This window comes from Oryx dammah, unplaced genomic scaffold (assembly GCF_014754425.2).
Source record: "Oryx dammah isolate SB20612 unplaced genomic scaffold, SCBI_Odam_1.1 HiC_scaffold_27, whole genome shotgun sequence".
Taxonomy (NCBI): domain Eukaryota; kingdom Metazoa; phylum Chordata; class Mammalia; order Artiodactyla; family Bovidae; genus Oryx; species Oryx dammah.
This window is the reverse complement of record NW_024070211.1, coordinates 96845814-96896532: the sequence shown is the minus strand read 5'-3', so window position 1 is coordinate 96896532 and position 50719 is coordinate 96845814. Positions and strand designations below refer to the sequence as shown.

The window sequence follows — 50719 nt, the reverse complement described above, 5'->3', positions numbered from 1 at the left end:
GGCCAAAGTATTGGAATTTCAGCATCAGCATCAGTTCATCCAATGAACACTAAGGACTGATCTCCTTTAGGATGGACTGGTTGGATCTCCTTGAAGTCCAAGGGACTCTCAATAGTCTTCTCCAACACCACAGTTCAAAAGCATCAATTCTTCAGTGCTCAGCTTTCTTCACAGTCCAACTCTCACATCCATACATGACCACTGGAAAAACCATGGCCTTGACTAGACGGATCTTTGTTGGCAAAGTAATGTCTCTGCTTTTCAATATGCTCTCTAGGTTGGTCATAACTTTCCTTCCAAGGAGTAAGTGTCTTTTAATTTCATGGCTGCAGTCACCATCTGCAGTGATTTTGGAGCCACCCCCCCAAAAAAAAATAAAGTCTGACACCGTTTTCACTGTTTCCGCATCTATTTCCCATGAAGTGATGGGACCAGATGCCATGATCTTCGTTTTCTGAATGTTGAGCTTTAAGCCAACTTTTTCACTCTCCTCTTTCACTTTCATCAAGAGGCTTTTTAGTTCTTCTTCACTTTCTTCCATAAGGGTGGTGCCATCTGCATATCTGAGGTTATTGATATTTCTCCCGGCAATCTTGAATCTTGATTCCAGCTTGTGCTTCTTCCAGTCCATTGTTTCTCATGATGTACTCTGCATATAAGTTATATAAGCAGGGTCACAATATACAGCCTTGACGTACTCCTTTTCCTATTTGAAACCAGTCTGTTGTTCCATGTCCAATTCTAACTGTTGCTTACTGACCTGCATGTAGGTTTCTCAAGAGGCAGATTAGGTGGTCTGGTATTCCCATCTCTTTCAGAATTTTCCAGTTTCTTGTGATCCACACCGTCAAAGGCTTTGGCATAGTCAATAAAGAAGAAATAGATATTTTTCTGGAACTCTCTTGCTTTTTCCATGATCCAGCAGATGTTGGCAATTTGATCCCTGGTTCCTCTGCCTTTTCTAAAACCAGCTTGAACATCTGGAAGTTCACAGTTCATGTATTGCTGAAGTCTGGCTTGGAGAATTTTGAGCATTACTTTACTAGCGTGTGAGATGAGTGCAATTGTGCAGTAGTTTCAGCATTCTTTGACATTGCCTTTCTTTGGGATTGGAATGAAAACTGACCTTTTCCAGTCTTGTGGCCACTGTTGATTTTTCCAATTTTGCTGGCATATTGAGTGCAGCACTTTCACAGCATCATCTTTCAGAATTTCAAATTGCTCAAATGGAATTGCATCACCTCCACTTTGTAATGATGCCCACTTGACTTCACATTCCAGGATGTCTGGCTCTAGGTGAGTGATCACACCATCATGATTATCTGGGTTGTGAAGATTTTTTTTATACAGTTCTTCTGTGTATTCTTGCAGCCATATATATATATATGTTTGAGTCTCAATATCTACTATAAAGACTTTATATAGATATTTAAGACCAATATCCTTGAGTGGGAAAAATCCATCCATCAATAACAAAATAGGAAAGCCTCGTTTTCAAAGAAATTATTTGTTACTACTTATTCAATGGCAAACATTGTCATTAGAAACTCAGTATATTAGGAGTTGCTCTATTTGTTGGAAAATAAGAATTTTGTGTTTTTGGAAAGCAAAGACTCACATAAACTTTCAAAGAGACCCCAATCATAGTGATAGCTGCCAGTTGACTCTTCAGGTTGAAAGCAGGGGCATTAAATCTACTTAGTGTAATGGTATTTTTTTCCCCTTTATTTTAGACACAAATACCAGAAACATTGAAATTCCATCCTTTCAACTTCACCAGGAGTTAGATATTTTTGATGTTGTTCCGTTGTTAAGTCATGTTCAATTCTTTAAGACCCCATGGACTGCAGCATGTCAGGCTCCCCTGTCCTTCACTATCACTAGTTTACTCAGAGTCATGTCCATTGAGTTGATGATGCTATCTAACCATCTCATCCTCTGTCGTCCCCTTCTCCTTTTGCATTCAATCCTTCCTAGCTTCAGGGTCTTTTCCAATGAGTTGGCTCTTTGCATCAGGTGGCCAAAGGTTTGGAGGTACTCTTTTACATGTTCAAGCTGTCTGTGGAATGACTATTTGTTCAAAATAAATATTTATGTATATAAGCTGTAGTTAGTGTCCTTTTCTCATGTCAAGGTATCTTGGCTTCTAGCAATTGTTGAATACACTCATGCAAAGGTTTCTGTAAAAGCACTTTGGTGACAATCTACACAGTGAAGTGAAAGTTACCAGACTTGGTTTTTGTTTTAAATTTAAGGACTCTGATTTTCCACTTCCCACCTGCACTCAAATTAAGCAATCTGTCAGCTTTGATTAATGGTTAAGGGAACAAAGAGTTGGTAATATCATTCAAGAGAAGCAGTCTGTCTATGTCCACTTCTCTCTCTCATTATTGTTCTAAGAAATGGAAAGAAATAAGTCCTGCATGAAGTCAGGAGATAAGACCACTGAGAAATGTGTGTATAACTATCCTTAAGCCTACACTTCAGTTGTTTAACAGTAAGGAGTGAAGCCTCTATTTCCTGTTGGTTCAACATCCAAAAAGATTTGACCAAAATGTCACATCAAACCACCAAAAATTACATCTCATCACCAAAAAGACTCTGTACCATAGGATTTTAACTGAGCCCATCTGAGTTGCCTGCCCTACTTATAAAAGAAGAAATAGAAAGAAAAAGAGAAGACGAAGAAGAAAAAGAAGGAGAAGAGGTAGAGGAAAAAGAATTTAAAAAAATCATAGAAGAATGGTTTAGTGAAAGAGGCTCACTTTTTTTTTTTTTTTTTTGAGCCTGATAGAAAGGAATGGTTTAGTGAAAGAGGCTCACTTTTTTTTTTTTTTTTTTTTGAGCCTGATAGAAAGGAATCTGGATTTTAACTCTTTCTAGTGTGATGCCTTTAGACAATCCCTCTCAATCATCCTCGTCTGCATAACGAGGAGAAGGAGACTCACCTCACGAGTTGTGCAGACTGAGATGAGGCACAAAGAATGCCTAGCACAGAGTAGATACTCAAGGTAATTAGTCCCATCTCTTTTCTCTTTATTTCTTGTAATTTCCTTGTTTTTATTCAAGATCGTGGACTTTCTTTTGAGATGGAATTTGTTTTCTATGTTTGAATGTGGAAGATAAAGATATTAAAACAAAAATGGTACCATCTGGTGTACCTCGACTCCCTTCTCTTGCATGATAGCCTCTTGAAAATCATTCTAAGCCATCCATAAAATCAAGATTGACTGGGAAAATTGAATTCCTACACTATAACTGGTATATTTTCCCCTTTACAATCTTGAAGGTTATTCTAAAGAAAATACGCTTTATTATTCAGGAAAGTATTTCCAAATTAGTTGAAAGCTAATGATACTTTATGATCATGGTGCATGGTAGTTTTTGCCCTTGTGAATGACAGTTGATTGAATATCAACAAGCAGAACTGAGCAAAGTTGATGTTGGTGATAAAACACAGTTGTACCAACAACAGCTGTGTCATCCTTCAAGAGCGTAGCGGTTGAAAATGAGAAAAGAATTGTGCAAACTGGAAGGCTCAGAGGTACTCAAATGGTTTGGTAAGTTAGGTTTTGAGCCAATAAGACCCATAAAATATTATCAGCTACACTTGTGTTCAAGGTAATAAGATGCATATATATTTTTCTAGGAAAAGGTAATAAATACCTTAAGCTAATCCAGGGAAAACTCTATAAAGGCCCTAAGAACAGAACCCCTTATTGAAGAGCTCAGGGTTGATTAAGACCATAATGTGTCTCATCCAAGGGTTTACCATTTGAAGTACCAGAATATCTAGAGGCATTTATACCTTTATTACAGTCTTCAGAAAACCAAAATTTAGAGCACATTGCTTAAAAGAATGTTGGTAGTAGTTTTCACAATTAGTCAATACTCTTTTAAGGTGAGGTCCATATGATTTCTAATTACTGATTATTGCCTTGCTTCTTAGAGTAAGTGGGAAAAACATGGTAAAAGCTGTTTTAAAAATTCTACCCAAGAACAAACATGTGATGTATGAAAATAGTTCTTTGCGATACTGACAATATGGATTCAAATATAGCTTCACATAATAAGTATGTCAAGGCAAAGCCAGGAGGATAATACACCGAACAGGTCACAGAGGGTTCTTTTGAGCAAAAACATTTGAATTTCTTCAGCTGGTATAGCCAAAGATAAACCTATCCAAAACATAACTCATCTTTTTCTGAATAGAGTTGACAATTTTGGTGAAAAACTGTTTTTGAATAAAAAGAGATTCATTAGACTGGCAGAAAACCTTTCAATATTTTTTCACTCATACAAAAAATTGCATAGGGCATCCAGCACACTGAGTTTGGTTAGCAACTCAATTAGTCCTTTGGCAACTAACTTATGTTTTATCCCCTACATGGCACTGTTTTGAAAAGAATTATCTCATTTTCTAGTCATTTTCTCATCTCATCTGCAATATCAATTATTTACATAAAATATCTTAAATATGATACAAATGTTCAAAACTATTTCCCCTTCCAGTTCTTAGTTGTTGCTCTGCTTTTGTGTAATTAATTGGGAATTAAAATTAAAGTTTTAATAGGAAATCAGAACTAAGGATACCAAGTTTCACCGTCAACTCAATTGCACAGGTTTCTTTCTTTTTTAAAAAAAAATATTAACAAGCATGTAGCATGATTATTTTCCAGACACCCAACCTCAAACGGAAAATTTATGCTTTTTTTTTTTTTTTAAGAGTGTCATGGAGCAATTTTGGTTAGGCTGGTGGCCCCATCTCTGGAGATCCTGATTCCAGATATCTAATTTAATCTAATCCTGATTCTAATTCTGATCCTGATTCTCTTACTAACTGGCCTGGGATTTTTAGATAGGTAATGTGTCTGCTGGACATCAAATTTCTACCAAATGAATGCAAAGGTTATCAGAATTTCTAAGATATCTTTCAGTATGACTAAGTTTTAGCATACCTAAGATTAGGTACTCAATTTGGATCAAAGTAATATTGGGATTTTCTCCAAATTTATCAGTGTTATCTTTAGGTCTGCATCCAGGCATTTATTCTTTTCTCCCTCACAGAGGTGCAAGATCCCCTTCCTTATTTTGGCTAAATCTAGGATATTTTTCTAACTCTCTTCTTCACTGTGGTTATCATTCTCTTCCCCTTTCTTTACGTCTCCTTCACTTTATTTCTACCTTGAAAACTTGGAAAGCCTATTTTAGCATACTTTATCTGTGTGAATGCTACTGAATATAAAGTAGTATTTTCACATCAGAGAACTTTCATATTTTTAGTGCTCTATTTCTGCTTTATTCATTTTAACTCCTCTTATTTGGTTCTATATTAGAGTAGGTTCAATGATGAAATTTATTTTCAGTTACTACTGTGTGAAGTGATGCAGTCTGTATTTCTTTGCTTTTTTTTTTCTTGTTTAATATCCACATACATCTAGAAGCTACTTGTATGGCCATTTTTTAAAGTGCAGTTTAAAAGCACATAATGAATGGAAACATCCATGTCTAGAATTGAATAAGCATTTGACTTCCTCACTTAGAAATTTTCCACTGACTCAGAGTAAGAAAAACATTATATAGTCATCTAGATCAAAACTCTGCCATCAAGGAGTATTATATTAATATTATTTCTAACATTAGGTAAACATGCATGTGGTTGGGAGAGATTTCACCAAGGTGAAGGCTGTGTGTTTCTGAGGCCTTTTAGTCTAGGAACTCAAGTAATTTTCTTTCTTTCCTTCTACCTCTTTTATTTTTGATCAAAAACTGGCAACTAAAGGACAGGTTATCATTAATTATACCTACTTGTGGGTCAAAAGAGCTGGTTTTGATCAGCCATCACTGAATATCATTGTGCTTTTCCAAGTTCTTCTGTTTTCATTTCTGGTTACCTGTTAGATGGCATGGGATAACTTAGCAGGCTTTCTTCCAGCAGAAAGTGGAAAGCAGGCAATTCAAAAGGCCACCTAGTGCTGAAGAAGGACTCCAATCCAATGTTGGATTGTCTCCCTGAGTTAAATTTTGGTATCTCAAATATTGTGATTTAAAAAAAAATCTTCCATTTAAATGTTATTAATTTTGAAAATTTTAAACAAGCATGGAGAAATATGGTCACCAAGTTCACTGTCAAATTCACAGTGTCTAGTGGGTTTTCTAGATAAAAATATCACTTCCTCTTCAGTCTTCATAATAGTTTTCAAATTTCCACTTTTGATTTGGCTTTGCTGGGTCACAAGGAGCAGCTTTCAGGGTCTTCTGAGTAAAATTTCCTTCCAAGCATAACAACTGATGATAGTTTCCAAAAACAATGTGGTTCACCTGGAGAGAAAGGGGATCTGATAATGAGCCATAGGCTGAATTTAACAATTGTGATGTAAAGAAATTAAAACCAATTACCAATTTTTAAAAAAGGTGATTTCATTTTTTATTTTTTAGGAATTCCCCTAAAATAAATTAATAACATAGACCAGACTTTAGACAGTATTAAATTTGTCTTTATCTTAAACTAAATTCTCACACTCTCCAAGCTACAACTTTTAGTTCTTCATGAAGCAAAAGATGAATTTTCTGATGATATGGCTGATAACTGTATTATTTAAAGGAAATAGCTCCAGATGGTGTTTACTGTATATATGGTGACTGGCTCCCTCATGGATGGTAGTAAAGAAAGAAAAAAAAAAAAACACCATCACAAAAAATGAGTTAGTTAATTGCTTAAGTTCATGCCTTAGAATGCAAATTTAGAATAAAATGTGTTAGAAATGATGTATTTTATTTATGAGTTCCTTACCATGTTCTCTGATAGAATGCCCAATGTCCAGAAAGTCCAGATATAACTAGAAGTCACAGGCATTTCAGAGGGTTCTATTATTGATTAATACTTATTAAACATTCTCAAAATTGTCAATAACCCACTTACAACTTGCTCATGAGTTTATAGTTTTTTCACCTATCAATCCTCTCAAATATCCATAACTGTGACAAAGGTCATCTTAATCATTCTTGCCTGGAGAATTCTATAGATAGAGGAGCCTGGTAGACTACAGTCCATGGGGTTGCAAAGAGTTGAACACAGCTGAACCACTAACACACACACACAGGTTTTGAAATGCTCTAAAATTTTATCAAATAGAGGTGACTTTATAATAATTTATTTTAAAGATGCTCTTACAAAAACATTGTCACCCTTGGACTTCCCTGGTGGTCCAGTGGCTGAGAATCTGCCTGCCATTGCAAGAGACACAGGTTTGATCCATGATCTGGGAAGATTCCACAAGCTGTGGGGCAACTAGGCCCAGGTGCCACAACTGCTGAAGTCTGTATTCCCTAGAACCTGTGCTCCACAGCGAGAGAAGCCATCTCAATGAAAAGCCCATGCACAGCAACTAGAGAGTGATCCCTGCTTACTGCAACAAGAGAAAGCCCCTGTAGCAAAGAAGACCCAGCACAGCCAAAAAAAAAAACCAACCCAGAATATTGTCACCCTTTTAGAATTTTAGAAATATGATGCTTGAGTAACCTCAAGGATTTGTAAAAAAGATGACACTGAGAATATCTGGGTTAGCTATAATAATCTGCTGGTGAGTTGTAAAGAGATCCCTCAAATATAATAGGGATGAGGTATGGAAAGGAAGATTGGAGAGTGTGATGCTTAGGTCCTAATTTTATCCTGAGCAGGGAAAAAAAAAAGTCATGAAGAGAGCATTCACTGGCTGTGACATCAGAAAGAATGGAGACACTCCAAGGAAAAAAGTGTGCATACTTTGGGGTCATCCCTGAGCAAAATGATGGTCTCCACATACTCACTACTCATTCAGTGGGTTTGGTGGCTACCTGCTAGTGAGACAGAAAAAAATTTGAGAAGGCAGGCCTGAAATTATTCCTGCCATTCAAAGATCCTACAGAAAACTTATGACTTTGAATCTTACTAAAATATGATTGGGGAAAGCAGAGTACTTGGACAGTGAATAGGATAGGGCATGGTTGTTCTGGTTAATATCTACAACTTTACCTCTGGAAAACCATCCCTTGATTTCTAGCATGGGGTTTTGTAAATACTCCTATCTTGGTTGGTTTCAATCACCAATGTGACATCACTGAGTGTGAAGTTGGCAAGAGCTGTACACGGTCAGCACCTGCAAACTGGTTGGAACTGACTCCAGCACCCAGAGACTCCAGCACCCTTAAACTCTCCAGAGCCTAAGTCTTGAGGAACCAGAGAACATGAGAAAATCTCTCTAAGGAAAGGACGCAGGAAGTGGAGACAGATTCATACTAAGCACAGGGCTTGGGGAAGCACACTGCTTCTTGCTTTCCCCATCTACTTTCCTATAAACTTTTCTGGTAATCAATGAGAACCAGTCCTAAGCCATAAGCCTGACTTTTGGCATTGCTAACTGACTTTCAGAAGCAAATGACTTTCAGAAACAAAGATGATAACAGAAATATAACCAAAAGAACTGATTTAAAGTAAATTTTGTTAAAAGAATAAAAAAGGACTCAACAATTTATATAAAAAAAATCTGTTTATCTCTGTGTAAGAACTTTTACACTGCCTCTATTGTCCCATACACATTTAAAGCCTCTGATTAAGGAAGCTGACGAGGAGGGTTTATGTCACATTTAATGGAAAGTTGGATTTGTGGTAAGGAAGAGGTACAAATATTTTGCTTACCAGTTCTGGACGGACCACTGATGTTGATTTATGCAGCCATCTTAGCCCTTTGTTTCTGTTATCACAAAGGTGCAGCCTCAGGGCCCCGTTATCAGGCACAGGAGCTAAGCACCACGCTCTGTGTTTAATAAGCCTTAACCAGGTGTAATTAAATTGTTGAAGCTGTGGGGAAAATGTATAAGAAGAAGGTGACTTTCAGCAGCAAACTCTTTGCTAAACATTTTTATTAGTAATGCTTAAGAATTTAGGCACTCTAGTCAGATGTTCAAAATCCTGGTATTGCCACTTTCAATTCTGATAGTATGGCTCTGTTATTTACCCTGTCTAACCTCATGCAAAGAGTTGACTCATTGGAAAAGGCTCTGATGCTGGGAGGGGTTGGGGGCAGGAGGAAAAGGGGACAACAGGGGATGAAATGGCCGGATGGCATTACCGACTCGATGGATGTGAGTCTGAGTGAACTCCGGGAGTTGGTGATGGACAGGGAGGCCTGGCGTGCTGCGATTCATGGGGTCGCAAAAAGTCAGACACGACTGAGCGACTGAACTGAACTGAACAGAACTGAATCTCATTTTTCTAATTTTTAAGTTGGATAGCAATAGTGTCTATCTCAAAAACATGGAGTAATGTCTGACAAGTGTTGAGCACACAGTAAGACATCAATAAGTGTTAGCTGCAATAATAAAACAAAATTTAGTACAATTAGTACATGTCTGTGAATGGGTGCCCTTTTAGGTGTTCTGAGTGCCAGGCTAACCTGGTACTTGAAGTATTGGAGCATTCAAACCACCACACAGTTCAGGCCCCTAGCCACTGGGGCTAGAGGGAAAGCCAAGTCCCAGTCCTAAATGACTTCGATGGGAATTACTATGCTTGTTTTTTTAATACTAGAAAATTGGACTCCTAGAGGCTGTGTTCTATTATAGGAAAGGTTAAAAATCTTTCTTAACTGATGGCACAAAGAATCACCAGGTTGCACTGTGTTAATATCTCTCAGTTCACAGCAACTCCTCTTGGAGAAGTCCAGTTTAGGGGAGTTGCAAATGTCTAAAATAAATACTGTTTTAGGTAATGACTCTGTATTTTTAATTTTTATAATTTTTTTTTAAACTTAGTTCTATCTGCCTGGTCAATATGCTGTAAAGCACTGGGTCTGTAGGAAATTTGTTGTTTTCAATTCAGTTCAGTTCAGTTCAGTTGCTCAGTAGTGTCCGACTCTTTGTGACCCCATGAACTGCAGCACACCAGGCCTCCCTGTCCATCACCAACTCCCGGAGTTTACCCAAACTCATGTCCATTGAATCGGTGATGCTATCCAACCATCTCATCCTCTGTCATCCCCTTCTCCTCCTGACCTCAATCTTTCCCAGCATCAGAGTCTTTTCAAATGAGTCAGCTCTTCACATCAGGTGGCCAAAGTATTGGAGTTTCAGCTTCAACATCAGTCCTCCCAGTAAACACCCAGGACTGATCTCCTTCAGAATGGACTGGTTGGTCCTCCTTGCAGTCCAAGGGACTCTCAAGAGTCTTCTCCAACACCACAGTTCAAAAGCATCAATTCTTCTGTGCTCACCTTTTGTTATAGTCCAACTCTCACATCCATACATGACTACTGGAAAAAGCATAGCCTTGACTAGATGGACCTTTGTTGGCAAAATAATGTCTCTGCTTTTTAATATGCTGTCTAGGCTGGTCATAACTTTCCTTCCAAGGAGAAAGCATATTTTAATTTCATGGCTGCATTCACCATCTGCAGTGATTTTGGAGCCCCCCAAAATAAAGTCAGCCACTATTTCCACTGTTTCCCCATCTATTTGCCATGAAGTGACGGGACTGGATGCCACGATCTTAGTTTTCTGAATGTTGAGCTTTAAGCCAACTTTTTCACTCTCCACTTTCACTTTCATCAAGAGGCTTTTTAGTTCTTCACTTTTTGCCATATGGGTGGAGTCATCTGCATATCTGAGGTTGTTTTACACCAATGTTAGTTAGCTAGTTCAGTCGCTCAGTCGTGTCTGACTCTTTGTGATCCCATGAATCGCAGCACGCCAGGCCTCCCTGTCCATCACCAACTCCTGGAGTTCACTCAGACTCACGTCCATGGAGTCAGTGATGCCATCCAGCCATCTCATCCTCAGTCGTCCCCTTCTCCTCCTGCCCCCAATCCCTCCCAGCATCAGAGTCTTTTCCAGTGAGTCAACTGTTCGCATGAGGTGGCCAAAGTACTGGAGCTTCAGCTTTAGCATCATTCCTTCCAAAGAAATCCCAGGGTTGATCTCCTTCAGGATGGACTGGTTGGATCTCTTTGCAGTCCAAGGGACTATGTAAATATATTAAAAAAAAAAAAAGACTGCTGCTAAAATCTTCCTAAATACTTTTATCTAATGCCTCATTTGTAATGTGATTGGGATTTAACTTAGATTATCAAGTATGTTATTGTGTTAGAACTTTCCATTCAAACAGTAGTCCCTGGACTAACATTAGCATCTCCTGGGAGCTAGTTAGAAATGCTGAATTTCAGTCCCCACGATGGACCTACTGAATCAGCATCTACATTGTAACAAACTCCCCAGATGACCTGAATGCACACTGAATTCACGGATGTGTGTCATAATACAAGGATTTATTGAAAAGGGACATTTTAACTGACTGAAAAGTTAGTAACTAAGGAGACATCTTAAGTAAGGTGAAGCTAGGGCTTGATGGTTCAGTCCTAGGTTTTTATTTCTTTTGAGCTTTTATGGATGAATCCTACAGTCACCAGCTTAATATTCAGTTCACTTCAGTTCAGTTCAGTCGCTCAGTCGTGTCCAACTCTTTGCGAGCCCATGAATTGCAGCACGCCAGGCCTCCCTGTCCATCACCAACTCCCGGAGTTCACTCAGACTCACGTCCATCGAGTCAGTGATGCCATCTAGCCATCTCATTCTCTGTCGTCCCCTTCTCCTCCTGCCCCCAATCCCTCCCAGCATCAGGGTCTTTTCCAATGAGTCAACTCTTCCCATGAGGTGGCCAAAGTAGTAGAGTTTCAGCTTCAGCATCAGTCCTTCCAATGAACACCAAGGACTGATCTCTTTTAGGATGGACTGGTTGGATCTCCTTGCAGTCCAAGGGACTCTCAAGAGTCTTCTCCAACACCACAGTTCAAAAGCATCAATTCTTTGGTGCTCAGCTTTCTTCATAGTCCAACTCTCACATCCATACATGACCACTGGACAAACCATAGCCTTGACTAGACAAACATTTGTTGGCAAAGTAATGTCTCTGCTTTTCAATATGCTATCAAGGTTGGTCATAAATTTCCTTCCAAGGAGTAAGCGTCTTTTAATTTCATGGCTGCAGTCACCATCTGCAGTGATTTTGGAGCCCCCCAAAATAAAGTCTGCCACTGTTTCCACTGTTTCCCCATCTATTTCCCATGAAGTGATGGGACCAGATTCCATGATCTTCGTTTTCTGAATGCTGAGCTTTAAGCCAACTTTTTCACTCTCCACTTTCACTTTCATCAAGAGGCTTTTTAGTTCCTCTTCACTTTCTGCCATAAGGGTGGTGTCATCTGCATATCTGAGGTTATTGATATTTCTCCTGGCAAACTTGATTCCAGCTTGTGCTTCTTCCAGCCCATCATTTCTCATGATTTTCTCTGCATATCAGTTAAATAAGCAGGGTGACAGTATACAGCCTTGACGCACTCCTTTTCCTATTTGGAACCAGTGTGTTGTTCCATGTCCAGTTCTAACTGTTGCTTCCTGACCTGCATATAGGTTTCTCAAGAGGCAGGTCAGGTGGTCTGGTATTCCCATCTCTTTCAGAATTTTCCACAGTTTATTGTGATCCACACAGTCAAAGCCTTGTTAATTCTGCCAAAAATAAGTTAACTTCCTGCGTGTTCCTTTACGTTTAATTACTCAAACCAACCCAATGAAGCAGAAGCTAAAAATGAGTGACGAGACAAAAAAATGAAGGTGGACGTTTGTGGAAAGCAGGAGCTTCATGATTCATACTTTTTAATCCTCTAGCATCCCTTTGAGAGACTCAGTGGTTTTTGACAACTTGGGTTTTCAGGTAAAATACTGATTAGTCAGACAAAGACAGTCACTATAATGAAGGATTGCATATTATCTAATAGTTTACTTTCATATAATTTGGACTATTTATGGTTTTGTCTTAGACTCTACGACTCGATTTCCTCTTTGAATTCTTAATGCATGAAAATTCTTTCTTTCAATTAATTTTTGACACTTTTCTCTTCCTTTCTGTCTCTTCTTTCCTAATTAAGAAAGAATTCCATTAACTTCAAGTTTACAATCCATGGCTGAATTATATCAACAGAGATGACAAAAATGTCTTTTTATTTTCCTAGCAGCAGCTTTGAATTAAGAGGTAAACATGGGATGTATTTGAAAATAAAGTAATATCTCTAACACAAAGCAAAGCAAGCCTAGATTCCCATCATAAAATAATTTCTCTGGCAAAGAGTTATCTTCAGTTTTAGGGGGCTGAGTTCGACTCCTGAATCCATGTTCCTGTGAGAACAAGCTGATAACTGTCCGAACAGAATGAGAGTGGGTAGGAGCATATGTTGGGGAGGAAGGTGCCATCGCTCAGAGCTCTACAGAGTCAGGGCTCTATTTTTCCCAGGCCCTACTCCCTCCCCTAAATACTGTGCTCAGATCTGTTGAAGTTTGGCTGTAGAGTTTTCCACCACGGATCATGAATTGTGCTATTTGCATTACTCCCTTAGGAGTACCTGGGTAGGGGAGGGGGAAGGACGGGTGGAATCAGAGAATAAAACTGCTCCCTTAGATTAATTATTTAAGAATTTGTATGACTTTATTTTTATCATTTTGTCTTTATATGTGATGTGTTACTTTTCTCATTTTTGTTTTTATTACTATAGCAGTGAATATTTATAGAGCACCAAATGTTTGATATAGGCTTCCTGTGTAGTATCTAATTCCATCCTCACAACAGCTTTGGGGCCAGCACTATTATCATTGCCATTCACCTAAGGGTTAAGGAATTTGCAGTTAATGCATTTTTACAAATGCTGGAACCAGAACTGGGTCCATGGTGGGTTGACTACAGTATCCACGTTTATTCCCTTTGTCACTCTCTTTTACAGGTAGAGGTGGACCCTAAATGTCACCAACCTAATGATGACACAAAAATGTGAAAATTAATTATTGTTTCCATAGGCAAAAAGAACATCTCAAGTGAGTGATGAAGGTGTCATACCTTCACCTATCAACTGCACTAGCATTATCAGCTATACTGACTATGAGAGAGAAAACCCCAGCTCAGTGTACCTTGCTGCTCCCATCACAGTCTTCCAGAATGGCTGTGGTGTTTCTGATGGAAATGCATTTACCCAAGGCCACATTAATAAGCTAGGAAGCAAAACATAAAATACGCATTAAGAACAAAATATTTTAAAGTAGAACAAGACATTCAGAAAACACAGAATATAAAACAATAATAAGGTTAAAGATAGTTAAGTTAATAGCTTAGCATTACTTAGTACTATACTATTTTATTGGTTGCTATCTCTAACAGGGACATAATGTAATCTTGCTGAAGTACAGCTTCAATCTGTCAATTTAGGCCTGTGATTCAGCCACAGAGCCAACACACAGAAGCTTTTAATTAACCCTTTCCTGGAATGCTGAACAGGAAAGGAGCAAAAGGTGGCTTGAAAAGCAGTTATTTTCTTGTTTCAAGTTTGTCTGATGCATATATTAAAAGTCAGTGCACATACTTGCAATTTAATCAGAGAAGTGGTTATGGGCTCTGTTCCCTGGCTGACCCCTCCAAGCTATCTGACTGCTTAGGCACTGAATCATAGATAAATTGAGTCTTTCAAAAACAGCAGATTCCAGCTGACTCCCGGTCAGAATCTTCCTAATGACTCAGGCAAGCTACAATTCATTACAGGGAAGTCACGAATGCTAGTATGGAGCCAAGCTTAAAGACACTTTCTGGCAGGCCCCCAGGTTTTTAATGGATTTGCAGGGTCCAACACGGAGGCAGCTGCCTGTAAGTCACCATTTAATGCAGAGAAATGTTGATTCCCTTGCTCCCTCTGACATTCTGGGCAGGTCTAAAGAGAAGGTGGGTTAATAGTATAACACAATTTGAACTTTTCAGACTTCTGGAAGAGCTGTGTAGAGCTCAGTCTATAATCAGGGAAGCACCCTGTGCTGGCAAGTGGGGTGGTCTCTGTGGCTAGGGACACTATTTGTGTCCCCTCTTGTTCCAGGGTAACTAACCAAGAGCTCTAACTAGGGAGCACTGTAGGACACAAGTTGGGGTGCTCACAGAGTTGTCAGATTTCATAACAGTACTCAATGGGTTGGTTCGCACTTTTACGTGCTTAATTTTTCCTACAAGAAAGTAGGGGGCGTCTTTAGGGTCCAAAAAGTGAAGAACAAAACCTAAAAACAAGAGGTAAAATGGCAAATACTGGTAAGCAGGGGACTGAGACTGAATATGAAAAAACCTGGAGTTGAGATCTTCCACACATGATGGAAAGCTAAAACGTTAGGCCCTGGCTGCAATGGTGTACAGGGAAAAACAATTTATTCATTAGCACTGGGAGACAAAGGGGAAGCTTCTCCCAAGGGAATCTGAAACCTTACATCAACCTTCATTTGAGTTTGAGATGCACACACCACTTGCATTGACTAGGAACCCTGACAGAACCTTCAAAGCACTGAAAAAAAATAATAAACCATTAAAATCTACCAGTTTTGTTGTTTCGGGGGTGACCTGCATGCAAAACAAATTCTAGAAGAACAGACTCTCCAACAGAAATCCTCAAAGGAAGCTCTATTCACAATTTAAAGTGCCAGATTTGGGAGGAGACAATTGGCTTCCCAGGTGGCACAGTGGTAAAGAATCAGCCTGCCAATGCAGGAGGCGCAAGAGATGCAAGTTCAGTCGCTGGGCTGGGAAGATCCCCTGGAGGAGGAAATGGCAACCCACTCTAGTATGCTTGCCTGGAAAAATCCAGGGACAGAGGAGCCTGGTGGGCTACAGTCCACGGGGTTGCAAAGGATCAGACATGAGTGAGTGACTGAGTGCGTGCACACATGCACACACACACACACACTCCATCATTAGTGGGAGCAGCCAGAACCCACAGGAGGAATCCACCACCAGGAACTTCAGGGGAGAGAGTTAACAGTCATGTGTGGAGGTAGATTAATCCTGGAGTTGAAAGAAAGGAAATGGTGTCCCAGTTGATCTTAACAGAAAACAAACGAACAAACAAAAACTCCCGTATTCGTAGATTATGCAGAAAATATCTTCAAGAGAGTTTGGAAAACTCTGGCTTCAGGAAAGCTGACCAGGCTGCCCTACTCCAGAACCTCTCAGAACCTCCAGTACTGAGTGCAGAGGGAATGTGATACAAGAGTTTGCCAAATACACGTGACCACAGAATCCTCTTTGACAGCATAACTTTGCCCAGAACAGTGTTTGGGAACCCCTGGTTAACTGATTGCTTTGTATTTATTTCTCACAATCCCTTCTTCCTAGTACTAAAAGGCACAAGAAGGAGAGAAACCTTTTCTATTCCTTGCCTCCCTCTCCCCCACTTCATTTGAAGATATGTTTCTCTTCCTTCTTTTTGGAAATTACTATATAGAAATGGTCCATGAAGTGCTAAGGAATTGATATTCTTTCTCTCATTAGGAATAGTTTTGAAAACTGGCTCTCACTTAAAAAATACATCTATGTTTTTATTGTAAACCATATCAATCTTATTTTAAAATCAGGAAGTATGTATACATTTTACATTATTCATTTTGAATTATTTCATTTTCCAATTTAGGAGGTTGGAGTTCTCTGTGGTTTATCCCAGAACTGGTAAACACTAGACTAGAAGCTGTTTGCTGAGTTAAATCCAATATAAGTTCAAATTATTGCTGAGGTTCTTTTATTATTTTCAAATATTTTTGGTTCAGTGAGAAAGGATTTATTCTTAATTTTTAAAAAGTCAAACTTTCCTAGGTGTGTAAGTTGAAAGAAGGAATGATATGGAGCAAGTAACAAAAAGTTGTGGATTTCAGTTTCTTGGAAATTTACAAGATTATCTATCCAAAACAATGATTTAGTTAACCTTCCTCTGAATTTCCTGGAGAAAGGTCCTTTTTTTAATGGTAATAATGCTCCCTACTCGTTGCTTCGGAGGGAACCAATGTCATCAATATTAAAATTTGTCTAAGGAAGACAACAAATAATGAGGAAAACAGAAAGAAAGAATTTATTAAAATCATTTCTGCATTTTGTTGTATTGTAGCTCAGGCGTCAAGAGAAAGCGCTTTCATTAGAAAAGAGTTCTTCAAAATTCGAATGGAAACTATTAGACAAGCTAACCTCAAAGAAGAGGCAAAAGATAGTTTTTTAGTTCCCTCTGGTGGTTAAATTCCAGTAATGCTCTTACTGAGATTCTGTGTTTTTAGGACAGGAACAAATTACTATGATGAGAATTTCTTTTTCTTTTATCCTGCTTAAGAAATAGAGTTAAAAATGTAAATTTATTTTACAGGCATATTACTTGAACAGTATATAAACTCAGGGTATTCTTCCTAAAGAATTATCTCAGATAAAATAATCAAGTTGAACCTCTGAAATAGCAGTTATTGTATTCTGACCTACAAAGATGAACAATTACGTTATATACAAACCGGTTACATATACTTATGTGTCAGTTGAATTTTATGAAAGCAGAACAAATTCTTAGACTGTTTTTCTCTCTTTTCCACTTTTTCAGAATCTCCCTTATGCCATTAAGGGAAATTGCCTAAGTGTTCATCAGGAAATTTGGTAGGCAGAGAAAGATTGGTTTGTACAATCCACTTCCTAGGGAGAACTGAAAAAAAAAAATGATGTAAAAAGAGCAGGCTTACTGAGGGCCAAGTCTGAACATTTTGCAAGAAGAAAAAGAAAACAGCACTGGGAATGTTTATGAGTAAAAATTAAATGAGAAATAAAATAGTAAAAGAGATAAAAAATTTGCATGACCAGGGAAGACCTCTAGGTCAAGGCTTGACTAATCATCTCTAAACTTAGTGTATGGTAAAGATCCTCATCTCTTGCCATCCTCTTCAAATTAAGTCTCAGGCTTAGAATGGGTTTGAAATGGCTTTTTTTAAAAGAGTTTTTCTCCTTCCTTAATTTTTTCTTAGCTTTGTACTCTATCAAACCTATCAAGTTTGACTTCTTTCTTTTTAGTATGTTATTTTGTGCCCTGGAATTTTCTCTGCTGTTGTCTGACAATTCCTGTTATTTTCAATCCCTGTTTGAAATCTATAAAACTCTAAATAAACCATGTCATCCCATTGCTTAACCCTACTCAGTAAAGTCCAATTGCGTCCTGAAAAAAGAAAGAGACAGATAAAGATGAGAGAGAGAAAATCCTTACTCTGCCCACAAGGACCTGCGGGATCCAGCTCCTTCTCCCTCTTGACCTTCATCTGGTGCCATTCCTCCTGCCTCCTCAAACCTTGATAACAACATCCACCTTCTTTTGAGTTCCTCAATGCCTCAAACTGTCACATGTCAGAGTTTTTGTACATGACATCCTTTGCCTGAGGCTCTCTTCTTTACAGCATGGTGGACTCTTGGTCTTTCAGACCTGGCCTTCAATGTCTTCATAGATTTGACTACTCTTAAGAAAAATTCACCACTTGTGGCCAATTCCCTGATTAAAAGTTACTATTTTTTTAATTTATACTTTACTTGCTTATTTCTTTATTATCTTTCTATCCTACCCAGCTTTAAGTTCCACAGAGAAGGGATCAATCTACTTTATTCACTACCCTATAGTCCAGTTCTTAAATAATGCCTGGTTTCTTGACACTTGGTAGGTGTTTGCTGAATTAATCAATAAACATGCCTTCCTGGAAGCCTTCCTCAGGTTTACTTAATATGGGCAGTCAAAACAAACCACACTTTGTCTCCTCTGCACTCATACTTGGTGCTTATTTATAAAGTAATAATTCATTCTTTCCCACACATTTTCAAAAATGTTTTTACCTTGTATTTTCACAAAGTCAGATTTGAAGTTGCTGCTTGAACTTACCACACCACTCGCCCTCACAATAGGAGCCTTCAAGTCTGGGAAAACATTCTCCAAGTACCACTTGAAGCTTTTGCATTTTAGCTTCTTGCGAAGCTCCCGCTGCTGGGTAAGGTTTCCGACGTCTAACCCTTGGTCTATGAGGTGATCCCCGTGGCCGTAGAAGAGCTCCTTGTACTCGTCGAGCCAGACCTCAGCCACCCGCCCCAAGTTCCGCTCCACCGTCTTCATCCGGTCTTTGGGGAAGGAGTAGGGATTGTCATTTCGGAATATGTGTCCCACTCGGGAACAGGGAATGATCTCAATTTCACCACCACACATCCACACCTGGAACAGTTTAAAAATATGTACCAGTTATCAAATGATTGTCCACAAATCATGGGCAGTTAACAATAATGAAAAACCACCTGGCGACGTTTTCCCCCTGTTGGAGCAATACTCTTCTAATATCCTTTTCAACAGAAAATTAAACTCAACAGGTATATTTAATTTTATTCTGTTGCTGTGAACCATTTTAGCTTTATTACATTACATATTTTCTCTTTTCCTCTCCTGAACTGTAAATCTTTCCCCCTGACCCCACTAAAGAAATCCTCACAGAATCCCAATGTATGAAATGTGTAACATAAGTTCCTGCTTTAGTAGTATCAAGGAAAAGACTATATGTTTCAATTTTCTCTATATCCCCTTCTCACGTTTGGGATGATCTCCCTGACTTGTGGAATACAACTTGAAGACCATCCTTCTTGATCAAGAGCTCAAAGTCACACCCCTATTACTATATAAACCCAACTCCATAGGAAAGCAGGTAATGTGGATACTCTGCACTATGGCTGCCACCACTGATTTGTCAGATATTAATCAATGGTTATGGTGTATAAATACCCAGCATTATCTGAGCTCCCCTAAGTTGCTGTAGTATGGCCTTTCGGTGGCCTGCTCTAGTGGCTCTTTTTATTCTTCTGTCTTGTGCTCTCCAAGATGGCCTATTACTAAATACTTCCATTACTTCTAATATATTAGAAAAATATATGAGTTATTTGCATCAAATATTCATCCTACAGCCTTTACACGAAATGGCAGACAATTATTTCCCTCACATTCAGATGCAGAAACTGTGTTGTGAAATATGAGGGAATGGTAATAAATTTCATGAGGGTTATTGATTCTTCCAAATTCAATCTGGGATATGAAGACATTAATCCAGAGGCCCTAATATTTCTGTGAAGTTTCCTCCCAGAGGCAGTCACATATCTGATTGTATTAGTGAAATGAAACCATTTAAAAGTGCTAGACTCTTAATTGTAAAGATAACTTGAGAAACACTCAGCGATACCTTGAAAGAGAGCTCCATATTTTCTCCACCCCAAACATCGAGCCCAGGATCATATGTTCCGAGTTCAAAAAAGTAATTTTTATCAATAGAAAATAATCCACCTGCCATGACGGGACATCTACAAAAAGAAAAGTTGGCTTTTAAATCTTGCATGTCAGGGGAGCTCAACTTTTAAGGAGTGTTCCCTAACAAGAGGCATTTTATAATAGTTACCACATGTGGGGAGGTCTTGGATAAAGGCACAAAGAACACGTAAGTGACAAGTTCCCTGGTTCTTGTGGCAGAACTCGATTAGAGGCAACAAAGACAGGGTCTGGAACTAGGATTCTTACTTGGCCTTGACATTTCAACACAAATTCTCCGGAGATGTTATTTTTAATAAGTTATTTAGTGCTATTTAGGAAAGATGAGTCAGGCACTGTTTTAAGTGTTATAGATGTATTAATTCAGGCCTCACAAAAATCCTTTGAGTATGTACCCCTAAGAAACTACAGCCCCAAAAGGCAAGAAAATTTTCCAAGTTCACAGACCCACCCGTCTGTGGGTTATACATCTAGGGTTCAAATTTAGGGGGTCTGGCTTGACTCTAAGATCTCTTCTCCACTATACTGCCTCAACAATACAGAAACTTTACAACAGCTTGTTATGTGGCAAACACTTATATATATATATATATATATATATATATATTTATTTATTTATTTTTTCTTTATTTTTTTCTTGGCTGGGCTGTAGAGCTGTGGCTCTTAGTTCCCTGACCAGGGATGGAATCGTGCACTGGGAGCTCAGAGGCTTAACCACTGGACCATCAAGGAAGTTCTTAGCAAATAGTTTTTAAAGCACTTTATATATAGTATTATCTGATTTAATTCTCAAAACAATCCAAGAGGTAGCTACTTCTGTTTAGCGTTAATATAAAAATGAAGAAACAGAGACAGAAAGAGGTTAAGTAACTTTTCAAAGCTCATACCACTAGTACGTAGTAGAGTTGAGATTTAAACCCAGGGAGTTAGAGTCTTCACTCCTGTTATTAATCATGGGGAAGAGAAACTACACTTGAGTCAGCAGTTAGAAAAGGCAGTAATCACGTCCCATGGTGGTTCCCATGGAGCCAGCTGAAAGAGGTTTGTATGGAAGCTCTGCAGCAATCTCAAAGGTAATATAAACCTCACCCTACACCTAGCTCTCTTCCCCCATGATTTATGTGTATTTTTTAATCTGAATCTCAAATGTCCTTTCCATACTATCCAGAATGCATTCTCTTTCTAACATTATGTTGAATAAATCTGAACTCAATCACTACACTGATTCTCAGAATTGGAGTCTAAAAAAGACAAAGAGGTTCTTTAGGTGTATGATCAGAGCAAGTATATTATATCCAGGCAGATTTGGATTTGAATCCCAATTTCTTCTTTTGCTTGGACTGCAGGGAGATCATACCAGTCAATGCTAAAGGAAATCAACCCTGCGTATTCACTGGAAGGACTGAGGCTGAAGCTGAAGCTCCAATACTTTGGCCACCTGATGTGAAGAGTCAACTTATTGGAAAAGGCCCCAGTTCTGGGAAAAATTGAAGGCAAAAGGAGAAGAGGGTGGCAGAGGAAGACATGGTTGTATGGCATCACCAACTCAATGGACATGAGTTTGAGCAAATTCTGGGAGACAGTGATGAATAGGGAAGCCTGGTGTACTGCAGTCCATGGGTTTGCAAAGAGTTGGACATAACTCAGTGACTGAACAACAGCAACAAATATCCCCAGGAAAATTACTTAACTCTCTTAGGTCTCTATTTCCTTATCTCTATAATGGAAAAACCACAATCTTTCTCCTAGAGTTATAGAGAGGTTGCACAGTGCTTAATAATTGGTTGTAGTTTTCCTTCACTTGTTAGGAGTATCGGTTGTGAAACATCACATTTGGAAGAATATAAGGCAGTGTTTGGAGGGGTGAGTTCAGAGAAAAGATGCTGCAATGTACAGGCTGGGCTCGAACTTTCTTTTGGGACTTTCTGGCTTAAGTCTGCTCAAGTTCTTTCTCCAATAAGGAAAGCTCCAGGGATCCTGCTGCTCTGCCTGAGGCTGGCAGAGTGCTTGTCCTAGAGGTCTCGACTTTGGGGGAGGAGTTAGGAGGCCCCCACTTTAGCTGCCGGTCTAAAATCGGTTCTTTAATCCAGTTTCTCCGGCAATAAAGCCCCAACTTGAATTCACATCTAGCTTCTGTGTCTGTTTCTCACTTTATTCACAGAATTTGGCACTCCTCCCAGGGAAAGTATAGGATTAGACTCAAAAAGAATTAGAATGATATTTTTGTTACTATTATTTATTCTTAATTTTCATTCATGTTTACTTCAGTGTTATATGTGTTTATACAGAATTTAGGCAGCACGTTTAAGTGGCTTATGTTTCTTAGTCTGCAAATCCCAGAGAATAGAAATAGGGAATTTCTCGGGTTGAGGGGTGAATAAGATATAATTACCCACTTAAAAGGTGAGTTTGGGCTGTGGGAAAGTAATTTCCAAGGAAAAATTTTTGCTTTTGGTCATCTGTTGGCTAGAACTGTAATTCTTGGTGTTCTATAAATGACAGCTAATGCCTGTTTTGTGAAATTGCTTCCTATGCCTTTGTAAGAAGATACATGTGACTCCTTCCTAGTGTTAAGTTTCACACACTTACCTTATTATATCAGTTTCTTTAATTTTGTTTTTTGCAACAACATCTGGAGGAATTGTTCTCCAACCAAAGTTCATTGGCCACACAAATATGCCTCTTTGAAAGTTGTCCACTGTCATGTAACTAGTCAAGGGAAACAAAAATGCTACCTGAGATCATTCACGTAATCAGCCTGACACCATGTGTTGTGCATGTGAATGAAACAAGCACTTATGAAGATGATTTTAGATCACCACAAAGCGTTTAATAACATTTCAATGAAAGATATGAATATAAATAGAAATAGTGCTGGATTGCTTGCTTTTAACATACTTTTAATAATATTCTGGTCATTTTGAGGGAAGAAAAACTCTGCTTAAGAATATACATGTGTATGTATGTATGTATATATACATGCCACAAAAAGAAGAACTAATCTTAAGAAAAATAAATATTTGGTTGTTCAGCTGAATAGAAAGAGGAAAGTCCTGGACACTGAGTATTAGTATTTATTGACATTTAGGGTTAAGAATTTGTGATGATCAAATAAACAATTGGATAGATCTGTTTTGATCTCATGATTTTTATCAAGTATTTCAACTTATTTAAACAGATAAACCATGTATTACTTAGATCTGCAAAGTTGTACATTTTACGAGTATGACCACTGCCTTCTGCTGCTGGTTAAAAAGTCACTTAGAAGTATCCCGTGGAATATGACAATATTACCTCATATCCTTATCATTGATGACTTCAATTACTGGACAGGCTACCTTCTTTCTGCTTAAGTAAACTCTTTCCAGGAGAGGTTCCAACCAGCCAATGTTACATTCCACGTGAGAATCTAAGAATGTCAACACATCACCTAGAGAGCCAAAACAAAACAAAACAATTTGAAAATGCAATATACTTAGTGTGTGTATTTTGTGTTCATAGGTTCTGGAGATTGTTCCAGAAATGTGGTAGTAAGCATAGTAGTCCTTTCTTCTTACTGAATTTTTCTTTGTCTCTAATTTAATTCTATAGTGAAATGAAAAAAAAAAGTTGGTTTCTAGTAGTCTTTTGGGGCAAGTATCATTTATGGTTGAAAAAAAAATTGATAAGCCACTTAGAATGATGAGTCAAGGCTCTGAAGGGAATATTTAGTATTAAAGGTAGTTGCTTTTGTTTTTTCTAAGGAGGGTAAATCCCATTAACTCTTGGGGGTGGAGGACTGAAACTTTGTTTTGCGGAAGATGAGGAAGAATCTGAGATTCCAACTTTAGCCTTAGAAATGATGAAGAGGAAAAATCGTCCCACATTATAACAGTGAAAAGAAATTAAAGTGGGGGAGCTAGTAAGACCAGGACGTAGTTTTAAAAGTGTTACAGAGGGGCAACAAGGAATTGTTTAATGGGTATAGAGTTTAGTTTCACAGATAAGAGTGCTGGAGATTGGTTGCTCAACAATGTGAAAGTACTTCACAGTGAACTGTACACTTGAAAAATGGCTCAGATAGTAAATTTTATATATGTATTTTACCATAATTAAAAAAAAAGAGGAGAAGAGAAAAGAAGCTTGGGAGACAGGAATAATTATGAATTCTTTATGTTTTATTAGTTGTGTGAAGTAACACTCTCTCTTTCCAATGAAAATTTTAGCAATGGTCTACATTGTTCTAAATGATTCTGTACAAGTGGATTGCATGTGTGTGTGTGAATAATAACCAGAGGAATCTGGGTTCTGGCCAGAATCCTATGTGTAATCTCAGACCCAGTGGTGCATGCATGCATGCTAAATTGCTTCAGTTGTGTCCAACTCTGTGCAGTCCTATGGACTGTAACCCACCAGGCTCCTCTGTCCATGGATTCTTCAAGCAAGAATACTGGAGTGGGTTGCTATGCCCTTCTCCAGGGAATCTTCCTGACCCAGGGACCAAACTCACATCTCTCATTGTCTCCTGCATTAGCCAGCAGGTTCTTTACCACTAGCGCCACCTGGGAAGCTGAGGCCCAAAGCTATTACAAAAGCTTTACCTGGCAGGCCTCTTGAGGGAAAGCTGCCATCTCCACACCAGACTTGGTTCACAGTTTGTGCCCTAGAGTCTCTGAAGGAAGATACAGTCAAGGACTCAGGTCCTCCAGCCCCCTAGCTGGACATGCACTTATAAAGAACTGCATTCCTGACCCAGGTTCACCCAGTTGGAGACTGTCTCATACCAAGACTTCTTTCTCACCTTGTGGGTGATGGGTAGATCTTCAAGACATTTTTTTCTTACCTACCCCTTCCCCCTTTCTTTCATCCTGGGCCCTAGGCTCCAAAACAGGAGGAACCTTATTTCAGGCTCTTTGGTCAGTAAGATGATCTACACATCTGCTCTGATCCACCAGCCCATTCTTCCCTGGGAAAATACGGAGCACTGAGGGAGTCAGTGCTGTCTTATGTCTGGCTTCCTTTCTATACTTTTTACTTATGTGATTGCAGGAAGTGCCTGAAGACTTGACTGTTACTTTTATTTTGGTTTATTGTTTTAATTGACCACTCTGACTCTTAGCTACACCCCTCAGCATCTGAAAAACCTACAATAACATCACTGATTTTTGATTTGATGCTTACTCTGTGTCAGATACTGTTCTGAACATTCTGAATGATTGTCTTATTGTCCTATTTAAGGTTTATCCTTGTGACAAACCTGAAGTATAGGTCTAAGTTTTATCCGCATTTAAGAGGAATGAAACACTTAGACAACTTTGCCAAGTTTGCAAAACTACTGGCAGCCCGATACTAGAAAATATCTGCATACACCCTCTTGCCTCTCCCCTCCTACCGCCCCGCCCCCGCAAATGAGAAAGAGACAGAGATATGAGTATGGGAAAGCTTAAAGTAAAAGCAGAAGACAGCAGCAGGCAAAGAAAAAGGTGCAAATAAATACCTGGATAATAGATTATTATCCACTGAAATCTCTAAACTACTTCTTAATGAATAGATCTTACTAATTACCTGATTAACAATGGAATTTTTGCATAAAGGTGAAGGGACTAACCTTAGCCAAAGTCTTGATGGGAAGTGGTCTTGAGATGTCTCTTTAAATAGGAACAGGCTGTGCTAGCCAGAAGCCCCTCCCCACCTCATCCACTACTCTTGGAGGTGCAGTTACATCTCCTGATCATGCTGGGATTGAGGGGGGTTTCCTATTTCAGGAGTTATGGATTGCTTGATAATGGAAGCTATTGTTTCCTAAGGGTGCCCTCTTGTATAGACCTCTCCTTATCCTGGGAAGGCTTCTAGGGTTCATCTAGGTGTATAGGGCATACAAGTATGTTTGCTTAGTCCTATTGGGCTTCCCTGGTGGCTCAGATGGTAAAGAATCTGCCTGCAATGCAGGAGACCTGGGTTTGTTCCCTGGGTTGAGAAGATCCCTGGAGGAGGGCACGGCAACCCACTCTAGTATTCTTGCCTGGAGAATTCCCATATACAGAGGAGCCTGGCATGGGCTACAGTCCATGGGGTCGCAAAGAGTCAAACACGACTGAGCAACTAAACCCAAATGGTCTAGCTGTACAGAACGCATAGAAGACAGTCTTCTTTGTCCCCACTCCTACTCCTGGCCCTTTCAGCCCGGGTGTTTAAAGAGTCCAGTCTCTACTACTTTGCCTTTCTCTACCTCCATGGCGGTTTACTGGGTCAAAGGGTCTGGATCTATTTCTTCAGTCCTCGGTGGCAGCAAGAGGGATCCTCAAACGTGCATGTATTTCCCCACTTGTGGGCATGGTGAAATAACATAGGATTGAATTTCCCCAGAACTGCCTTCATCGTAGCTCTGCTTTTCTTGGCCACATTGGATAAATTACTTAATCTCTTTGAGCTTTACTTTATGGAGATATTTCTAAAGTATACCTAATACCTAGATTCCTAATAGATAGCTATTACAATGACTGGTTTTCAATGATTGTTCAGGCTAGAGCTCAAAATAACTAACTCCATATTGATGACTACCTGGAAGGTTGTTCTGAGAGTAGATTCCAGACATACTGGATTGTTTGCAGATGGGTTTGCTTGTAACTTACTTAGTTTTCAATTTTTTGTGCCAACTCAGACATGCTCATTGTGCCAAATAGCTTTGGCTCCTTGTTGAGCTTTGATCCCCCTTAGATTTAGCTGACCAGCTTAGGATACTGCTGTTAGCACCAGTTGGTGATAGTGTTGTGTCTAGAGTCCTTTGACGAATGTGGACCTGCTGCCCACTTAAGTTTAAAGAATGATTTATAAGTGATGCTAAGGAAGCTACCTGTTTGACCTGCAGAAGGAACGAGCTGTAGAAATTTATAAAAGGACTGTTGCTCTTCAGGGAATGTCAGCATTGGCCACAAGTTAGATGTCACTTGTCCACATATTTAAAATTAGCCAACTGACTCTTTGGAATGCTCACAGCATTACAGCTATTTTGCTAACTGCCATGTTATATAGGAAATGAGAATCTGATCTCTATTCTGACCCTCCAGAATCAGAGCACTATTAAACCTGCCCACCTGCAGGCTGCTCTAGTCAGGGTTATAACTGGCTTGGTGTGTTCAACACTATCATAATATCTGGCTTGTTTTTTGTATCCAAATTACCTCTTTTCTTTTTACTTCTGTTGCCTTTATGTAAAAGACTTTCCCTTGAGACCCACTGACCAAGGCCTGTCTTTTAATTTTTGAAATCCTGCTTGACCTAATTCCTCATTCACAGTAAACAACTGATGACTGAACCAGATCGAGAGAAAGAATCTATCATGCCCTGGTGCCTGAATGTGGAGTGGACATTGCTTGAAGTTAGAGAGTTACAGATTTGCCCTTATTTATTTGTGGAATACTCTAAATGACTCTCAGAGAGCCTGATAGTACTCTGAGACCAAAATGGGGCCCAACTCGACTTCTGCTTCTGCATGTCCTTGACTGCTGCTACTGCTATGCTACTGCTGCTAAGTTGCTTCAGTCGTGTCTGATTCTGTGCGACCCTATAGACAGCAGCCCACGAGGCTCCCCCGTCCCTGGGATTCTCCAGGCAAGAACACTGGAGTGGGTTGCCATTTCCTTCTCCAATGCATGAAAGTAAAAAGTGAAAGTGAAGTCGGTCAGTCATGTCCACCTCTTTGTGACCCCATGGACTACAGCCTACCAGGCTCCTCTGTCCATGGGAGTTTCCAGGCAAGAGTACTGGAGTGGGGTGCCATTGCCTTCTCCCATGTCCTTGACTAGCTGATCTCAACCTTGCTTGTGGGTCCTCTTCTTTTTTCCCTGAATCCTAAAGAATAAATCAGTAGCTCAAGGCCTATCAGATTCTGGATTCAGATTCTTATCTTTGATCTCTTTGTTTGGTTATGCATTCTAGAAAATATTCTGCAGTGGCATCAATGCAGATCTCTGATTACAGAGACTCTTCAGACCCAGAGCCATCTGCTGTCTGTACTCTACCTGTGAGAGCTGAGGAGTGCTCAGGGGAGTTTGGGAGGACTCACTAGGCTGATCAGCCCTGCTCAGTGAGGGCCCTGAACAGTCCCTGAATTACAGCCTTGGCTAACATTGCACTAGAGATAGGGATGAAGACCATCCCCAAGAAAAAGAAATGCAAAGAGGCAAAATGGCTGTCTGAGGAGGCCTTACAAATAGCTGTGAAAAGAAGAGAAACAAAAAGCAAAGGAGAAAAGGAAAGATATAAGCCTCTGAATGCAGAGTTCCAAGGAATAGCCAGGAGAGATAAGAAAGCCTTCCTCAGCGATCAATGCAAAGAAATAGAGGAAAACAATAGAATGGGAAAGGCTAGAGATCTCTTCAAGAAAATTAGAGATACCAAGGGAACATTTCATGCAAAGATGGGCTCAATGAAGGACAGAAATGGTATGGACCTAACAGAAGCAGAAGATATTAAGAAGAGGTGGCAAGAATACACAGAAGAACTATACAAAAAATATCTTCATGACCCAGATAACCATGATGGTGTGATCACTCACCTAGAGCCAGACATCCTGGAATGTGAAGTCAAGTGGGCCTTAGAAAGCATCACTACAAACAAAGCTAGTGGAGGTAATGAAATTCCAGTTGAGCTATTTCAGATCCTAAAAGATGATGCTGTGAAAGTGCTGCACTCAATATGTCAGCAAATTTGGAAACCCCAGCAGTGGCCACAGGACTGGAAAAGGTCAGTTTTCATTCCAATCCCAAAGAAAGGCAATGCCAAAGAATGCTTAAACTACCACACAATTGCCCTCATTTTACATGCTAGTAAAGTAATGCTCAAAATTCTCCAAGCCAGGCTTCAGCAATACATGAACTGTGAACTTCCAGATGTTCAAGCTGGTCTTAGAAAAGGCAGAGGAACCAGGGATCAAATTGCCAACATCCGCTGGATCATGGAAAAAGCAAGAGAGTTCCAGAAAAACATCTATTTCTGCTTTATTGACTATGCCAAAGCCTTTGACTGTGTGGGTCACAAGAAACTGTGGAAAATTCTGAAAGAGATGGGAATACCACACCACCTGACCTGCCTCTTAAGAAGCCTGTATGCAGGTCAGTAAGCAACAGCTAGAACTGGACATGGAACAACAGACTGGTTCCAAATAGGAAAAGGAGTATGTCAAGGCTGTATATTGTCACCCTTCTTATTTAACTTATATGAAGAGTACATCACAAGAAATGCTGGGCTGGAAGAAGCACAAGCTAGAATCAAGATTGTTGGGAGAAATATCAATAAACTCAGATATGCAGATAACACCACCTTTATGCCAGAAAGCAAAGAAGAACTAAAGGGCCTCTTGATGAATGTGAAAGAGGAGAGTAAAAATGTTGGCTTAAAGCTCAACTTTCAGAAAACGAAGATCATGGCATCCGATCCCATCTCTTCATGGCACATAGATGGGGAAACAGTGGAAACAGTGGCTGACTTTATTTGGGGGGGCTCCAAAATGACTGCAGATGGTGACTGCAGGCATGAAATTAAAAGACGCTTACTGCTTGGAAGAAAAGTTATGACCAGCCTAGACAGCATATTAAAAAGCAGAGACATTACTTTGTCAGCAAAGGTCTGTCTAGACAAGGCTATGGTTTTTCCAGTAGTCATGTATGGATATGAGAGTTGGACTGTGAAGAAAGCTGAGCACTGACGAATTGATGCTTTTGAATGTGGTGTTGGAGAAGACTCTTGAGAGTCCCTTGGACTGCAAAGAGATCCAACCAGTCCATCCTAAAGGAGATCAGTCCTGGGTGCTCATTGGAAGGACAGATGTTGAAGATGAAACTCCAATACTTCGGCCACCTGATGCGACAAGCTGACTCATTTGCAAAGCCCCTGATGCTGGGAAAGATTGAGGGCCGGAGGAGAAGGGGATGACAGAGGATGAGATGGCTGGATGGCATCACCGACTCAATGGACATGAGTTTGAGTGAACTCTGGCAGTTGGTGATGGACAGGGAGGCCTGGTGTGCTGTAGTTCATGGGGTTGCAAAGAGTTGGACACGACTGAGCGACTGGACTGAACTGCACTGAAGCTGGTGCAGGACCTGAATCTCCTTAAACTCCTCACAGGATTCAGGTGCACTTTGGGGCCACTGAATTTGTCCTCAGATGAGTCTATTACTAACTCCATTCAAATAGACCTTTCTGCCTCTTTCCACACTCAGAAATCAGCCCTCCATTATTGCTGCTCTAGGTGTGGGCCATAGACACTGCCATCCATAGGGAGACAGGGCCAGAAATTGAGAACACATGTTTTGAAACTTCACAACGGCTTGCCAGAGTAATTGTTACTTTGTTGTCTACTTCATATATATGAGTGTTAAAATAGACACACACTCACATATATGTAATTATGTATATATCTAGATATATGTATATATAATTGTGTGTATAGTTATATATTTTTCCCATTTCTTTTTTAGGTAATTCATTTTTATTATCATTCATAAAGGGGTCCACAACAATGTTAGTTAGGAAAAATAATGTCCTTCTGCGATAATTTGGGAATATGCCCTCTACTGAATAGTGGCATGTAATTAAAATGTACCTAGCTGGAGTTTTTCAGAGTTGTGACCCCTCAATGTGTCATTAAAACAGTTTAGTGGGATACATATTGCAAAAAAGTTAGAAACTGCTGGAATGAAATGATGGACATAGGAGTGCTCATTGCACTATTATTTCAAATTTGATATGTATTTGGAAAAGATTAAACTAAAATAAAGATGTAGCCAAAACAAAAATTTAGCAGCTCTTACCTGTTGCCTTTTGTGCCCCTGCCAGCCTGGCTCTTATTAAGCCATGTCTCTCTTTTAGGCGAAGAATCCGAACTTTTGGAAACTGAGACATGTATTTATCCAAGTTATCTTTTAGGTAGTCTATATCAGGGAGAAATTAGACAAGGAAATACTTTAAAAATAAGATCTGGATAAGACCAGATCAAATACCCAAAACTATGATATTTACCATAGTCACTGTATTTTATCCTTTGAGCCATGATGTCATTTTCTTAGATGGGTTTCTGTCTGGGTTCAATACTCTAAGTTTCTGTTTTCCTAAAACTCAAATCCACCTTTCAGTGTAGGTGAGTTACCAAAAGGAGGGCTTACTTTTTCTGAGCATTTGTCAGGACAGGTACAAATTTACCTTGAAATAAATGAAGCTCGGTTTCTGCACAAACTTTTCCCCTTGTAAAGGCCTCTTCTAAGACCTAGGAGAGACGCTATGCATTGTATGCAAATTGAAAAATTTGCAAAAGAAAGATATTGCAACTGCAATTGGCTAAGACGATTGTCACTTCCTACTATGACACCCTCTCCATCACACCTCTGCTCTCTTGCTCTTTGTGGGGGGGGGGGTATATTTATGTAGCTTACAGTTACTTCTATGTATGATTAAGCTATTGACATATCCCAGGTAGGAACGGCTTCTGTGAATACTTCTGCTGCTCGCTTTCCTACCAATTGTGTCATCTTTCTCTTAAAGAGGACTTCATAGATCTTTCACCCACTCCAGTGTTCTTACCTGGAGAATCCCAGGGATGGGGGAGCCTGGTGGGCTGCCGTCTATGGGGTCGCACAGAGTCGTACACGACTGAAGTGACTTAGCAGCAGTAGCAGCAGCATAGATCCTTCAGGGCCACAAAATCTGAATAGGCCATTCCTAAAGGGACTGTTATCTGCTTGGTAACTAGATTTTATTTCTGTTGATGCTTTCAAGACTACTTCTCAAAGTTTTCAACCAGTTTTCCTTACATATCTCCCTGCTCCTGGAGCTCAGTGTGACCCTGGTAGGCACTCTAAGAGAGAGAAGTGAGAACTGGCTCATGTCCTTGTTGTCATGACCAAGGCTAAAGTGTTCTATTAAGGTTGCTGTCTCTTTGCTACTTTTTAAGTTTTTCTGAAGTGGGTTGCATTTGGGGATTTTTATAATGTGGTCTAGGACCTTTGGCAGTCATGGGACCACTTACATACCCAGGTTTTACAGTCCAAAGAGAGAGATTCTTCACTGTAAGAAACAAAAAAGTAAAGACAGTGGTGAATTCTGCCTTTGAACTCTGTTGCAACCTCATTTTTCTGGTCCCATTGGCAACTTGTCTTCTCAACTCTTAGCTGAACATATAATAAAGCAGAAGCAGTAGGGCTTACATTTCATTGTCTTGTATAACTAACTCTGTTAATTGTGGCATCTTTGCTTGTTAGATTTAATTAAAAGGTTTTTATGCAATTGTAGAGAACATCTTCTGGTCTCCAGAACCTCAAAGTACCCATCTCCAAAGACCTGTAATTAGAAAATCACTCCTACACAGCAGAGAAGTCACAGCTGAAGGAGAGTCTGCGGTGATTAGCTGGACAAGGCCATGGATGGCTGAGCTGACTTTCTGTAATCCACAGATGTTTGGACTTAGGCCTCTAAGCCACAATATCAAACAATGATTGGGCATTTATAAAACATTCATTCCTTATCAAATTATCCTGTAATTTTTGTATCCGAACTGTTATTGCCTCACATCACACTTTGATTTTCCAGGGGGTAGTTTTCTTACCTTTGGTGCTGAAGTCATCCACCAGTAGAATCTCCTTGATGAGGTGGGGAGGAGAGCGGTTGAGGACGCTATGCACAGACCTCAGGAGAGTGGACCACACCTCGTCCACAAAGCACATGATGACGCTGGTGGTTGGGAGGTTATTGTGAACAAGTTGCTCTGCACACCTGGGCCAGAACACAAGCAGAGCACAAAAAGTGTGCCAAGATCCACAAGGTGCAAGAGGAAGAGAGAGCAGAAATGGAGCTCCTTCTCTCTCTCTCTTTCTCTCTGAGGACACAGAGAGAGGTGACTATCTACAAGTTGAGGAAAGAGGCCTCACAGAAACCCAACCTGCTGGTGCCCTTCCAGGCTCTAGAACTATGAGAAAATAAATGTTTCTTGCTGTAAGTCCTCTAAGAAAAATCCACAAGGTGCAATTGTGTGTAAATACACATACACTCAAGTTATCTGTCTATCTGTCAATCATCTATCTACCCACCTATCTATACATCCATCCATCTACAATCTATTTCTTTATGTTTATCTATCATCTATCTTGGAGAAGCGCATGGCAACCCACTCCAGTATTCTTGCCTGGAGAATTCCATGGACAGAGGAGCATGGCTGGCCACTGTCCATAGGGTTGAGAAAAGTCCGACGTGACTGAAGTGACTTAGCATGCACACACCATCTATCTATCAGTCCATCTATCTACATGATGATTTTCTTGTGTACTTTTGTTGGAGAGAGTTACAAATAAAATAAAGAGCAGAGAAAGGATTTTTGGTTTTGTTTAGTTGCGAAGTTATTTCTGTCTTTTTGGTAACCCCATGGACTATAGCCTGCCAGGCTCCTATGTCCATGGGATTTCTCAGGCAAGAATACTGAAGTGGGTAGCCATTTCCTTCTCCAGGGGATCTTCTCCACTGAGGGATCAAACCTGTTGCTTCGGGCATTGGCCCAATGACAATTGTTGCTAAGAGGCCTAACCATGCAAGGCATGAGAACTTCCTGTGAAGACATCACCCTGTCGTGGAAAGGACACCAGCTTTATAGGTGGTTAAGACACTATTTTGAAGCTCACCAACAAAATTTTTCAAATTGTCATCTAGATTCTTTACTTAATCTTTCTGTGCCTCAGTTTCCTCAACTGCAAAATGAGGTAACATGTCTTATTGAAAAGAGATTTACAGCTTAATGAGAATGCACGTAAATAAAATATCTAGCCCAGTTTCTAGGCCCAGGAATTCACCAAATGGTAGCTACTGCTTTCCTAATTAAGTTATAGACCACAGAGAACATTCCTATTCTCTTATTTAATGTTACTTAATTAACATTAATTCACTTAATGCTACAAAGCCTTCTCAATTGGCCTTTTGCCAAATGCCAAAGGAAATATTCTTTCCCACTGCATGTGAATGTATTTATGGATATATATGATATGTATTATATACTACTTAAACTCTTAAATAGATGGCTTCTGTATCTATTTAAGGGGTCCTTTCTGAGACTCTTTGTGCTCCAGGGTAGCCACAGTTGAAATCATTTTGCTGGCATGGAAATGAGAACGTGACTATAGTGGGAGTTGGTATTCAGGTGGGGTGTAATTGGTCTTGGGTTTTCTCCATACCCTGAAGTGCATCAAGCCTCACTACTGGCAGTCTTCCATCTCCTGCCTGGGTAACTCTTCACATGATGGTACCCAGTGGACACTCACAAAGCGTATTTGCCATTTTTCTAACTCAGATACTCTCTGTAATGCAATAATTAATTATGATGATCATAAATAAATATTATCAGCCTTCTGCATTATTTCATTTTAAACCTCAAACCAACAGCATCTCTTCTTCCCTCTTTATAGAAGTACAATTGAAATCATGTGGAGACTATGCCATGATTATACTGCTAGTCAATGGTGGAGTTGGGACTCAAGCTCTCATCCAGTTTGGCTCCAGTAATAGCTATTCAGGAAGTCATAAGTCCACAAGAATAAAAGCAGCTGGCAGTAGACGTGGCATTTTGTGGAAGCAGACATTTCTGTGAGACAACATAATGGCACTGTGCTTAGTCCACAAATAAACAATATATGAGTAAAAACCATAGAAAAAACACATTTGCATGGCACTTTACAGTTGGTATATTTTTTTGGGCTCCAAAATCACTGCAGATGGTCACTGCAGCCATGAAATTAAAAGACGCTTACTCCTTGGAAGAAAAGTTATGACCAACCTAGATAGCATATTCAAAAGCAGAGACATTACTTTGCTGACTAAGGTCCATCTAGTCAAGGCTATGGTTTTTCCTGTGGTCATGTATGGATGTGAGAGTTGGACTGTGAAGAAGGCTGAGCGCCGAAGAATTGATGCTTTTGAACTGTGGTGTTGGAGAAGACTCTTGAGAGTCCCTTGGACTGCAAGGAGATCCAACCAGTCCATTCTGAAGGAGATCAGCCCTGGGATTTCTTTGGAAGGAATGATGCTAAAGCTGAAACTCCAGTACTTTGGCCACCTCATGTGAAGAGTTGACTCATTGGAAAAGACTCTGATGCTGGGAGGGATTGGGGGCAGGAGGAGAAGGGGACGACAGAGGATGAGATGGCTGGATGGCATCACTGACTCGATGGACGTGAGTCTGAGTGAACTCCGGGAGTTGGTGATGGACAGGGAGGCCTGACGTGCTGCGATTCATGGGGTCGCAAAGAGTGGGACACGACTGAGTGACTGAACTGAACTGAACTTACAGTTGGTAAAATACTATTATGTACATAAATTCAATCTTTTTTAACAACTACTTGAAATGCATACTATTATATTCTTCTTCAAATAGAGCAGACTAAAGCTTGAGAAGTTAAATGACCTACCCAGCACCATTCATTAGGAAGCCTGTGTATGGAAATGTGAACAGATGTTTTAATCCAGATCTAGGGATCATCAGAGAAAATGAGGTAGAAACAAAAGCGGTGGAAGATTTTGAAGGTATTAGTGTAGTATGGTTAAACAGTCCACCTTAGGCTCTAAGTTGGGTAAGAGAAAGTAAAGCAAAGAGGAGTTGATTAGCCTGAATGAAAGAAGAGTATAGAAAACATCAATGACCTCCTGTGACTCCTTCATCTCTAATTTTATAGTGTAAATGAATGGGAAATACTCATTTCACACCTAAATATTCTTTACAACATTGGTCCCTGAAAAAAAATAAATCAGTTTTAAAAAGGAAGGGTCAGCTGCATAAATTCTGCCTGAGCTATGTGAATCAACAAGCCTTAGTTGTGAAGTCCCAAAGTTGTCTTATCATTAAAATGTGGTTGACTTCAGAAACATCTAATTACAAATGAAAATACATTGGGGAGAATTAAGCAAGCAGGCTAAAGTCGATGGATCTTTTCACAGTATAATTCAGTAGAGTTTTGGTCCCTTTTAGAAGAAAGTTCTAGGAGGTAATGTGAACCACTCTGAAATTAGAAGTTGACAGAACCCTCAGAAATTTGAGAGGTTTGGGAAAGGCAGCACTCTTCACAAAAAATCTGTCCCTCCTCACCTCTCAACCTTAGCTGATGCTTTAATTTCCCCATCAGGACTGATCATGAAGAATTTCAATAGATGAATATGTAGATTTCTATCCCAGGAGATGGCCCCTCTGCTGGTTATGAACAAGTATATATTTTAGATGCATTTGGGGAATTACATTGAGGGTGATCCTGTGGAAGATTATGTTTACAGGTCATACGGTGCCTGGAAAAGAGGGTGACATTAAAGATGTGGAAGAGGGACACAGAAGGCAATGTGGGGGGGTTTCAAATACAAAGCTTTGTAGCGTGTCTTGGTTCGGGTGGCTGAGATGGTGGGCCACTCTACATATAAAGCTACCTGGTTTTCTGCATTTCTAAACAGGTTAAACATATTTCTAGGTGTCTAGAAAACCCAACATGCTCGTTTTGTTGAAAGGCACAATGTGTCAAACTAGAAAGTCTTTTGGTCTTATTAACTGTTACATCATTCTTACACACTGACTGTCATCGATTTCCCATAGGTGGTGAAACTATTTAAATGTTACCCTACACTGACCCTACTGATGCAAATTTCCTTTCCTCCAATTTGCCCATTGGAAACCTTTCTGCTATATTGGAAGGAAGAGTTGCAGCTCAGGTAAAGTCTAAGTTAATACAAGATACTTCTGAGTTTAAAATCTTTTTTGAGCTTAAGAAATCATATTTGTATCCTATATGCCCATGCATGGCACAAGTGAGGTATTTAGAGTCTGCAGACCTTGTGCTATACTTGCAAATTAACCCAAAGATTACTATAGTCAATTCAAGTACTCAAAACAAATGGAGACTAATGTGGGGACTCCACTGTCCTGCCCACTGTGGATACACTACTGTGGTGAGACAGACACACCCTGAACTTGAGGAGGATGACAAGGAACTCAGGATTTAGACCTTTCTGATCCTGACTGCATGACTATAGGCAAGTCAGAACTTTTCAGAACCTCAGTTTCCTCATTTTCAGGATGAAATTACAGTGCCTTCATCACAGCCTGTCTGTGAAAATTTGATGAGACAATGGAGATAAAAATACTTTGTAAACCCCATGGTAAAAAGAAAAAACAAAAATGGCAAGGTCATATGATTATCCAGAAAACACATGCACACATTTTGACTGGGTGCACTGCCCTTTTCCCAGGCAGTCCTTTAATCCAAATCCATCTAGGACTCGTCATTTACCAAGAGACTCAGAAAGTGACGTGTTTTGCCTTCTTGCCTTGTGTGTGCCGAAGGCTCAGCCACGAAACTGCTTTGAATGTATCCTATCGAATAAAGAAGGTTTTAAATCAGATGATTGAGAGGATGATAATATTCCCTCATGTCTATGAATTTTTCATTTTTATTCCAAAACAGTCAAAATGGACTATGTGGGTCAAGTCTCAGTGTTCACAGGTTTGAACAGAAGGTTGAGGAGAATATTCTCTCAGCTTCTATTTGCAATTCAACTACTGCCTCAGGGTGAGCGTTCTGGGGCCTTCCCTCCCCAAGCTCTGGTATCTTCGGGAGGATCAGAAAGAGAATAGAGCATCTATCTGAGGAGCTCTGTCCAGAATTATATTCTTTTCTGTAAGACCTTAGAATTATTCGGGCTGCTTCTATTCTTCTCACTGATAAGGGGGTATAGTTGTTCTATAAAACTTTTATTTTTAGGTTTTGTTCTTTCAAGGGTAGACTGTACTGTGCTTAGTCACTTAGTTGTGTCCAACTCTTTGTGACCCTATGATCTGTAGCCCACCAGGCTCCTCTGTCTATGGGTTTCTCCAAGCAAGAATACTGGAGTGGTTTTCCATGCCCTCTTCCAGGGGATCTTCACAACCCAGGGATAGAACCCAGGTCTCCCACATTGCAGGCAGTTTCTTTACCATCTGAGCCACCAGGGAAGCCCAGCCCTGACATGCAATCAGAATCACCTGTGATTACTAAGTGAGAAGATTTTAGTCACACTCCAAAGGCGGAATCTGTAGTCTTGAGGCAACCGTCTACCTGTCAAAGCTACTGGACTCAGGCTTAGAAACAGAAGCTACCAGCCACAGCATTCTGCACTTTGACAATAGTCTATTGAGCAGGCAGCTGTCAGAGTGGGGATGGATGGGAGAGGGGAGAGCAGGAGGTGGTGTGATGTGACAGAAATAGTTCTAGGTTGAGGTTAGGGCACCTTGAAGGTAGTTCTGTCTCTCCTGGAGGGTCCTGGGACCTTGGGCAAGTCACTTCTCTCCTCAGCCTTCTCTGCAATGTAAGGGTTGGGATTAGAGGTCTTTTGAAGGAAGTTTTATCTAATGTTAATACTCTGTGATGCTCTATGCAATTTTAGCCTCATTCACCCATTAGCACTTCCCTTTGGGTCAGAAGACATCTGAGAAAAGGCAAAGTAAATTGTTGTTTGGGGTTTTAAGTCTTTGGACATTTTCCCATTGGTCTTTGAAGCACTTTAACAAGGTCCTGCTTGATCTGGACTCATGCTTGTTTCTATGGTTTCATTTCCACCCTCTCTGCTCTCCCCAGTCTCAGGTCAGATTTCCCTCAGTTTCTCAATGGATCACTCTTTTTACCCCCTCCCCCTATGTCTTTAACTCCCTTCAGTTTGCAGCTCAAACACTTGTGCCCTCTCTCAGGCCAGGCTCAGCCTTTCCCATCCTTGCCCGAGTAGTTCACTCTACTTCCAAGGAACATTTTGTTCTATTTGCCTTGAAGGCAGGATCTATGCTCAGGTGTGAGATGGCCGAGTAGAAAGGAGCTCAGAGATATTTGTTCACTGCTAAGCTATAGTTGTTGGGCAGTTTTGAATAATCATCTTTGCTTAATGCTGAATAGAAGATGATTTCCTATAAATTTTCTCCCTGACAAGATAACTGATGTGCAAAACTAATTCTCCTCAAATACCTCTGACTCTATTCCCCACTCCCTCCCAAGTATAATGAAGACAGCTGTTTTAATTTCTGCTCAAGTCTTATGATTATAGGGAAACAAAGGAGAGGGGAGCTGTATCCAATGGAAAGAGTATTAGAATTAGACAGAAAACTTTCTTTTGAACTGCAAATCTGCTATTAGGTTGCTGGGACTGCAGATCTATCATTTATTCTTTGGGAGTCTCACTTTTCTGACCTGTAAATCACATACGAAAGTATGTCTTTCATAATGTGGCTGTGAGGATTGGTTAGAATAAACACACACATATAAAACACACAAATGCACACACACACACAATCACTACATGGAACATGAATAGGCACCATTTTGGTGAGGCTCACAAGGGAGAGATCCCTTATTGAGAGAGACATGGACAACCTCGGGAGAGGTGGAGATAGGATGGTTGCCATGAGGGCAGAGCAGGTGTCGATGTGAGAGCCAGCCTGGGGTATAGAATTACTGCTGAGTGAGGAGAACCGAAAGACTAAGGGTTGGATCCCAAGCTTGTCATACATGAGCTGTGAGTCCCTGGGCAAGTTACCTTTCTCTGTGCTTTGTTCGCTCATCTGTATCACTTTATCAGTCTGGTATGGCTGTTTTAAGGATCAGATGAGATGATGTGCATGGAAGGTGAAAGGTCCCAGCTGCCCAGGTTATGACAAGCAGTGAGCAAACAGATGTGGAATAGAATGAACTGCCCCAACCACCTCACCTACAGCCACCTGAGACCTCAGCCTCCTCCCTAAGTCTCAGCTTCTCTTAAAGTGAAGCTGGGATGGTGACAGTACCTGTCTTGAGGATTGGGTTTAAGGAACAAATGAGAAAGCAAGTAGTAAAGCCCTTTGTGAATACTCTGCTTCTCTCTCTATAGCTCCTTCTCACACATATCCATACACTAATGTTTTAGAAGTGGGGCCAATTTAGAATGTATTTTAGTGTAGAATAATACAGATTTTTTTTTTAACATAGAGGAGATTCTAAAATGCTCCCTTCCTTCTGAAAGCAAACAACAAAACAGAGATTCTAAACATTGCTATTTTCCCCCAATTTTCTGAGCCTTGACCTGAAACTGTTCTTAGGAAACTCTGCTCTGAATGGTTCACCCAGAACAGCCCAAAAGAAAGCTATTTTATGGGACAAGAGTACTCACTGCAATATCACTATAAGAATTCGATGAATTATTTTATGATGGTTAAACTGGGCCTTGGATGAGGTCTGTACAAAGAAGTGTGCTGTTAAGTCGCTTCAGTCGTATCCGACTCTGTGCGAACCCATAGACGGCAGCCCACCAGGCTCCCCTGTCCCTGGGATTCTCCAGGCAGGAGCGCTGGAGTGGGTTGCCATTTCCTTCTCCAATGCATGAAAGTGAAAAAAGAAAGTGAAGTCGCTCAGTCTTGTCCAACTCTTAGCGACCCCATGGACTGCAGCCTACCAGGCTCCTCTGTCCATGGGATTTTCCAGGCAAGAGTACTGGAGTGGGGTGCCATTGCCTTCTCTGACAAAGAAGTGTACACAGGTTCAAATTTCTACATTTACTAATTCCTTTCTCCCATAAATATTTCTAGGTCTTTGGCTGTATTTAGGAGACAAAGTCATTGAGTTGCTTTACTATTTCTCAGTTTTACATTAATTAGTCATTTTTTACCTGTTTTCTTCTCTTCAAGTCAGTAGCAGAAGTATGTTTTATACCTTCTGATCATTTCTCTTCTTATCACCCCCCTAATTGTCAGGAGAGTGTGATAACTAAAAACATCAAAAACTCTATAGTCATCTTTTGGCCACATTTAACCTTTGTTTTGTTATGGTCTATCTTGCACCTTTTAAACAAATTCTGCTGTGTATTTCCAGCTTTCAGATACAGCTTTTTAGTGAAACGGCACACTGCCCTCTAACACGCACACACAAATGTGCATGAACTTGTACACACACACACAATTCAAAAGCAATGTGCAGCATTGCTTTGTGTACATTTATAGAAGAAAAAACAGGAAACAACCTATTAAAATCCATCTTCTGAGATTTTCTTCCCCCCTGCCCTTGTTTGGTTTCTTAGGGAGATCTCATAGCTTTTCCAGTCAGTTTTAGATAATGTTCTCCTATCACTGAAATCACAAAAGCTATCTCATTTCACCAACGGAAATATTAATCCAATGAAAATTAAGGATATTGAGCTTCATTTCGCTGTTACGTTTCTTTTTCTTCCAGCCTGATACACACATTTAGAAGCTGGAAGTGTGCAAAGCTATGTGATCGGTCTATTTTCTCTCTTCGAGCTCCTCCTGTAGTAATTCATTAGTTGTGGGTTTTGACCTCACTAGGATTGGAAGAACAGGGGGGACAAAAATTAAGGATCTAGAAAGGTTTTTCTTTTCCCTCAGTATTAGACTGGTTTGTGGCAAATGCATGGTGCTATCTTTTGCTTTTCATATGTGCCAAAAGAAAACTCTCTTTAGCTGTGTAGGAAGGAATCAAATTATTGGTTGACAGTCCCAGCTCTGGGCTGAGAATAGGCCCATTTTAATTGCTTTATTGAGGGGCTTGCCAGAATACTGTAGGAAAAGCAAAGCATTAAATTAAACAATCGACTAACATCATGACGTCACAGCAGCGCTAGAGGAGCATGCTGTAATTCTTACTGTCCTCCGAAAAACTAAATGCTGGCAGCAAACGTGTCCTTGAGTCATTTTTCTCTAAATGCAGATTCAGGAAGTGCACTCTTAAAATAGGTTCCTTTTTGGAGTTTCATCTTCCCTCTAACTGCAGGCCACAGGACAGACCTCTTTAAGGAGAATTAGCTTGCATTTCCAGTAGGCAGGACCCTGTCTTAGTAAATCTTGTGTGGATGTATTGATTATTGCTGGCTAAACCAAGCTTCAATACGAGTAGGAACTGCAAGGATTATCTTTTTATAAAGAAAGAGTTAAATATGGAAATGTGAAATGACTGTCAAAAAAGTATTTTATTTGAAGCATATTTTATAGGCAAAAATTCTAGGCAAAAATGAAATTGCATTTGACTTATGGGCAGAAAACTTTCTTATGAATGAAGCATGGAGATTTTCATCTATTGAAAACCAAAACATTAAAATGCAAGACAAACAACAACAGAAATATGAATTAATAAATAAACATGACAATGAATAGATCATAGTGTTAGAAGAGGACATATTTACCTTAAACAAGACACTAACATATTCTATATATCCAAAATGAAAAATTAGGAAGTTACTATTAAGTCATTATTACTAATTTGTAAAATGACTTCTCACAAACCTAATTTGAATAGATATCTGTCATTCATTTTTTAAAAAATAGCATCAATTTTCAAAATTCATTTAAGAGAAACCACATTGCATAAACTTGAATCTTTTGAGTGCCTAGCCCTGTGCTCAGTTCTGTTGTTGTTTAGGCACTAAGTCTTGTCTGACTATTTTGAGAACCTGTGGATGGAGCCCTCCAGGTTCCTTCTGTCCATGGGATTTCCCAGGCAAGAATGCTGGAGTGCATTGCCATTTCCTCCTCCAGGGGCTCTTCCCAACGTAGGGGTCAGACCCCCATCTCCTGCACTGGCAGGTGGGTTCTTCACCACTGGTGCTCTGTGCTAAGGGGATACAAAATGAAGTAAGTGACAGAGTTTCTTCCTGAAGCTTTGCATTTCACTGACAAGGTGAAACAGATTCTCAAGGCTCTGGTTACTGAAGAGCACTTAGAAAGGAGTGTTTTAGTAACAACAAGAGCATTAAGGGTCATTGAAGCACACAGGTTACAGTCAAATCATGGTACAGGTGGAGATGAGATACAGTTAGATGTTAAGCAATGTCAGGATAAGATGTTTGGGGAGAAATGGTGAAGACTGCAAGGTGAGGACAGTAGGAAGCTGTGGAAGGGACCAGTTAAGAAAAACATCAGCCGGTAGTAATGAACTTGATGTGTAGAAAAAGATCATGAGACTAACTTTCCTTATGCTGAAGGCCCACACTGGAGAGACTGGCTCACACCATAAGTGATAGCCACAGGGCAAGGGGTAGAAATCTGGGTGGCACTAAAAAGGACAGTAAAATAATGCTGATGACAGAAAGGGGTTTGTGCTTTTGAAAAAGGCCATTACTGCGTCTCAACACCTTAGAATGGTTCTTTGGGAGAAAAGGAGGGAAGAGCAGGTTTTAAAAAGAGTCTGATTTTAGAACAAGAGCAGAAGTTGTCCTAGAAATCCTGCTTCTCTCTTCTCTATGTTACTCTCATCCAGGCATATCAGTTAAATCATCATTCTTAAGAACTAGTAACTACTTATTATCTTTACCAGGGGCAACTAAATCAAAACAAACATACTAGCAAACCTATGGTTTTTAATCCTTGTTTTGATTCAATGTATATTCAATAGCCAGTTATGATACAAATTTGGGGGAAATGAGAGCAGCAGTAAGGGAGATAGTCCCCAGATCTCTTAAACTTTAAAGGTTTCAGTGGATTGTTACTGCAACTAATTTTAAGCCCAGTTCTTCTACATTCTCATAGATTTCTTTCTTTTTCTTTCTTTTCTCTTCTCCCTCCCTTCTCTTTCACACATACATACATATATTCTTACTATATTCTATAGCAATTTCCCCCATGCAGACTTTAAAAAATTATCTCAAAATTATCTCAAAAAATCTTGTAAGTGTGTACTTACAAGCATCTCATATACCTTTTGAGCAAAGCTGGAAAAAAAATAAAATCAAAATAAGAAAAATTTAAATCATGCCAACCTGAAGAATCAAATGTTTTTTGCTTATATTTTCTTCCAACCTTTATCCATTTGAATACATAATTTGCACATACTTGTAGTCAGTGTTTGGATAAAAGAAAAGAAAAATAATCTATTCTCTTTCCTGAAAGAATGGCACAAAAGGGGCTCTGTACATGGGATCCCTGTTGGTTAAACTGTCACCTCCATCCTGTTGGAAAAGTAGAGCATCAGAGAGGCAGCTTGCTAGGGGCACCTATATTTAGCCAAGGTAGGTTGTGTGATAAGAGGGAGGGGCCCTGGCCACACGCTGTCTGACTCATGCTCTCAAGCACTCGTGTCACTTTCTCCTACAGTTGGGACAGCCTCCTTCAGAAAAGAGAGCCTGACTGTGACTTTCCTGGGCAGCAACCCTTAGCTTCCAGAGATCAAATTTTAGAAAATAACAAGCACTGGAAGCCATTGAGCCTCCAATAAATCACATGGACGATAACATCATTATTGCTTGCTTTGGCTCTCATACAATTGCCCTTTCTCTGGTTTGGAACTGAAGCCTGGACTTCTGTGCAGTGTCTGATTTTTTTCCCCCAAGCTCCATAGAGTCTGCCAGACCACAGAAAGGATATTAAAATAAAGCTACTTTACTACTTCATTCCCTGGCATTTTGTATTGAAAGTTGCCATGGATAGTATATGGCCATATAGTATACGCTACATAGGGTATGTATAGTAATATGCCATTCATAGTGGCATATATAGTATATGCTGTATACTGGCATATGTGAATTTGCCATATGTAGTGGATATATGTTGTGTCCGACTCTTTGGGGCCCCATGGACTGTAGCCCACCAGGCTCTTCTGTCCATGAGATTTCCTAGGCAGGAATCCTGGAGTGAGTAGCCATTTCCTACTCTAGGGAACTTCCTGACCTAGGGATCAAACCTGCCTTTTCTGTGTCTCCTGCATTGGCAGGCAGATTCTTTATCACTGTGCCACATGCAAAGCCCCAATATAGTGATATAGTATATCATAAATATATGTGATATATTTGACTTGTGATATACAGGATTTCAGATCAGAGCTGGTCCAACATAATTTGGGGGATTTTTTGTAGTAGTAATTAGCAAAAGATGGGCAATCAATAGCACAACATAATTTTGAGCATGTATTTTAATCATTTCTCTACAATTACTAGCTCTGTGAACACAGACAATACAGCCTCCCAGGGCCTCGTTTCTTCATTTTTATTTTGGGATGTTAGGTATATTTGAGTTCTCCTCAAGGTTGTGAGTTTCACCAGGGAGAGGAACATGAATGGCAGAGTGCTTGTTCTAAACAGGGGATTAATGCATGGCCGATAGACATCTGTCAGTGGCTAAGAGCTGAAAATGATTAACATCACAACAGTGAGGCCCTTCTTAGCAGTATGAATACAGGCACATCTCTATCTGCCTTCTTCCTAGTAACACTGATATCCAGATCACAAAGAAGAGTTGTTTACTTTTACAGAGGCCAAACAAGGGCATTATTTACATACTACATATTGTAAGTCTGAATCTTGACACTCCCTAATTTCAACTTCTTGGCAAACATTGTTTGGCTCAGGAATCGAATATCAAGGCATGTATGGAGCTGTATTAACAATTAATGGGAACTAAACATGTGTCTATAACATATGGCTCATACCTTCACTTATGAGTGAGCTGAAAAGAGCTAGGAACCAACTATGTTTGAATCAGATCAGGTTCTGTGATCTACCTTTTCGTTACAGGAATTTAATTCTTTAAAACCTGGTTCATGAAGACTCATTGGGCAGCGGTAGAGCTTGGTTACTTTGGGAAAGCGACATAGTTTCTGAGTATTCTCATTTGCTCTTTTGAACCCATAATATGTGCCGCCTCCTTTGTCGGGCTCCTATGAAGTTCATGTGACTTGTATGCAGTTGCTTCATAAGCAGTGAAACTCTAGAAATATAAAATATATTCTTGTGTGTCTTGCAGGTGTTTGCTACTTATTAGCTGATTGACTTTTTCCAACATTATTATTCCTGCATCACCGAGCTCCTGAGCTATCTACCATCCTCATCTCTAAAGGCTATTAAATTCTAGGGAGTAGAGTCACTTCTTCACTTGCTATTATGATAATCATTACTCACAATTAGGCAGAATTCTGCTGCTTAAAATGTGATTCCAGAGAGGCCTAGAAGGCTCCTTTTCCACACTCCTTTTCCAAATAGACTCCTGACAAACTTGCTAGTGATAAAAAGTTCCAAAATTGAGAATTCACTTCACTGTCACTGTTTTAATGAAGTTACGTTTTAAGCTCTACCATTCATAAACACCTTATTAGGAATTGAGCTCCTTTCATCATTTTAGTAGGTTTTCAATACAGAAAAGGGAACAGAACCATGAGCTAACAGGGATGAAGGCCAAAGTCTCAGAGAAGTCAAGGAATAAAGAGAGTTCATTGGGTCTGCTGATGGCAGAACTTTTCTCTGGGAGGATGGTAGACTATCTGAACTCTGCCTAGTGATTACTATTTCTCTAACTCTCTAGGCAACCAGAAATCACACAGAGTTATCTAAAAATAAATCTTTTCTGTATAAGACCCAAAATACCTGGGGCTGAGGAAAGAGAAGAGAAATGGATCTTACCCAGCAGGTCTTGTGTCTTCAATGGCTCTGTCCACTGGGATCAAATCACTAAGGTAGACATTGAAGTTTCCTTCTTTCCATCTTCTTTCCACCTCCTTCTCTTTTCCGTGGGGAACAACTACTGGACGTCCAAACTGACCTGGAGCTTTGGGGTCCCTTGGAGAAAGTGTCACATCAATTCTTAACACACGGTGCATTCCGTCATCTTCAGGTGAAAGGGCTTTTGTCAGACTTTGGTTGAGTCGTGCAGGCTGGGTCTTGGCAGTTAAGTTGGTCCTTACTAGCTCCTGTCCCCGAGTTAAGGCTTGATTGGTTTGAGACACTGCTGCTCTCTGTAGAGCAAGTGAAGAGAAAGATGCCTCATTGCTCTTCATGCCAATGCGTTTCTCTTGGCTTTTGCCTGATACTATAGTAGATGTAGTTTTGGTGTTAGAATTGGGGACGTCTTTGGTGTCTGTCTTTAGCTCCTCCTCCTTGGTTATAATTACAACATGGCTTTCGGACAAACTGAATTTCTTCCCATCAGCCACCTTGCCTCTGTCATCCTTCAGCAGGCCTCCCCACTGTATCTTATTAATAGATGGCTTCTTTAAGCGATCTGAATTGGCAATGAACTTGGAAAAGGTAAGGTTCTTATTGGCTTTGTGTTTATTTGCATTCAGTTCTTTGCTCTGAGTCTCAGTTTTATTTAAGGCTATGGCTTCCCTGAGTCTTGGCACTGGTGGGCTGGAAGAGTAGGTCCTTTCATTTACTCCTGCCTGGTACTGCTGCTTTGATCTACTAAGACTGGTGGTCACATCCGGGTACCTCTCAGCTGCTTGCTTTGATGTGTCACTGTTGAGACCATGGCTCTTCGGGCCCTGCTTGTTCATACCGACAGGTCCTGTGTGCACAGATACTTTGGCCAGTGGAGTTCCCTTTGCTGCAATGAATGGAGTTTTCTCAAGCCCCTGAGCTGTCGTTTGCTCTGGTGTCATGGGGTGAGAGGAAACTGCAGGTCGGATGTCTCGCCCCTCTGTCTTCCACTTGGTAAAAGTCACTGGGTGAGTCTGCCTATATGCAGGATGCCACAAAGGCGCAACCTTGCCTCTTCCCGGGGCGTTCTGTACTTTTCTTTCCTTCTGGGTTTGGTGCAAATCATCCTCGACCTTGAGCTTACTCTCCTCAGTCTTCCTAAAATTCTCTTTGCCCCACATGCCCTTCCCGTGTCCCTTTGGTGGGGGCTTCATCTCTGTCCTGCTGCTGTCAAGGCTTTTTACCTGGTCTGATTGAACTCTGAACCCTACCCGCTCCCTCCGAACAATGTCTTCCTTCAGGATCTGAGTGTTGATCTCGCTGAATGAGAGGCGGAGAGCTGCCATGTCAAAGAGCAGCCAGATGACAGAAGCTGCAAATATAAATGCCAGGACTCGCCCACTTCCTCGGAAAAACTTTCGGATCTTGTTCATGGTACAAAGGCTCCCCTTGCAGCCTGCCCTCCCTCTGAGCCTGCTTACCTTGAGTGGAGAGGGAGCTGAAGTAGTAGCAGCGGCAGTAGCTGCAGCAGCCAAGTTGCCAGAAAGCACCCCCTCCCGTGAACACAGCAGGAAGCAGCCGTCCAAGGGGAGAGCTCAGCTCCTACCGCTTGTCAGTCTCTGCCTGCGTGGCATTTCACAGCAGAGCATCCGTGCCTGCTCAGCTGGCCCCTGGTGAAGCCCTGCTCGATGCTGCCCTTTGGTCACTCTGGGAGCAGTCGATTCCAGCCACCAGACAGTTCAACGGATCACTCATCTCATCTCCACGAGCACACGTCCACCTCCCTACAAGCCCCAGGAAAGGTGGGGGCCCGGCTGGGGCTGCGGCTTCTCTCCTCCCAGTTCTTGGTCTGCACACTGTAACTCAACACCACTTCTCATAAGGAAAACATTTCAAGCCATTACCCAGAAAACTTCATTCAGCTCTCACCTTCCGTGTTATGTGAGAGTGTGTTTGTTCTCAGAGCAATTAAAGAAAGCTATCTAACTTGGAGGGCATGTGTTCCTGGTTTGTAACCCCACCTACCACAGTCCTGTTTATTAACCCTGTTGTACCCAGCTCTCCAAGTAATTTGCCCCAGCGATTTTTGGCCTCCATGTTTCAGCTTTGAGAGGTAACAGCTTAGAGAAGGGTCCAGGCAATCCTCCATACCAGAGATGGGTGTTTGATTATCCAGAATGCCTCTTTGAGGCAGGGTAATCAAAATGTTTCTGTGGAAGTCAGCTTTTTGTTTTAAATGAATTCATCTATTTTATTGCTAGTTTCAGTAGACATAAACTTAATTTGTCACATTGTTGTAAAAGTTTCTAAACTCTTACTCAGTTTGGGTACTTATCTTGTCACAGATGCAACAGTTTTCAGACTGAATCAGAAATTTGGATCAGCCCCTTGAGGAGCGCTGGTGGACTGGTAGGTAGAATCCTGGTTCCCACAGCTTTGTAATGGAATCTCACTGAAGAAATCTTCTCAAATTCTGATCGATTGATGGGGGCAAGGAGTAAAGATGACCACTGGTCTGCACCGTGTTTTCAGAAGCTTCCCGCATCTTTCTAATATACAGCCAAAGTTGAGAAACACTGTGCTGTGCTGTGCTTAGTCATGTCTGACTCTTTGCGACTCCATGGACTATAGCCTGACAGGTTCCTCTGTTTATGAGGATTCTCCAGGCAAAAATACTGGCGTTGGTTGCCCTAGAATAAAATGCCTCACTGTAATTTTTTGGGTTTTTGAACACTGCCCACAATTTTTGTGAAATTTTTCCCAGGCAGAGTAAAACCTAATAAAAACTATACATCCCCAGAACCATTCAACCAGAATCTGCCATTTGATAAGTTTAATTTATATTTTATATTAGAGTATAGGTGATTTATATTGGAGTATAGGTGATTTACAATGCTGTGTTAGTTTCAGGGATACAGCAAAGTGATTCAGTTCTACATGTACATATACCTGTTCTTTTTCAAGAGTCTGCATTTTAACCTCACCTGCAATAAACACTGTCCCTAAAGTTTGAGAGGCACTGCCCAGGAGCACTGCTCTCTAAGTGCCTCTGGATGATCTACAGATAGTGATGCCACATATCACTGCAGTCTTAGGAGCAGTAGAGTGTCCCTGTTTTGAGATAAACTTAGGCTCCCATAGACTTGGGATTATAGGAAGGAAAGATTCTGAATTTTTTTATACTTACACATTGTCTTTCATAGACAAAATAAGGTTGTATTTTACCCCATGGGAAGGAACCCAGATAAATGCAGGCAGGGCAATGTGTTTCTTGAATCAATGATTTTTCTTTTCACTCAGCGCCTACCATCCAGTTTGGAATGCACCCATGGCAGCCGCTGGTGGCTTAGGCATTTCCTCCATGCATCCATGCCTCCATTTACCCATCCTTCCAACATTTTGTTGAGTCTGTCCCATCACTCAAACCCTGTTTTGAGTGTTGAAAGATATTGAGTAAGAAGGACCTAGTTCTTATCTTTGAGCTCTCACAGTCTAGTGGGGGACATAGATAGGTAATAAGTACCATAAAACACTGAGTAAATAGTATGAGAGAACTATATCCTGGATTCTTTGGGGATGATTTTTGGTGACGTTATCCTTAGACTTGAAGGATAAACAAGAACATAATTATCTCTGTTCATACTGTGTTCCAGAAAAAGAAATACTAGCTGGTGGTGAAAAACAGATAAATTAGAAAAAACATAGAAGTGAAGAGAGATTACTCATGGTCATAGTACTTATGGGAAGCATGCATTTCTAAGAACCAGCATGATTGGGCTTTCCTGGTGGTTAAGAATCTGCCTGTAATGCAGGAGACATGGGTTCGATCCCTAGGTAGGGAAGGTCCCCTGAAGAAGGGAATGGCAACCCACTCTAGTATTCCTGCCAGGATAATCCCATGCACAGAGGAACCTGGCGGGCTACAGTCCATGGGGTCTCAAAGAGTTGGACATGTCTTAGTGACTAAACAATAACAACAACATGATTGGAAAGTCAGGATTATGTGTATGTGTGTACCCCATATGCCCTAAACTCTTTGCTAAGCTCTTTCTATTGAGTATTTTATTCAATCTTCACAACAATCCAATGGGAAAATATGATGCTAGTCATCAATTTGTAGCAAAAAGAAAAACTTAGAG

At 40.3% G+C, this 50719-nt stretch overlaps 1 protein-coding gene across 1 annotated transcript; it reads right to left on the bottom strand.

Moving 5' to 3' along the window:
- Positions 1-4644: 4644 nt before the first annotated feature.
- GALNT5 (polypeptide N-acetylgalactosaminyltransferase 5) lies at positions 4645-48481 on the bottom strand. Its single transcript, XM_040229116.1, has 10 exons — positions 46566-48481; positions 32761-32927; positions 30974-31093; positions 23475-23610; positions 22770-22889; positions 20098-20215; positions 18765-19088; positions 13987-14067; positions 8678-8839; positions 4645-6321 (listed from the first exon to the last, which is right to left on the bottom strand). Exons 1-10 carry the CDS (start codon positions 48011-48013, stop codon positions 6181-6183), a joined length of 2817 nt encoding a protein of 938 aa, XP_040085050.1. The 5' UTR covers positions 48014-48481; the 3' UTR covers positions 4645-6180.
- Between the last annotated feature and the right edge of the window lie 2238 nt (positions 48482-50719).

Excerpts from the sequence above, each read along its gene's own strand:
- GALNT5 (XM_040229116.1), bottom strand. The coding sequence starts at position 48,013 with ATGAACAAGATCCGAAAGTTTTTCCGAGGAAGTGGGCGAGTCCTGGCA. Across the intron at positions 31,094-32,760 it reads GGATGACTTCAGCACCAAAG|ACTACCTAAAAGATAACTTG; the intron begins GTAAGAAAACTA and ends TCCCTGATATAG. Across the intron at positions 8,840-13,986 it reads ACTGTGATGGGAGCAGCAAG|CTTCAACAATTTAATTACAC; the intron begins GTACACTGAGCT and ends TTTTCCCCACAG.